The sequence below is a fragment of the Diplotaxodon limnothrissa genome, linkage group LG3, assembly GCF_057381915.1.
Source record: "Diplotaxodon limnothrissa isolate DT_005_m linkage group LG3, D_limnothrissa_male_GT1.1, whole genome shotgun sequence".
In the NCBI taxonomy this organism is placed as follows: Eukaryota; Metazoa; Chordata; class Actinopteri; order Cichliformes; family Cichlidae; genus Diplotaxodon; species Diplotaxodon limnothrissa.
Genome location: NC_140598.1, coordinates 15521589 through 15593677, shown reverse-complemented (window position 1 = coordinate 15593677; position 72089 = coordinate 15521589). Strand labels below are relative to the sequence as shown.

General features: G+C 42.0%; 3 protein-coding genes across 4 annotated transcripts; 2 read left to right on the top strand and 1 right to left on the bottom strand.

The window, feature by feature from the left end:
* The first annotated feature begins 15982 nt into the window (after positions 1–15982).
* Positions 15983–26524, top strand: LOC146634660 (protein NLRC3-like). The gene is made up of 4 exons (XM_085379143.1): positions 15983–16437; positions 16838–17066; positions 17208–18999; positions 26329–26524. The coding sequence occupies exons 1-4, from the start codon at positions 16435–16437 to the stop codon at positions 26522–26524; spliced, it is 2220 nt and encodes a 739-aa protein (XP_085235269.1). The 5' UTR covers positions 15983–16434.
* A 14303-nt stretch (positions 26525–40827) lies between these two features.
* On the bottom strand, positions 40828–42077 carry LOC146634659 (neuroligin-4, X-linked-like). The gene is made up of 2 exons (XM_085350466.1): positions 41962–42077; positions 40828–41656 (listed from the first exon to the last, which is right to left on the bottom strand). The coding sequence occupies exons 1-2, from the start codon at positions 42060–42062 to the stop codon at positions 40828–40830; spliced, it is 930 nt and encodes a 309-aa protein (XP_085206592.1). The 5' UTR covers positions 42063–42077.
* A 9598-nt stretch (positions 42078–51675) lies between these two features.
* LOC146634658 (protein NLRC3-like) lies at positions 51676–59231 on the top strand. 2 transcript variants are annotated; one of them, XM_085379139.1, is made up of 6 exons: positions 51676–51803; positions 51916–52065; positions 52172–52285; positions 55520–55596; positions 55713–57540; positions 59051–59231. In XM_085379139.1, exons 1-6 carry the CDS (start codon positions 51715–51717, stop codon positions 59229–59231), a joined length of 2439 nt encoding a protein of 812 aa, XP_085235265.1. In that variant the 5' UTR covers positions 51676–51714. The 2 variants fall into 2 exon arrangements, with proteins under 2 accessions (XP_085235265.1, XP_085235266.1); XM_085379140.1 differs by lacking the exons at positions 51676–51803; positions 51916–52065; positions 52172–52285; positions 55520–55596; positions 59051–59231 and adding an exon at positions 58243–58306 and having other exon boundaries at positions 55863–57540.
* Positions 59232–72089: the final 12858 nt, after the last annotated feature.

The window sequence follows — 72089 nt, the reverse complement described above, 5'->3', positions numbered from 1 at the left end:
TGCAGCTCGTGTGCTGACGAAGACCAGAGGGTGGGCCCACAGTACACCGGTTTTAGAATCGCTGCATTGGCTCCCCGTGTATTTCAGGATCGATTTTAAAGTTCTTTTATTGGTTTTTAAATGTCTTAATGGTCTGCTTCTCTCAATGACTATCGCCCTGTAGCCCTCACCTCAGTAGTGATGAAGTGCTTTGAACGCCTGGTCAGAGACTTCATCATTTCTTCACTACCAGACACACTGGACCCACTACAGTTCGCTTACCGTCCAAATCGTTCCACAGACGATGCCATCTCTCATCTCCTCCACACATCACTCACTCACTTGGACACTAGAAGGGGGAATTATGTTAAAATGCTCTTCATAGACTACAGCTCTGCATTTAATACCATAATTCCCTCCACACTCACCACCAAGCTGGAGCATCTGGGACTCAGCTCATCTATGTGTCAGTGGATCTCCAACTTCCTAACTGGCAGACCACAGGCAGTAAGGATGGGCGGACATGTCTCAGCCTCCACCACTCTCAGCACTGGAGCCCCCCAGGGGTGTGTTCTGAGCCCCCTGCTGTACTCTCTGTACACATATGACTGTGTGGCCACTACCAGCTCCACCACCATCATCAAGTTTGCTGACGACACCGTCGTGGTGGGCCTGATCTCTGATAACAACGAGACGGCCTACCTGAAGGAGATTAGGAATCTGGAGAACTGGTGCCAGAGGAACAACCTCCTTCTAAACGTCAGTAAGACAAAGGAGCTGATAGTGGACTTCAGCACTAAGCAGGAGAGGAACTACCAGACCCCTGTCATCAACGAGTGCCCAGTGGAGAGAGTGGACAGCTTCAAATACCTCGGAGTTCACATCACGCTGGACCTGTCATGGTCCTGTCACATCAACACCGTGGTGAAAAAGGCCCGTCAGCGTCTCTACCACCTCAGACGCTTGAGAGACTTCCAACTGCCCTCCAAGGTGCTCAGGAACTTTTACTCCTGCACCATAGAGAGCATCCTGACGGGAAACATCTTAACCTGGTTCGGGAACAGCACCATGCAGGACAGACGAGCTCTACAGAGGGTTGTGCGGTCAGCTGAGCGCACCATCCGCTCCGAGCTCCCTGACCTGCACTCAATCTACAGCAGGCGGTGCTGGACCAAGGCCAGGAAGATCGTGAAGGACCTCAGCCATCCCAACAACGGACTGTTCTCTCTGTTGAGGTCAGGAAAGCGATTCCGCTCCCTGAAGACCAACACAGAGAGACTGAGGAGGAGCTTCTTCCCGCAGGCGATACGGTCTCTCAATCACACCACCACACAGTACTGACCCACACATATGGTTCTTACACACACACTGGACATTCTGGACATTGTTTTCACTTCATCACTTAAATCACTTTAAGCATATTTGCACTGCACAAGACATAATGTGGATTGCACAACACTGGTCACTATATTCTTCATTTCCAGTTAATACTTGTACAGCTGCTGTTATTGTGTATATATTTATTTATTTATATTTCTTCATACATTCTTATATAGTTCTATATTGTGTATTTTGTTGTACAGTTATTTTATTTTCAACTTTAATTTATATATTTTATGTTATTCTCCCAGTTAAATTTACCCTTCATTCTAATTTGTGTTGTACAGTTATTTCATTTTTAACCTTAATTTATATTTTATTCCCTCCTAGTTAAATTTACCCTTTTTAATTTTTCCTATTTATTTCCTATTTATTTCCTATTTATTTCCTTTTTTTTTTTCTTTAGGTCACGAGCAGTTGTCCAAGCATTTCACTGCATATCGTACTGTGTATGACTGTGTACGACTGTATACGTGACAAATAAAATTTGAATTTGAATTTGATTTGGGCCGTCTTATCTCTCAGATCTGCTTTTACCATACGAACCCTCGCGGACCTTGAGGTCCTCTGGTACTGGCCTTCTGACTGTTCCCAAAGACAGCACACATACTCACGGAGAGGCAGCTTTTCAGTGGTATGGTCCTCGTCTGTGGAACAGCCTGCCGGAGGAGCTCAGGGCCGCAGAGAACGTACATGTTTTTAAGAACAGGCTCAAGACCACCTTTTTAATTTATCTTTCACCTAACGTTTATTTATTTTATGCTTATTTATTCTATCCTGTTATTCTATTTATTAATTTAGGTTTTACCTAATATTTATTGATTTTATTCTTACTCATTTTTTATCTTCTTACTATTTCTATTGTATCCCGTTCTTATTTACTTTATCTTTTTACCCTGTATATATCCTATTGTGACATATCTCCAGTGTTTCCTCGGAGGGGGCTCTCTGCACCGGGGCTGTGATCGACCGTGGCTGCTGGGGCTCTGGGGGTCCTCTCAGCCTGGCTGGGGGGGGGGGGATATGGGTGCATTCATGATTGTTTATGTTAATGAGAGTGTGGGGGGTTAGTTGGAGGGTGGGGTGGGGTGCTTTTAACCATGTAAAGCACTTTGTGCTACTTTTTTTGTATGAAAAGTGCTTTATAAATAAAGATTGATTGATTGATTAATTTCCCAGCTTTGGTCATTATATACAGTATTTTGGAGACAGAGAGTTACAGACTCTCTCCCAGACCACGGACTCATAATACAAGTCAGAGCTTTATAAAAAAAAAAAAGTTGTGTTTTCTAAATTGGAGTTCAAGTTATTTGTACTTCCAATAGTGTTAACATACTACACAGGTCATGAACAAGATTTCTTTTACATTTTCATTGTAAATGGGCTGAAGCAGTTCATTAAAAGTAGTCTAACATAAATGTAAACGCTGTAATTTGATTATTTTAATAAACCATGAAACTTGGATGGATTCGATGCCGGTGTGACCACAGTGCTCACGTCTGCTGTCGCTCACAGTGGTCCAAGGAACCGCTCAGGGAGTTTGTGTGTTCGCTCAGACACCTGAAAAATTAGAGGGAACATTGGGCCTCTGACATTCAATACCCAGTTATTAAAATGTTAAGTGTAAATCATCCGCAGCCCACAATAGCAGCTGAATTTACTACGATTTCAGATCTTTTTACACGTCAATAAGAAACCACCGATGTGTAAAACAGGCTGACAACAGGCTGACAACAGAATGACGTAAACCACACTGCTGCAACTGTGCAGCTCTCAGGTTTTATCTATTGTTTCTCTGTGTGGCCAGCAGGGGGAGGTGTTTTTTTTTTTTAATATTAATGAAAACATTTTTCATGAAAGTTGCAAATTTGTTATCTGTTTTTATGACATTTTTCACTGTGGATTACAACAACATCAACATTAGAAAATGAAATACATTTATAGTAGGTGATCATTAATCACTATTATTGGCACTATTAAAGGGCCCCAAAAATCAAACTTTGCTTAGGGCACCACGGAGGGCCAACCCTTTTTACACTTCAACGATTGTACACAAAATACAATCATCCATCCTTCTATCTATTTATTTTTGTCCACTTATATAATTCAGCATCACAGGGAAGCTGGATCCCAGTTGTTTTTCACAGAGGGCCAAGCAGTGGAGGGAGCTGCCGACCTCCCAGCAATACATGTAAAAGCTTTATTTTATGCTGACTCTGGTCATCTTTATCTATCATAAAAATTTGCTTCACGATCTGAAACACGTAAGTGTGGCAAATATGCAAATAGCTAAGAAATCAGGATGGGGTAAATCGTTTCTCACTGCACTTCTGTTAGGCGACTGAATAAAAACACAAAGTCAGCAGTCTGGCTATGAATGTCTTTAATGTTTCCAAGATCAGAATCACATCAGGGTGTACAACCTCACCCCTGGCGCCGTTGCCCACCTCTCAATTTTAAATACACGTAGACATTGAGGGCTACCAGGAGGGGCTATGCGCTTACCTGCTGCTGAGTAATTGCATATGAGAGCATGAGGGTGGGAATGGATGTTTGTATCTGTGTGTGCCTGTTTGTCTGTGTCCATATGTCAGGTCGGGTATCAGACGCCACCTCTCTGGGGACATCTCAGGCCCTCCAAGGTATGGAGGCCTATCTCCCCCCACCACTCCCCCTGCCAGTGGCAGACGCCTTCAGACATCGGTGCATTGGTGGTTCTTTGTGTCTGGGGATGGGCGTCCAGGTACTGCTTGTCGGGGCCTGGAGCCTGGGGCTCGCTCGGGCTCCTTCAGGGTGGGGTGCCTTTGGCCTCTCAGCCTGGGGCTCGGTCACTCTGGCACAGCTGGCTGCCGGCGGAGCTCACGGGCACGTCACGTTTAAACCATGCTTTTTATCCGTTTTTGTTTTTTAATGTTCTGTAAAGAACTTGGGATCACCTTGTTGTTGAATTGTGCGATATAAATAAACTTGCCTTGCATTTTGGCTGCTACCTCAAAGCACACTGTGCGCTGTCGATCTTACGTGCTGCACAATAATATTCAATATTTAGTATTTACAGTTATATTCACATAGATCATCGCGGTGATGTTGTTTATTATATTGCTCTCTTTTGTTTGCTTGTTTTCTCTTTTTTCTTTCTCAACAGGTGATCCAGGTGATTGATAGATGGATTTTTTGTCTGTTTGTTTTGTTGGCTTGGACAACTTCCTACCAGACCCGTGGAAGTGGAAGCTTCAGTGAAGAAAGATTCCTGCTCCCAGCCGTTCATTGGCTCGGCATTTTAAACCCCTAAAGGGTCACCTGGCCTGTAAATAAACAGGGCCAATAAAAAAAATCACAAGAATAATACAAAACTTTCAGCCAGTTTATCTTAATACATTAACTTATTCTTGTGTACACAGTAATTCATAAATAAATAATGTATATTATCAATAAAGATTGATCTAAACAGTTTAACTGCTATGTGCAGATAAAGGTTGCATAGCTTTAAAACATTTGCTATCCAGCAAATATCAGTCAAACTCAACACAAAAGGAAACACAACAATGGTTCAAATTGTTTGGACCGGTGATCCAAATCAACTGGTGTTGGTCAAACAGATGTGTGGTAGACTTACTTTGAAGGAGCTGCTACCGACAAACCAGCAAATAAACACCAAATATTTCATCTGTGACATTTGTGAGGTTTCCTCAAACACACAATACATTTGTAACTTTTAATTTTTTCTGTTTTTGTGTCTTGCAAATAAACCTTTAAACTGATTTGAAATGATGTTATGTATTTATTTTTGGCCTTTATCTACGGTGGCCCTGAGAGGCCAAATGGACTGCAACTTAAGAAAACACCAGCAATAAAAAAAAAACGCTGCAAAAGCACAAAAAACACAACTGAAATAGGAAAAAAGAAAACACAAATACAAAAAACGAAAACACAAATAGGAAAAAAGAAAACTGAACTGTTTCTGGGGAGACAATAGTAATTAGTAATAAACAGAGCCAGTGTGACTAAGTGGAGCTTGTGAGAGTGAGTGGATTGAAGAAAGTGAGGGACTCAGATGTGTCAGTTGGTTTGTCTTTGTTTGTGAGTGTGGAGGAGAGTTAGATTGGGTTGGTTTTAAAGCTAAGTTAAGAATATTCTGAATTTCAATTCATTTTTATTTACATAGCACCAAATCACAACAACAGTCGCCTCAAGGCGCTTTATATTGTACAGTTTAATTTCCAAAACTTGCATATGATCTTCAGTTTGCAGCTGGACTATCACATAGCAGCTGGAGCAGTCTCACATGGAGGCCAGTCCACTGCTGCCACCTGTGGCCAAGTGCCATAGCCTACTACTAGATGAACTTGTGACACACATCTGCAGTAGAGGCTGAGTGGCTGCTCTCACACCTGGAGCATCCAAATCGACCCACAAACACGCTGAAAGATGCAATGCCATCAATGTGGATTGTCAAGACTGAGAGACCTCTTCCCTCTGACCCCTCCCCAAACCCTCAAACCCTCCTACCCACCTCGACATACAAACTCTGTGTGGCTTCACGTGTTCTGTTGATGTTTACATGATCGAAATAACTTGAACACAAACACAAACAAACAAAGAGGAAGACCGCACCGGAAGGAAACAACTACAAGTCCCAGCATCCTCTGTGTTTAGGGAGCAGCAGTGAAAGTGAAAGCATTGAGCCTCCGTTCAGAGCAGCAGGAGGAGGAAGGTGGAGCTGAGGCAGGTGAGTGTTAACATGAATATGTTTCTTCTTATGACATAAAATAATTCCACGCTGTTCGTGTCTGTGGGTGAAATGTGAGGCCGGTCGGCTCCTCTGAGCGCTGGTTTCCTGTAAGTAGAGAGGAAGTGAGTTTAGCTGAGCCTCCGTTTAGTGTGAGAGAGCAGGAGGAGAGTGAGAGCTGTGCTGAGGCAGGGTGAGTGTTAACACCGCTCTGACATTACTGTGTCTCTGTGGCGGGAACAACAGGCTCCGTCAGTGGAGGCAAAAATAATCAGACTTTGGTTTTTCAAAGGAAACAACTTTATGAAGTTCCCGCACGCTCATTGGATAACGAGGTGTCAATCTCGACCTATTAGCCAATGAGCGTGCGGATTCACAGAAAGACCCGCCTTTATCACGGGACTTTAAAAACTACAATGGCGACAGAAACTCCGTGAGTGGAGTTCAGGGTGACGTTATGAAACTGTGACGTTTGAGCCACTTCCTGTTCTCAGTCCCAGCGTCCTGATCACCGAGGTTTCTGTTGCTCTGATATCTGATATTGATTATATTGGTAAACAGGCTGTAGCATAAACATCAAACACAGCTGAAGCAGTTTTTGGATGGTTGGCTTCAAATGATCCGTCGGTTTGAAAAGTAAAAACAATTAAAAAAAGGTGAAGCTGATGCAGGGTGAGTGTTAACACCAGGACTTTAGAGGGAAGAAGAGTCACAGCTCAGCATGTTGTTGACGGGTTGTTGTTCAGTCGGGGGAAGACATCTGAATCATTGCAGGGGGAATGGCTTTCACAACTTTAATGAATTTACTCTGAGTACATGATATGCCATAATTATCTATGAGTTTGTTATATGTTAACACATTTCCGTCATTGTCTAAAAGGTGTAAAACCGTCCAAATGCCATGATCCATCCAATCCTTATAAAAGATGGATTTTCTTTTATCGTATACATCTGTTGTTCCAAACCGAATTTGTATGTGGAGAAAAAATATGCTTGTGTATCATTTTCCAGTACTGGAGAACCTGTTTGTGAAAATTGGATAATTTAATTTGGAAATTTCAAAGTCGCACTTTATAAGAAATTCAATGCCACCCAGCTTCTCCAAAATTACTTTGGGGAAATAAAACCAAATAACGTTTGAATTATTTATGAAAGATTGCAACCATTTGAGTTTGATGGAACCATCATTGCTTCAAAATCAATCGCATTCAAACCTCCTTCTTCAAATGACTTCACTATATCATTCTTCCTAACATAATGTTGCTTGTTTCTCCAAATGTAATTGAAATTAATTTGATTTATATTATTGATTAGACTATTGGAAACATATAAACATTGTGATGGATAAATCAATCCAGAGATACCTTCTGTTTTAGTAAGCAAGACACGTCCAAAGATGGAGAGGTGTCTTTGTAGCCTGTAATCTTTTTGATTTCTGGGTAATTTGCTCAAAATGTAGATTTTCTCTATTATTTGTGTTCTTTGACATTATAATACCCAAATATTTAATGTCAGTTTTAACAGCTATGTTAAGAGAGCTACTAGGTCACAATCACGAATAGTTAATAATTTGCATTTTCTAATATTCAGGTACAAACCAGAAGCCTTTGAGAAAAGTGAAATTTCATTCATGTTCTATAAAAACTGACGATTCCTCGTCTAACATTAAAGCGTTTAGATGTTCCAAAAGGTAAAGAAGCAGAACTATTGAGTCAGAGTATAATAAAGAAATTAAATCTATGAAGTTTTGTTTACCAAAACCAAAATAGGGTAGAGCTTTTAAAATAAAAGGATGTTCGACCGTATCAAATGCCTTATAAAAGTCTAAAAAAAGAATCACACCATCATCTTCAATTAAGTGATTAGAATCCAGTAGATCTACAACCAATCTAATATTATTGGTCGTAGATTATCGATTAGTCTTTTATCTTTACCAGGTTTGGGAATACGGGAGATAAGACCCTGTTTCATTGTCGTTGCTAACATTTCATTACTAATGATTTCAGTAATAGTTTTGAAGAAAAATTCTTTTATTTCTTTCCAGAAGAATTTATAAAAGATTGCAGTCAAGCCATCCTGACCAGGAGCTTTGTCATTTTCAGTTTGTTTAAGGCTTGATCTCAGTCATCCAGTGATATATCAGAATCACAAATTTCTCTGAATGCAGAATCGATTTTTGGAGTATAAGGTTCAATCTGATCACAAAAAGTTAATGAATCAGCAATTAAATATTTTGAGGAGAATAAATTTGAGTAAAATTTATGTTTTTCTTCCGCTACAGTCTTATGATTTGTGCATTCCTCCCCATTTATGATTAATGTATTAATAGATTTCTTTTCTTGCCTCCGTTTCTCCAAATTGTAGAAATATGAAGCACTTTTTCAGCTTCTTCTATCCATTTTGCACGAGCTCTAATGTAAGCTCCATGAGCCTTTTTCTTGTATAGATCATCTAATTGAGTAAAGACAACAGGGATTTCTTATCAGCCTCTGACATAAAATGTCTATTACAATAGTTATTTATATCGTAAAGTAATTTACTTTCAAATTCCTTCTGTTGTCTACTTTTCATTTTACTAAACGTAATTGAAAATTCTCTAACTTTAAATGAAAAAATTCCCATCTATGTATGTAATTGCCAATTGTTACGTTGTTGTAAATGTTATGGAGGAGCTCGTTAACTATCTTAACATACCCGTCATCAATTAATAGATCTGCATTTAATTTCCAGTAATCTTTTTTTAAACTGCGTTTTATTTTCAGGGTTAAGTTTAAAAGTAATAATACTGTGATCTGTCAACGGGGCTGCTGAGATGGAAACATGTGAAACATCTATATAGTAAAGTCGACCCAACCACAGTATGGAATACCAGGAGTGCCATAATGAATTAATTAAATGCACCATTAAATAATAAATTAAATGTGACAATAATTAATTAAAATTTGAAATAATTAATTAAAATGGGAAATAAATAATTAAATAAACATTTTTTGACACATTTAATTAATTAATTAATTATTTCACGTTTTAATTCATTATTGCCACATTTAAATAATTATTTAATGGTGTATTTAATTAATTCATTTTGGCACAGTTGACTCCTTCAGGTCTCACCATAAATTAATTTTATGTGTCAACCTCACCCATCAAACCCAGGGGGCGGGGTTAATGCTGATCGAGTCAGAACCATTGCTTTGGCCTGGTGGCCATTGTTTTTAGAAGGCGTTACTGCACACCAACAACTGCCATGTGGAAACTAACAGAACTGAACTTTGAAAAACCCTGTTTGTGTTTGTGTGTGGGATGGACTCAAGCGCAGACAAGGCAGGTAGAATACAGTTCCGTTTTTTACTATACAACACCAGGTGCAAATATATACAAGTGAGATGGCAGGGGGAATCCAGGGCACAGGGAAATCCGGGAAAGGAGCTCTTCACACACGAGGGACTTCATAAAAAACACAGCACACCAAGGGTTCCAGGGAAACGGAATTCCTGTTTACAGACAACAAGTGATTAATCCAAAGGGTCAGCGATACGAAAAGGCAACAAGAGACTAGTACTCCGGAGCTTACTACCGAGGTTACTCAATAGTCCAGCGACGAGATGTTTCCAGCCTCTGCCTTAAGTAGTGGATGAGTTTAGGCGATGAGCCACAGATGTGTGATTAACTTCAGGTGCAAGGGCCAGGGGCGGGAGCCCGCAATGAGCTCCGCCCTGGCGAGACACAGCTAGCGTGAGAGAGGTAGATGTAAACAAGAAACATATGTAGCCAACCTGAGTCAGCCGGGCAGACACGGGGACCATGACAGTTTGTGTCTCACCAAATACCGTTTTAATGTTTTTTAGCCGAGAATGTAGCGGTTTAATCTTCAGATGTGTGGTCGGTTGGTCAAGATACAGCTTTTTTGCAAAAGTGCTTCGATGATTTCGGAGATGTCTGCCCAGCCCAGTCTCACGGCAAAGCGTGGGACAGACCCGCTCGCCTCGCAAGCAAACGAGCTGCTATTACCACCGACAAAGCGCAGGCCGGTACACAGCTGTAATAACCCCCGCTGCACACTGACTTCATTTACAGAGGTTATATTTATCGTGTTTTTATTTCCTGATGTTCGTATGTGTCATACGTGTTCCAGTCACCAATTCTGAATTATAACTAACATTAAAAACATGTTTAAGGAGGAGAGAGAGCAAAAAGATTCGATTAACATCTGATGTTTGGGTTTTTGTTCAATAATCAGCGTGACCTGATAAACACATAAAAGAAATAACGTTGGTGTTTCCGTCATGTAGTAACTGTTAGGTTTAACTGTACAAAGGTGGTTCGACACTATGAAACACACACAGACTTCATGATGTTCGCCTCATTTTTTTATTGTGAATATTAATCATGAGGGTAAACGGCCCTGTACACCACGGAGCGAGGTCAGCATGTCCACCATATCTTCAGCTCTCTGAGTTAACCCATCAAACTAATCTAACGCTCATCTACGAATAATTCACGGCTCATATCAATATGATTTTACAGAAAATCATCCTTATTACTGCCAACTATTCCAGATACCATCAAATGTTAAAGGAAAATATCAGGATGAGTGTCTGTGAGCTGAGAAGGACGTGAAGCGAGCAGTTTATCCCAGAGCTGAAGCTGCTCTGTGTGCAGAGATGAGCTCAGATTCCTGCTGTGATTGATCAACAGTCACAGAAATGTAGACTTGTAGTTATTACTGCAGTATGGTCACAGCAGATACTGATAAACATGTATTATGAGGATGGATGATCAAGTTTCTCACTCTCTCCTTTAAATCTCAGTTTTTTCTTCTTCACAGTTTATCTGTTAATTTATTAATGAATAACACTGAAAGAGTTTCTGTTATATTTCCCCTTGAACATCAGCTTATTAGGGCGGCATTAGGAAATAGCCCCCCTCCAAAGAATGAATAAATGAATGATGATAATAATAAAATGATTCAAAAGCAGAGCTCAGAGTGGTAGAATGGTCAAACATGGATCCACGGGTGGTTCAACTGCATTTGGTGACGTGACTAAAGCAAATCTTTCAAATAATCCCACCATCAACGGGATGTTGTCTCCTTTACTACGGTTACTTTACTTGGTCACCGTGTGAATTTCTTTGAAATGAACCAAATTCTTTTATTTGTTGGTTGTTGCATATTTAACCTCTACAGTCAGGAAAGGAGGAGATGAGGCCTCAACAATGTTGGGTTGTAGCTGTGCTTCAGGTTAGAGTGAGTGTCCATGGAATAAATGTAAGTCAGTGAACTGGAAACATGACTGTGTTCAAACTTTGTTTTCCTTTTTATAATGAGTCTAATCAAAGGTGGACAGAAGTATCTCCACTGTGACTTTTCTGTGTCACCATCAGAGCTTCTGCACAGTGTTTCTGGGGCAGATAACATTGCAGCATTATGGAGACATTATGGAGACAAAAAGAAAAGCGTCTGGACTTCTTTAAGTTAAACTTAAAGAAGTCCAGACGCTTTTCTTGGACTGTTGGTTTCAGTGTTGAGTCTCATTCACACACTCCCTCAGACTCTTCACACACACTGATTTGCTGACATAAACACACTCCTGTGTGCTCTCTTGGCTTCACACACACACTGAGGACCATCTACAGACTGTGAGCTCCGTCTTCTTTGTCTTTGGAGCTGAACTCTGACAAAGTTAGGAACAAAACTTTCTCCAGCGTGTGAACTTTCCTCCTAGACTCAGTCTGAGCAGTCAGACCACATATTTCTAAAGCAGCACATGAAGGTGTGGCTCACACACACACAGGTGAAGGAAACAGCTGCAGTATTAAAAACTGCTTCACTGTCTACAAATATATGAACTGAATGTTTCTTTCAGGCTGTAAAAACCTTATTTATCCTCCATTACAGTCCTGCATTCAGAGCATTACTTCTGTTATATTAGTACATGTATTTTATTCTGATGAACACATGAAACTCTGAGCTGGATTGAATCCATTGAATCAGAGTCCAGGACTCAGACTAAACACACTGAATGTGTCCTGAGCTCGGCCGCTGTTCCACAGTAACTGCTGTCAGAGTCACTGTTACTGAGTTAGCTTAGCTAGCAGAGCAGCTAGCAGTTAGAGTATGAACTCTGTAAGCAGTCAGCTCGGTCCTGGACATGGTTACTGACATAAAGCTGCTCTCTGCAGCCATGTTTGACCTGCTGCTTTGTAGGACTACAGTAATGGAGGATTTGGAGGCTGAACTGGGCTCTGTGACACTTTTTGTAGTGAACTGATGAAAGCTGTGTCTCAGATGGATGTTAGTCCAACACATCAGACACGACCTCTGCAGCTCTCAGTTGATGTGCACATGAATGATTTGTGTTTCCTCTGCAGGTGAAGGTAGAAAGTGTGTGTGAGCTGATGTGAACTGAGCAGCATGGATCAGTGTGAGGACAGAGAGGAGGGAGTCCCTCCCTCTAAAAGCACTCTGTGTGGGGAACATGAGAGCCAGACCAAAGCTCAGAGGTGAGATGACCATCTCTAACTGTCCATGACTCTTCTCCATGTCACAGCTCAGCACTCACATCACTGCTCCATCATTATTCACACTCATACCTCTGTGTGTGTTGTTTTAAAGCCCAGAGCTGTGGGGCGTACCAGGCTCAGCTGGACATAACCCTGAAACTAATCCAGAGCCTGGACCTGAACCCAGCTGTGTTTCCTTAAAGAGCAACGAGTCGAAGGTTTTTTATATAAACTTTAAAGGCTGTTCTTCTGCTGCTGAGAGGTAATGTGTGTCTAGATGTTGTTCCTGACTCTGTATTTCTGAATAAATCCTCATGTTTAATATCAGCTCAGCTCTTTTTCACACATTTCTATGTTGGTATGTGAAGCGGTGTGTGTTGGAGTGTTTCCACAAACACAGCAGTCAGAGTGGAAAGAGTGGATGTTGTAGGAGGTGTTTGTGTAGTGAAGAGGCTGAGTGTCTGTAGGACTCCAGCTGCTCCAGCAGGTGTCTCCTTTGTGCTTTGCTTCAAACACAGTGTGGGGAGGAGCTTCCACTCAGGTGTTTCAGGTGTTGCTGGATGGAGGAGGACAAATAGTTTTTCCCTTCAGTGACACTTCAGCAGCTCAATGTTCTGGGAGATGTTTGTCTTTATGAAGGTTTATGGATTCTTGTTCTTACTTTGGTTAAACTGAGCAATACATTTTCCATCTAACATTTAAAGTAAATTTCCAGGTGAATAAAAGATCTGCAGCTGCAGCCTCTGTGATGTTTCACAGTCTGAAAGTAACAAATTCAACCAGAGTTCAAACAAAGGCTTAATATACGTGTGTGTTTGATATAATGCCAACAAGTACAAACAGGTGTTCTTACAGGTCTTAATCACAGAGGTCTGATAAGTCTGGTGACTTTCACACTCAGCAGTTTTGCTGCCTTTTATTTTATATTGGCCTTTTTAAAGCCCTTCAAAGTCTCCCACATTCATACAGAGCTTTTAACACCAAACTCCTTTACAGTCCTTCTCCTCTCACACACGATCACACGACTGATTTGTCTGCAGCAGTTGTGTTACTGCTAGTATTTTATTATGTGTGTAATCTCCTCATATTGTTCCTGTGGTTTAGTTTGACTTCCTTCTGCAAACTCAGCTGCTCTGTTGCTGATACACGTCTCCATGAATATGATTGATCAGATGCTGCCAACACCATGTGTTTCATGTGAGCGCTCAGCTGAAACCCTGGGTTGACTTATCGAGTTAATAACAAGCTTCACGTGACTGTGAATGCTAAAGTGAATCCAGATAAAGGAAAGAGACCCTGCTAATGTTGGACTCACTTCTTAGTGTAGATCCCAGGAGGAAGTTCAACATAGCCATTCTTTGTGCTAGCTCGACCAAACCTGAGACCACAGTGCAGGATAATGATCATCATCTGTCTCTGTCAAGGACATTTAAAATCCACAAATAACAAACATAATTATATTTGATCATTAAAAATGATGATTAAACAAAGTGTCAAACATACTTAAGTAGAAGGACTGATGTTTGTGTTAAAATACCCTCTTAAAGCTGAAATAATGATTCAGCTTCTTTACTCAAGTAAAGGTAAAAGAGTCCAGGCTCTGAAATGTACTCACAGTATTAAAGTAAAAACTGCATCTTTGAAGGAAATTTCTGCCAGTTTTTGTGCAAAGTTACCTGAATTTCTACCTCCAACATTAATATGAGAAAATTATCTGAACTTTTATTCTAATGAATTTAATCAGCTTGAACATTTTGTAGCACAAAAGTAGAAAAAACTCAAAGGGAATAAAAAATAGCTCCGTTTGCTGTTGCCTGCATTGTAGATGGGCAGCTTTGCCTCAACACCTAAACAGGAAAATGAGTTTAGTCAAGTATTAAAGTGGGATTGAAGAGGTGAGGAAACCAGAGATCAGGTGTTGTGGTGCAGCATTAAGATAAGATGGGGCCTGATTATTTAAGACCTTGTATGTGAGGAGCAGGATTTTGAATTCTGGATTTAACAGGAAGCCAATGAAGGGAAGCCAAAACAGGAGAAATCTGCTCTCTCTTTCTAGTCCCTGTCAGGACTCTTGCTGCAGCATTTTGGATCAGCTGAAGGCTTTTCACTGAGTTTTTAGGACATCCTGATAATAATGAATTACAGTCGTCCAGTCTGGAAGTAATAAATGCATGAACTAGTTTTTCAGCGTCACTCTTTTTAGCATTTTTTAACAACAAGCTTCTATCTATTAGGGCTCTTGTCTCGCCGACTGCTGCCTCAGATCCGAGTCTTTCTCCTGTGTGCTCAGCTGTCTTAGAGCAGTTTGATCCCGTCTCCCTTAATGACTTGACTGCGGTAGTTCGTAACCTAAGATCATCACACTGCCCCTCTGATTGTCGCCCCCCAACTACTCTTTCAAGGATTGTCAGGTTGGAGATCGGCCTATAATTAGCTAAGACAGCTGGGTCTAGGGATGCTTTTTAAGTAAAGGTTTAACTACAGCCAGCTAGGGATGGGTACCGTTTAGATTTGAAAACCTGCTAAATCAGAATCAGTTGCTGATGATGGCTTTTTTCTTTTCCATCAATCACGTATAATCTTAACTCAAAGTGAACATAGACTTGATTGCTCAGATCAGCCAATTCAAAATGCTAATTCAATCAACTCTGAGTTCATGGCTAGACTCAGTTTGTTGGCCCTGCACCTTAAAACTATTCCCTGTTTGTCCCTCGTGTTTTTTGGATATTGTTTTCACATCTTATGTCACGGCTAGCGGGGCGAGCCATGTTGAATTTAATAAAGGACCCAAGATGCAGACACTGCTGTGAAGTGAGTGAGCTTTATTGAAACGGTGAAGTGCAGTGGAGATGGCCTGTGCAGAAGCTAAGATAACCTCTACTGAAAAACTAAAAAACTAACCTGAAACCTTAAACGGAGACACGGGGAGACAACACAGACGAACCAGCAACAAGCAGGAGAAAACAAAGGGCTCATATACACAAAAGAGCCATCAGGGAATGAGAAAAGGGAGACACAGCAGGATTAATTGGACATAACCAGACAAGGGGAAGCAAAAGTAGACACACTAACATAGGACATGGCACTGTCAAAATAAAACAGGAAGTGAACACAGAGACACAATACTAACACAGTACAGAGGGAACACAGAAACCAAAACCTCAGAACTAGAAAATCTTAATCAGAATGAAATTGTAACAAAAGACAATAACAATCAAAACAAAACCACTGAGTCCACAGACTCGGGACATACATCGGCTCAAACTGTGGTCATAAATATTTTGTACTTGTAAATCAGACTGTGTAGTTTTGAACTGAGTTTTGTAACATTGTGAAACAAAATATCTGGAAAGTTCATGTTTTTGCGTTCATTGATTTGTGTGTGTAAAAATGTAAAAATGTAATAAATGTAAGAAACATTAGAACTACTTTTGCTGACACAAAGTTTGGCGAGCACTGCAAGTTGTCCCTTTAAACCAGTCACTGATATAAAGAGAGCACCTTGTTCCAGGGCATCTGAGCATGGAGGGAAAGCTTTATGCAGGAGATGGTAAGAGCTGTTGGGACTAAAGAAACTGAGCAGAAAACTACAGACATCTGGAAACTGAGTTGTTAATTCTCAGTGGGATCAGCAGGACTAGCAAAGCTCCACCATGACAGTCATCTGATTGACTGAACCCATCCAAACATCACTTCATGGACCTTTAGCTTGTGTCTGTGTGTGGACAGACATAACATGAGCTAATTATACATTACTCCTCCACAGAGTGGACCAGCAGAGAGCAGAGGTTTCCACTGGTCAGTCTGCACAGCAACATCAAACACACCTGGACTCTGTGGTTATGGTTTGTAGTACTACGTTTACATTTGTTCTTTTCAGTCACCTCTATGCTGCACTTTGTGGACCAGAGGATTGTCAGTGTGTCCAACATAAATCAGAGTTTGGGCTCCATGATGTCAGTCAGATTGGGGTGACTGTAGCTCAGCAGGGGAGCAGGTCAGCTACTAGTCAGAAGGTTTGTGAATCAAACCCTGGCTGGCAAATGTACTGGGTAACGTACTAAACCCAAGCTGCCCTCTGATGCATCCATCAGAGTGTGAAAGAAAGTATTTAAGCATAGAACAATGTGCTTGGTTGAATGAGGCATGTTGTATAAAATGCTTTGTGTGCACAGAGTATCAAAGAGAGCTATATAAGAACCAGTCCATTTACCACTGGGTAATTCATATAGTCTTCTTTTCCAGCGGCTGGAGGACAACATCACCATGTTTGTGAAGAACGAGCTGAAGAAGATCCAGAAGCTTCTGAGTCCAGATCACCCAGAAACTTTAAAGAGCCAGATGGAGGATGAGGAGATGTTTGAAGGAGAGGATGAAGATGAAAGAAAGAGCTGCAGAGAAGCATTTCTGAAGATCACACTCCACTTCTTGAGGAGACTTAAGCAGCATGAGATGGCTGACCATCTGCAGAGCAGTAAGAGAATTTCTCTAAAGACTGAATATTGATCTTTCCTAATAGCTCAAGAAATGGACCAATAGACATTCATCCTTTCAGGGTACTGAAAGGCTATGATATTTATTATATAATATTTTTTTCTGAATTTCTTACCTTCAGAAATATTTGCTCCACTCTGTAAACGAGAACTTAAAGCCCAACTGAAGAAGAAGTTCCAGTGTGTGTTTGAGGGCATCGCTAAAGCAGGAAGCCCAACCCTCCTGAATCAGATCTACACAGAGCTCTACATCACAGAGGGAGGGACTGCAGAGGTCAATGAGAAACATGAGGTCAGACAGATTGAAACAGCATCCAGGAAACCAGACAGACCAGAAACAACAATCAGACAAGAAGACATCTTTAAAGCCTCACCAGGAAGAGACGAACCAATCAGAACAGTGCTGACAAAGGGAGTGGCTGGCATTGGGAAAACAGTCTTAACACAGAAATACAGCCTGGACTGGGCTGAAGACAAAGCCAACCAGGACATCCAGTTCATATTTCCATTCACTTTCAGAGAGCTGAATGTGCTGAAAGAGGAAAAGTTCAGCTTGGTGGAACTTGTTCATCACTTCTTTAATCAAACTAACGAATCAGGAATCTGCAGGCTTGAAGACTTCCAGGTTGTGTTCATACTTGATGGTCTGGATGAGTGTCGACTTAATTTAGACTTCAACAAAACTAAAATCCTGACTGAAACCAGAAAGTCCACCTCATTGGATGAGCTGCTGACAAACCTCATCAGAGGGAACCTGCTCCCTTCTGCTCGCCTTTGGATAACAACACGACCTGCAGCAGCCAATCAGATCCCTCCTCAGTGTGTCGACATGGTGACAGAGGTCAGAGGGTTCACTGACCCACAGAAGGAGGAGTACTTCAGGAAGAGATTCAGAGATGAGGAGCAGGCCAGCAGGATCATCTCCCACATCAAGAAAGCTCGAAGCCTCCACATCATGTGTCACATCCCAGTCTTCTGCTGGATCACTGCTACAGTTCTGGAGGATGTGCTGGAAACCAGAGAGGGAGGACAGCTGCCCAAGACCCTGACTGAGATGTACATCCACTTCCTGGTGGTTCAGGCCAAAGTCAAGAGGATCAAATATGATGGAGGAGCTGAGACAGATCCACACTGGAGTTCAGAGAGCAGGAAGATGATTGAGTCACTGGGAAAACTGGCTTTTGATCAGCTGCAGAAAGGAAACCTGATCTTCTATGAACCAGACCTGACAGAGTGTGGCATCGATATCAGAGCAGCCTCAGTGTACTCAGGAGTGTTCACACAGATCTTTAAAGAGGAGAAACAACTGTACCAGAACAAGGTGTTCTGCTTTGTTCATCTCAGTGTTCAGGAGTTTCTGGCTGCTCTTCATGTCCACCTGACCTTCATCAACTCTGGACTCAATCTGCTGGAAGAGCAAGAAACAACTTGGAAGGTGTTTCAAACAAGAAAATCTTCAGAGAAATACTTCTACCAGTGTGCTGTGGACAAGGCCTTACAGAGCCCCAATGGACACCTGGACTTGTTCCTTCGTTTTCTCTTGGGTCTGAAGACTAATCAAACTCGTTTGCAAGGCCTGATGACACAAACAGGAAGTAGCTCAAAGAGCAATCAAGAAGCAGTTCAGTACATCAAGAAGAAGCTCAGTGAGAATCTGTCTGCAGAGAAAAGCATCAATCTGTTTCACTGTCTGAATGAACTGAATGATCGTTCTCTACTGGAGGAGATCCAACAGTCCCTGAGTTCAGGACGTCTCTCCACAGATAAACTGTCTCCTGCTCAGTGGTCAGCTCTGGTCTTCATCTTACTGTCATCAGAAAAAGATCTGGACGTGTTTGACCTGAAGAAATACTTTGCTTCAGAGGAGGCTCTTCTGAGGCTGCTGCCAGTGGTCAAAGTCTCTAAAAAAGTTCTGTAAGTTATAAAGTTTTTATTATTTAATTTGGTTGGTATGTTATGGAAAAACACACTGCCATCAACTTCTGTTTTGTTTTTGTCAAAATCACTGTAATATAATCACTGTACCTTTATATACACGTGACTTGTATTAATGCTGCTGCCCTCTTGTGGCTAAAGTGTAATTATGTTCTTGTTATTAGGGAGGATTTGAGAGTAACATGCCAAGTGAGTCAGCACCTTCGCTTTAGCTTAAAAATCCAAATTCTTATGTCATCAGTTATAGTTGCATGTATTCATTATCATAACTTAACCTTTAATATTGATGTCTTAAAATTATTTTGAGTAAACTAATGTTAAGGTTCAAATATTGGGGAAGGAGAGTACAAACAACCATGGTCCAGAACTTGGTCAAACAATTGATTTTAATGAAATACACGCGTGGGAAGACCAGCTCCGTTCGCAGACCGGGCTGATCTCCGACTTAATCAAAGCATAAACAGATATTTTATACCATCAGGGCTTGAATTTAATGACGCCCCCTCATACGTCACAAACAGAATATATGCATACGTCAAATCAAAACCACAATGACTTTTAACACAGTTTAAAAGAACATTATCTCCTATCTTCATGGCAGGTACTTCCTGTCACTGCCGGATGCTCGCTTATCATCGTGACACATCAGCAGCAGTTCTGCGACAAACTGCTCTTTTGCAACCCCGAGCAAAACATGATTAAACTTCCACCTATAAATGATTCTCTTTAACTAAGTGTGTGCCTCGTCCTTAAAGGCTCCTCAAAATAACCTGCACTTAGACTCTGCTTTCGGTTTCAGTTCTGCAAAAGGCACACTCTTCAAACCTGCAACTTCCTGTCAGCCTGCAACTTAGTCTTTCTGAAAGACACACACTGTTTAAACATCTGAATGCAATATCAATTCTGTAGATTATATTATTAATGCAATGGTAATGATGATGATTATTAACAATAGCAGCAAAATATCTCTCCAATCTCAATACTCCCTCTCTCGACCTCTGGAACACCAGAGGTCGCAATACATTGTGTTGGGTCACTCCTCGGCCCACTCAGCTGCTTCCATGTCCATCCATGGCATCATGGACATCGGGGTCACCACTCCCGCTCTGACCCTCTCTAGCTGTCCTCTGGCTCAGCAAATCAGACAACCTCATGTCATCTAAGTGGTCCAGTAATAAACACCAGCTCCCCCTCGAGAACACTCCATGCATAAGATTAGGTTTTTTCTGCGTCCCTCTCTTGTGGTCCATCATGCCTCGGGCCTCCAGGATCCTCACCCCCCTGTGGTCGCCGAGATCTTCTGTAAAGCAAACCAAACACCTTTTCCTGCACCTCCCTAACTTATCATCTTTGGGACTCTTTAATCAAAAGCCTGATCCTAATTATCTTCTTGACTTATTGACTTGTATTTATATATATTCTTCAACATTACTCATCATTTTAAAACTCTTAAAACGCTGCTTTCACGTCCCTGCATGCGTTTCCTGTCGCTTGCCTTATCTAATCATCAACATCCTGTACACAGAACTCTCGCTGCTGCAAGGCCTCCACTCTGACCTAGAATCTCCTTTCACAAGAAAATCATTATAAGCGCCTATTCTACTAAAAGATCCAAAAAACAACCACTTTAATCAATTAAGTTTAAACATATAAGCAATTACTCCTGCATACATTTTATCACAGCTAAACGCTGCCTTGAAACAACTCCTGTGTGTTAACACTAACTTCATTTTAAAACTCACATTTCCTATGTTATAACCTGTTTTTGGTACAGCCTTTTTATTTCATCTTGCTCCTTTGATGTAACAATACCTTCTCATTCTAGTTTATCAGACTTAACCAAAATATATGCTTTCCTTCCTTTGGTCCTTCTCTAAAGCAAGAAACTCCTATTCAGTTCCTCTTTTCTGTCACTTGTTACAGGGCCAGCTCAAGTTCAGTTAAACGCTAAATTAATTTGAGGCCTTTTGCCTGGAATCAATACTGTCATGTGTGTTTATGGACTCTGTGTCTGTAAGCGTGTGCAATCCTTCAATAACTCATATCATCCTCACAGTAGATTGGCTAATCATAGCGCTAGCCAAAGGCTCGTGACCCACAAGAGACGAATTGAGCCACAACTCCCTTAAAGGCACAAAATGCAATATGTATAAAAAGTCATTTCTACGTATAAGCTCTCCCCTTTATCCTAAAAATAAATCTATGTAATATCTGTATGTGTGTCTTCTATTCATTAATGTAATTGTCAGTTATTTTCTCTCTTTATTTTACCTTCTTTTTGTTTACCTCTTTGTTTGTGACGTGGACATCCCTAAACCATCCTGAGTTCCGGCTTCAATTTCAACCCAATTGTACCCTCTATTCTCGCAGTCGAACTCGTCTGGGCTTCACCTTCCCACTGGCCTCTGTGCCCTTCTCTTAGTGTCCTTTGTTGTCTTGTGATCCCCAGCAAACACAGTCTGTTTCTTCTCTGTTTCTTCTCTGTTTCCGTTGCTCTTTTCAGTATTTTCCTTTTAGATTAAATCCCAGCCTGGCAAAATATCCCATTCAGTGTCTTTAAACAGTTATGTCACACTGTTCTTACCAGCCTGCAGTTCACCGTGCATTTTCCATCACGTGCTTTTCTTCCATGCTGCTGCTGGTATCGTCAGTGTAGTTTCAGTTGCACTGTCTTTTGCCTGCTGTTAATTCTTGAAGTCCACGATGTTCTGTCGGTCTTCATCAGGAGATTAACTGTCCTATGAGCTTCTTCTCAGGATCGGGACAAGTGGGAGGTCAAGCTGTAAAATTTTAAGCCAAAATCTGGCCTGTTTTCCTCCCAATTCTGTTAATCAATGATTTTGTACTCAAGATTCTAGGTTGAAAGAAGTCCACCTGTATTGACACACTAAAGCATACAATTAATATCCTTTTCATTTCTTTTCTTAAAACCTCCATTTGCTTCATCTGCCTGGAGTTTAACTCGTATGTTTCTCTCTCTGTGTGCTCACTTGTCACAGTCAGTTCCTTTTATGGGCATGCAAAGTTCCTGTCACACACACCATTTCCTGTCAACCTTGCAGCTGCTCAGAACCATATTTTCTGTTTCTATCTCTCCTGTTTTGTTTTTTTTACAGGCTAATAAAACTCTTGTTTTACTAAGTCTTGATCTAAAACAATTCACCCTTATTTCACGCACACACTTCTAAATATACTAAATTCTTTGCGTTTGTCAGATCGTCTCACACACACACCGCCTTTTCTCTCACACTTCCACTTCTGCACTCACTCTACTATCAACTTTCATAGTGTTATTATTATTTATTATTTTGTACAAATCACACCCAATCACTCAAAACCTGCTACTCACAGCATTCACACACTTAAACTGTGACAAGAGTTGAGGAATATACTCACAACACGCTTTCCTAAGAGTATTTCAGACATGCCTTTCATAATCAGAAAGAGCAAGTCAAAGAAAACAATTGAAACCTCTATTAATTCTCACAGCACACACATAGAATAGAAAAAATAAAACACACCAGCATTTATTGCTGATGAGAGGTTACTCCTAAAAGTAATATGTTAGTCTTAAATATATACAGTGCACTCACTATATTTATATATCAAAACTCAGTCAATTACTATACATTCACTACGGCAACTCAAAACTTTATTTATAGCCCTCTAATGAACATAAATGGCGTCTTAAACACACACTCAACAATGTTTGCAGCAGTATTTGTAAAACCAACTGTGGTTTAAACAGTTCACTGCTGACTAATTTGCATTTTCACACTCACACACACACAGTCTAAAAATAGCTCCAGCACTGCCTCAGACTCCTTTCACACAGAGATCTCTTATTTTATATTACAAAGACGTCTTATATTTACAACCACTGTCACATCTGTCAGCTTTAGCGCCTAAACAATTTCGACAAATTTAAGTTAACGGTCCAACCGATAAAGTCCAACTTTTTTGTGATCAATTAACCAGTATCTGTCCAACAGTTTCTGGCCTCATCTCTAAAATCCCTAACTCAATTTAAAAGCGTCAACCAACCCAAACTTTGCCTGAAGCTCTATTTTTGGCATTTCACAGCCAAGGCTTACCCCGAAGTTTTAAGTTAAAGTTACACGCCCGAAGTCCAACTTCTGCTGGCCAAAAAAGCGCAGACTACCGTTCCAAACGGTAAGGAGACTCTAACTCCTAGTTATTCTGGAGTGCCCCAAGCTCCACAGTGACCAACTGACTATCCCTCTTCGAGGACAATGCCTAAGCGTCCTTGGCATTGGCAAGCGTTACCTCTGAGCACTGCGCTTCCTATCAGTCCAACTGACGTTCTTGAATAATTTATAATACTTTGGAACAACAGTAAAACAGCCAAAAAAGTGTAAGACTGAAGCAGGTCCAACCTTATAACCAATACGGGCTCCACCCCAAACAATAACCAAATTCCCTAATATACTAAAATCACTCAGCAGTCCAACTGCTTTCCACGGTCCAACCGTATTAAATCCTTTAGCGGTCCAACCGCATTCAATCATTTTTAGCAGTCCAACTGCATTAAATCCTCAGTACTGTCATGAGATTCTCATCAAAATCAAAGCAGACATTCCCCAGTAATTTCAGTGAGTAGACTTTAATTTGTAATGTCCAATTTGGCACACTTTGGAAATAATTCAACAGGTAGTGCCTTACCTTTGGATAAGCGGCTTAGAACAACAATGAGAAAAAGAGAGCTGATTATTAGCTCATCAAAACACAAAACAAAATCACAATGAATTATCGGTTAATTTCATTTAAAATAATTCATTAAGTATTTATGTACAATTCAAATTAGTTAATTACATATTTTGTTGGTTTGTTTTCTATTTTAATTATTTTACTGACACATTTAATGAATTATTTAATGATGTATTTATTTAATTCACGTTGCTACTCCTGGCCCTGCATCGCTGTTCATAAATACATTTTATTTGTCAGCTTCACCCATCAAAGTCAGGGGGCGGGGTTAATGCTGATCAAGTCAACACCATTGCTTTGGTCTGGTGGGCGTTCTTTTAGTGGGCTTTTCTCAATACTAAGTAGGCCTACACACCAGGGTTTGGACATGTGTGGACCCAAACTATACTTTTACCCTTTTTTGTGTGTCACCAAATACACTTTAATATTTTCTAGACAAGAATGTAGTGACACAATCTTTAAGCTCTTTTGGCTCCAAACAGAAGTGACAGACTTGAGCAGGGTTCATTTAAAGGCTGACAGAAGTGGAGTGGTGACGGGGAGATGTTTGACAGGACAGTGTTTCAGCCTCCACAGGTTCATGTTGTGCTCCATCAGTCAGTGAAGATGAAGTCAGTGCTGATGAGGCTGTAGAGTGTGTGAGGGATGTGAATGAGGATGATGAAGATCTGATGATAGCAGATAAAAACAGGCTGCAGAGACTTTGAGCCATACAGGGCACACAGTGTGTGTACAGAACAGCTGAAATCATTATGGAGGCCTCACTGGAATATGGAAGCATCACAGTACAGCTTCAGTGAAGCATTAAAGTCTCTGATATGAGATGAGAAATGAAGCAGCCAGAGCTTTTTCATGAGTGGAAACCCACTGTGACTGTGAGCTGCTGCTACAGCCTCCAGATTAGCCAGCAGCTCATCCTGCTCAACATGGACCTGTGGTCAGAGTGTGTGCTGGATAATCCGGCCCAGGATGAGGCCAAACTGACATGGGATGAAATGTCTGTCACATAATTGAGCTTAGTGTAGTTTCATTTCTGCACAATTTAAAAACAACCAAAACTTTGTTCTGTCTTTTCTGTGTTATACTGTAGACTTTCTTTGATACTGTGTCCAAAAGGAGCAGCTTTTACTTTGAAGGGGAGGCGTCTCTGTTTCCTCTTCAGGTTGGATGATGGAAGCAAATTAGTAGCTGTGTCCCAAAACGTCGGCTGCATCCTCCAGAGGCTGCATTTGAAGGCCGATTACGTCACAGCCAGGCGATGAAGGCTGTCCGTATTTGTCGACTCCTTCAAATGTGCCCGACAAATGCGTCCTTCATTTCCCCGAATTTGAAGGATTCGTCGGGTGTGTCCTTCGTGGCCCACCATATCCCAGAATTCATATCCCAGCCAAATTTCAGCTGCCAACAATGGCGGCTGCTACTAAGTTTTCAAATTACTCTTATTAATCTTTCTGGGTCACAAAGTAAACTTTTAACATATTTTCAGGCGAGAAAGTAGCTGTGTAAACTTCAAATATCTGCTTGGTTTATCAAGACATCGCATATTTGCAAAAGTGTGCCGACGTTTTCGGAGACGTCTGTTCCCCACCCGCTCGCTAGCAAGCCGGGGGGTTCAATGGTCACTCCAGCCGGCGAGAGCAGCGGACGCCCGGCTTCATCGTTTTCAGACCCCGCTCTTTCGCTACTCAGGTTAAACATGATATATAAGTCACTCGGATAACTTAAAAATGTAATTGTTTGCCTTTTTTCTGTGTTTTATTTGTTCCGGAGTAAATTGGTTTGGCTGAGATCAAAGTTCCTCCGGGATTTTCACACAGCTGAATAAACGTTAAACAGGAAACTGATTAAACAGAAGTGTGAGACGGTCGAGAATTTACGCCAGTGTCCTGTTATATTTTAGATAGCAAGGAGCAGACGGCCGAGTTTATTAAACTCCACAAAGACAGCGGTGACGCAAATCTGAAGGCTAGACCGTCCCATTTCACAGCCTCGCACTTCCAGCCTTTTCGGTCTTTGAAGGACCCGGCCCACGTAGACCGCGAATACCGGGTCCTCCGAAGGATGCAGCCGACGTTTTGGGACACAGCTAGTGTGTGATGTTCTTTCAGTGTTGCACTTTGTAGACGCTCCCTGAGCACTGGTCTCACAGCCAGCTGCACATAGAGACCAGTGTTGTTAGTCCAGGTCAGAAGATGACTTGTTGGAATGAAAATGAGCTTGTAGTTTGTCTGCTTTAATAATGTGACTGGAAAAAGGTGTTGGACTTCAAATATGTCCATTTCTTTCACACTTCACCTTTAAAAGTGAAGCCTTGTGGTTCCTGGAAGGAAAAACACGACTTTTTCAAGTCTTTGTCCTGTTTTTATGATAAATGTACGACTTTAATGTGAAACATTCAGAGTTTTTTCTCTTGTTGTGTTTGTTTGAAGCTGCTTCCTGTTTGCTTCAGCTGTTTGGAGTTTCCATTTTCTAAACTTCTACATTCTGAACCTTCTTCAGCTCTGAACAGATGATGAAACACTGAATGATTTCAAGCTCACACTTTGTCTAATAAACTTACATCTTTCATTCTTTATACAGATTGATGGACTGTGGTTTGTCAGAGATCAGCTGTGATTATCTGGCAGCAGCACTGAAGTCCAACCCCTCCCATCTGAGACAGCTGGACCTGAGTAACAACTACAAGCTGCAGGATTCAGGAGTGAAGCATCTGTGTGGTTTCCTGGAGAGTCCAGGATGTGGACTTGAAACTCTGAGGTCAGTCAGCATGTTTTAGTTGTGCTGAGATGAATATGATGTGAAAGTTGTGCTGACACTAAACTGCAGACATCAGGCTGATATTATACTGATCCACACTGAGGATCTTCATGGTAAAGTCTGTTTTCTTCTTCTCTGGTTTAGTCCATTGACTGCAGCAGAACAATGTTCACATTTCAAACAGTGAGACTCAACGTATGGCCCGCAGCCCACACGCGGCCTGCCCAGCTTTCCTGATTCAGAGAGAGGGGACCCTGATTAACTGTGTAGTGTTCTTCCTCACAGTTCTAAGTATCAGACACAACAATGAATAATCCACAGCTGACTGTCTTTAGCAGGTCAAAGGTCACGGCACACAGCAGACAGTGGGAAATATTATAACTCTGATCATTTATCAGCACATATCCATATGTATAAAAACAAAGCTGACACTGTGAGACTTGATCAGAGGTGTGATCATCACAGCAGAGGCCTTTGTGTCAAAGTCACTGAGGATCAAACAGAAACACATGAAGCAGATTTTCCTGTTCTGGCTTTTTATAGCAGATAACCTTCAAAATATTCTGCAGTCCATCAAAAACTGAAGCAAACCATGAATCAACATGTGAACATGAGCTGATGCTGCTGAAGTGAAGCAAAGTTACAGAGGTTTGATTACAGACACAGCTGAGAGTTTGTAATCTGTCATCATTTTAAAAGGTTTACATTTCTTCAGTATATCCACATTTGCAGCTGGTACCTCAACCTCCACTTGTCCAACACAACTGCTGTCCACTGCCTCCATGACATTGTGATTTTGCTGTTGGTCTTCTGTCAGATCTTCATCAATCACTTCTGCACGGGGCACACCTTCAGACTCTGCAGCTGCATAACGAAAGCCTGTAAGATAAAATTAGACATAAGGTAAATGTACACCAATATTCCAATGACAGGTGTGTGATTCATCTGGAAGTTATGTGCGGATTAGTGTACAGTGATAGCAATTTAGTATGTTTTTAGAGGGGGGGGGGTTGTTTACCTCCGATGGGTGCTCTTTTTCGCTTCCGTTGCGTACGCCTTGAGTGCCGGTCCGAGTCTGATACAGGTATGTCGTCATGCCCCATGTGCAGTGTTGGTTCCCAGTCTGGATTTGTTACATCCATTTCATATGCTGGTTTGCCTGCAATAATGCCAAATCATAAGCTACTCAGTCGACATGATGTGGTTCTGCAGCATCACACATTAGCATGTTTTATCTCATTATCTATGATCGCAGCACGTTGAAAATAACACTAAAAGCCTTTCAAGAGTGATATGAATTAATTTAGAACTCACCGGAAAGAAAATGCCGTGAGCAAACCAACAAAAAGCTGGGGATTGCAGAGAACTCGATATCCGCTCGTCTCACCGCTGCAATCCAAGCCTGACGTCTTTGTTTAGTAATATCGGATACATGGGATCCCTCACGTTGCCTCCAGGACGGAAAACGATGAAAAGAGAGCCCGTTATCCAGCTTCTTGCCTTCACGATCGTGTGATCTAACGTTGCAACTGACAACACAACACGTACGATCCATAGCTGAAATGGTATCCTTTGGCTGGCCTACTGTCATGGCGGAAGGGGGCATGGCCCATCTCCCGTGACATCACGCTCCAAAGCCCTATAGGTGGGAAAATGTACCATGTCGACCAATCAAAAATGATATGGAAACATGACATTTGGTTGTTTAGCAAAAGGGGGAAGTTTTAGGAGTGACCGGCAAGAGAGAGCGAGTGAGCGAAAGAGAGAGAGAGTTTTGATACGTGAGAGATTTGTGACGTTTACCGTGTTTGGTCTCAAGTTAGTTTGTTGTCTTGTGTATTTAGTGTGTAGCTGTTGTTTTGTTTTGTGTGTCAGTTCTACTAGTGATCGTCACAGTTGCTGCCTTAAAGCCAACAAAGGCAGATTGCAGTGTAAACGCTGAGTGACACACCTGCTGTCAGACCTGCAGGTTTATCCCTGTGCTGTTCTCATATGTGTTAGAGTGACACAAACTATTGTTTGACACCTGATTGTTCTGTAAATAGTTTGAAATGATTATATGAAAAACGTCTGAGCCTTGGCTGCATTTTTTGGTAAATAGTACCATATAACTTTGTTGTTTGCAAAACGTGTGCGTATTTTTAAAAATGTACAATCTCTATTTGCATTTCAAGTTATGAAGATGATTCGTTAAACATGTGTGTGGTTTTTACAGTCAAAATATCACTTTCTACTTGTATTTTAAATTTTGTCTGAATTTAGATAAATTGTGCTGATACAGTTGGTCAAAATGAGAAAATAACAGATTGGCAAGATAAACTGTTTTTAAAGGTAAAATATAGAGGCCACATCAAAAGTAGTCAAGAAGGGTTAAAGGCTAAAAGCAAAGTTGTCACCAAGTACTGTTTATATTTGTGTGTATTGCTGCAGCTTTTTTGAGTATTAATTTGGTGCCTTTGTGTGAAATAATGGTATTGTGAGTGATCCATATAGTCACAAAGAATAGCCACTTGTTTCTGTGCTACCAAAGTTCCCCGGCTTTCATTCAAAATGTGTTTATCGTCAGCACCTGCACATTAAACTACTTAAACATTATAAATGTCTTCAAGCTCACACTGAGGCCTGTGGGGTACTATCAGCCACTGAGACAGTACACACATTTATATGTGTTTGTATATGAATATTTCATACTTTAAGACTGCCTGTTTATTTAAGGGAGATGAAGAAATACATTGGAATTGTACAAAATAATATCATGGATGATAAATTAAATAGATTTTAAGTAGATGCTTGTGCATTCTTAAAGTCTTATATGTTGAACTGAACTATGTGATCTGTTCAAAGCCTTAATCTTAATTTGAAGTGAAATGTGCATTTTGAGTTTATACACTATGTATATAAGGCGACCATTTCCTTTTGCAGTATTTTTGTGTGGTGTACTTTTCTATGTCTTAACAAAAGGGGAACAAAGGTGTTTAAGTTCACCTAGGATGATGTGTTTTAATTTTCACATGGTCTTGCTTGAATTTGACCCTGACAAAGGCGTATGAACTCTGTCAGCTGTTTGGAGTTTCCATTTTCTAAACTTCTACATTCTGAACCTTCTTCAGCTCTGAACAGATGATGAAACACTGAATGATTTCAAGCTCACACTTTGTCTAATAAACTTACATCTTTCATTCTTTATACAGATTGAGGGGCTGTGGTTTGTCAGAGATCAGCTGTGATTATCTGGCAGCAGCACTGAAGTCCAACCCCTCCCATCTGAGACAGCTGGAGCTGAGCTGGAACAACAAGCTGCAGGATTCAGGAGTGAAGCATCTGTGTGGTTTCCTGGAGAGTCCAGGATGTGGACTTGAAACTCTGAGGTCAGTCAGCATGTTTTAGTTGTGCTGAGATGAATATGATGTGAAAGTTGTGCTGACACTAAACTGCAGACATCAGGCTGATATTATACTGATCCACACTGAGGATCTTCATGGTAAAGTCTGTTTTCTTCTTCTCTGGTTTAGTCCATTGACTGCAGCAGAACAATGTTCACATTTCAAACCTTCAAAGAAGAAGAAAAATCCTCCACTGGATAATTCACTGTGAAACTCTCCAACTCTTCATTCCACCTTAAAGTCTGTCTGACACTGAAATCCAAAGCAAAATGTGTGTTTGCTTTACAGACAGCAGTCCAACACAAACATACACACATCATCCAAAACACAGTCCAACATCCAAATCTCCTCCACTGCCAGCATGAATGATGGGAAAGAGAAGGAGGAACACTCTGACATTCAGGGTTAGAATGAGTTTCATGAAGCAGACTGTGAAGATCAAAGCTGCATTAGAAAGCTTACATGAATGAATGAGTGGACAGAAGTGGACAGAGATCATCTGAAGCACTTCAAAGGCTTTAAATCAGCACATTTCTCTTTATTCTTTATCAACTCTGTTAGTTTCTCTCAGTTTTCTGTGGAATGAAGCTAACAGCAGGCTAATAAGATGCTGACCAATAGGTTTCTATTAAAGGTTGTAATTTGTATATGAAAAAGTGCTTTGGCTCAGCAGGGATCAGCTTACAGGTAGAATACAGCTGCTGGATGGGATTAGCATGTCATAGCTATCTACCAAACTGCTAACTGGGGGATTTCAGGCCATCTATGGATCATTTTTGCTAACTGTTTATTCAGCTTAGGCTCACAGGGCTGCAGCCTGTGCCCTAGCTGTCATAGGGCAAGAGGCGTGGTCCACCTGCACAGGTGAGCAGTCCATCACAGGGCCAACAGAGAGAGACAGAGAAGCACTCTCTCACATCCACACCTACAGCCAATTTAGAAGCACCAATGAACCTAAGCAGCATTTCATTGGACTGTGGGAGAACATCCAACCTCCACAGAAAGGCCAACAAGCTTCAACCTACAACCTTCTTGCTTTAAGGCACTAGTGCCAACCACTTTTCCCCATTTCAGCCCAAATCCTGCATCTTCCTGTTTCTGACTCCAGGCCAGCTCCACTAACACTTTCTCATCAGACACTGCCACCTAGTGGAGGAAGTCTTAGTTCCACTTGAAGCTTCAGATTACAGTTAGTTCCTTTACAAAGAGGTGGAGGTGGTGGGGCCACAGCACCATCATCACTGAGTGCCATAGGACACTTAACCTTTGTTTCCATGTGCTGGGAACTTCCTGTTGTTCCAAGGAGGACTGGAAAATGTGTGAAAATCTCCCAGTCAGTTCCTCACAGCACACTTCAATCATTTCCCTCCCACAGCATCAGGACCAGGGCTTTTTCTCTCTTTGGTCCCACTAAGAGATTTCCACACAAACACCTCATCAGTGGGACTCTCAGAGCTACCAGCCCTTTGCTACAATCACAAAGCTCTTCATTGAAATCAATGATATCAAAGCTGGAATCCAATGAGTCCAAGTCTTCTGCTGATTCAGCATCACATTCATCTTTGCTCCTTGTTCTGCATCCCCACCATGGACTTCATTCCTTTCCAAGCCAGCCTTGAGTGTCCTTTATTCAGCTCATCCTCTGCTTTACTTTTACACCTGATTTTAGCTGCTTTATCTCTCTTTCAACAAGTTTCTGTGCCTCAATCTTTTTCTTCTCTCCCTCATAACAAGACAGCTTCTTCTGCCTGAGAACATGTTGGAGTGATTTACTAATCCAGGGCTGCTTATTGGGGAAAATACTTCCTGTTTCCAAAGTAATCCCCATTTTTCCCAGAAAGAGATGTAAGTAGAAATCGATGATCTAAGTGAGAACATGAGCCTTTAAAAAGTCCCAGTGGGTGCAGTCAAAGCAGTCCCTCAGTCCCAGTATAGAGTCTTTGGTCCAGACTGGAACAACTGTGTGCCCAGTTTGAGCTCTCTTCAGTCCTGTGACCTGACAGACCCAGAGGGGCCATCACATCACATTTAGAAGCTCCCCTAATGGAGCCACAACACATGTCCAACACTTAGTCTGTCTTGTTGGACCAACTGGAAGAAATGATTCAAGGACTTAGTCACAGAACAAAGATTCAAATCTCCAAAATCCAACTGGCTGCATCAGGACATATAGTCTGAAACTCTGCACAGTTTCCTGTTTGAAGCTGCTTCCTGTTGGCTTCAGCTGTTTGGAGTTTCCATTTTCTAAACTTCTACATTCTGAACCTTCTTCAGCTCTGAACAGATGATGAAACACTGAATGATTTCAAGCACTTTGTCTAATAAACTTACATCTTTCATTCTTTATACAGATTGATGAGCTGTGGTTTGTCAAAGATCAGCTGTGATTATCTGGCAGCAGCACTGAAGTCCAACCCCTCCCATCTGAGACAGCTGGACCTGAGAGGAAACAACCTGAAGGATCCAGATGTGAAGCAGCTGTCTGATCTTCAGCAGAGTCCAGACTACAGACTGAAGACTCTGCTGTAAGTAGAGTGATGGAGTGAGTGGGTGGTGCTGTCAGCAGTATTGTACTAAACACAGTCAGTATGAAACAAAGATCCAGTGTTTCCTGTAAAGCTGCAGCTTCTCAGTGAAGCTGTGAGAGGAGAACGGTGACAGGCTTCAGGATTGGACACAAACACTTCCTGTTTCTGACCTTTATGGTCACCATAGTAACGGCTGACACGCTCTGATCAAACGCTGTCAACAGCCAATCAGCTCTCTGAACAAAGCAGCACGCAGACCAATGACTGCATTCATTTCCAAGTTTAAAGCAGTGAAGAACACAGTCTGTAGGTGAGGAAGAATTTAGTGAGAGCAGATGTTTGGATGGAATTCCTCCAGTTAACAGCTGGAACCGTCCATCTGGATTGTTGGGCTTGTTGTTGGGGTTCCTACAGAGCTCAGAGTGGACACACCAAGGTTCTTCTAATGAATGAAAGTCCAAACTCAAACTAGGAGGGAAAAACATTTTCATCAACTTCAATAAAAATCCAAAGATTAGAAAAAGTGAAGCAACAATGAGTCCTAGTACAGTCCCAGCACTGAAGTCCCTGCTGCTCTTTATACTGGATGTGCTGCATCACTGACTGACAGCTGATGAAGAGTCTCTGGAAACACTCGTTTATCTCCTCTGCTCTTCCTTCTTCTCTCTGCAGGTGGAGGCCATGATGGTAAACAGGACGGTGTGTGTGCTGAGAGAGGAGGAGCTGTGTCCTGATGATCCAGAGAGGTTGAAGCAGCAGCAGCTTGTGTGTAGAGACGCTCTGACTGGGCCATGTTACTGGGAGGTGGAGAGGAGAGCTTCATCCAGCAGTGACTGACAGAGGAATGAGAAGAAGTGCAGATGACTGTCAGTGCTGCAGAGTGAACTGCTCTGAGAACAGCTCCACTGTCAGACACAATGTAGAGTCCAGCATCATCCCTGTGTGTCCCTCTGGATCTGACAGAGGATCATCAGTGTATCTGGACTGCTCTGCTGCTGCTCTGTCCTTCTACAGTCTCTGCACAGTCTCTGTCTGACTCTGGCTTCAGACCCTCCTGGATCAAACTCACCTGGAAAGACTTTCAAACATCACTCAATAGATTTGAATACAGAATATATTTGATATATACTGTAGATGTACTGTAGAGTTGCAGTTTGTCACTTGTAAATACAGTCTGTGAGCAGCTATGAGCTGAAAGATCTTTCTAGAAACACGAAATGTTTTCACTCTTCTGTTGCTTTTTCATATATTTCCACAACATTAATATTGATCCCACCTGTCTCACCTGTTTCATGCTTTTATACATAATAACAGGACACGTGTGATCTGAGCGCTGCTGTGGTTGCTGTGCTGCACGTCTTCATTTAGATAACAGAGACATCTAGTGGTTCAGAGGGAGAACTGCAGGAGGTGGAGCTGTGTTTTAGCATGGAAAACTTTTTATCTTTTAGGCGCAGATACAAATATGACAAGTATCAGTGTGAGATACAAAAGGTCACATCAGTCAGCAGAGGGAACAGTGATCACACAGCAATGTAAGAATAGAAACATAACAGTGAATCTGGACATGTATACAGATGGAAGCAAACAAACAGGATGTAACACTACATTAAAGCCACAAATGAGAAGAAAACAAACACAAAGGAAAATATATTTGATCTCAGGAATCCAAATCAGATGCTTTAGAGCAGGGGTCGGCAACCCTGGGCACGCGTGTCACAGCTGGCAAGCGAAGGGTTAACTGATGGCACGACCACAGCTGGACTGGCCATCGGGCATACCGATGATGATTTTTCGTTTTTCTGGGCCAATGATGTTTTTTTATGATTTTTTTTTTGTAACGGTATAAACGATGGAAGGTGGTGGATTGGCCGGATGCTGGTCGATGTGTAGAAATAACTCAGTTGTTTGGTGGTGGCTATGGCGGAGCTTCCACAGAGGCAGCAGGTGGATGAGGGAAAGGGGAGGCAGGAGGAGCAGAGACCCGAGGCGGCCGCCGGTCCGAGTGTTGGCCCCCTTGAACTTTCCCACATTTTGTCACATTACAGCACAAACATGAATCAGTTTTATTGGAATTCCACGTGAAAGACCAACACAAAGTGGAACGGAAATCATACATGATTCCAAACATTTTTTACAAATAAATAACTGCAAAGTGGGGTGTGCGTAATTATTCTGTCATGGAAAAACACACTGCCATCAACTGTTTTGTTTTTGTCAAAATCACTGTAATATAATCACTGTACCTTTATATACATGTGACTTATATTAATGCTGCTGCCCTCTTGTGGCTAAAGTGTAATTATGTTCTTGTTATTAGGGAAAACATTTGAGAGTAACATGACAAATGAGTCAGCACTTTGGCTTCAGCTTAAGAAATCCTCATTTTTATGTCATCAGTTATAGTTGCATGTATTCATTATCATAAGTTAACCTTTAATATTGATGTCTTAAATTGATTTTACTTAAACTAGCAATAATTTTATGGTTGCATTAAATAAATGCATCACTAATGAATGAACTATTTCAGTAATTAATTTAAAAAATCTACATAATCAATTAAAGATATATATTAATAATGAATTATCCATTAATTTCATTTAAAATTTTTCAATATTTGTTTATATACAATTCAAATTAGTTAATTACATATTTAATCAATTATTGGTTTGTTTTCTATTTTGATTATTTTACTGACACATTTAATGAATTATTTAATGATGTATTTATTTAATTCACGTTGCTACTCCTGGCCCTGCATCGCTGTTCATAAATACATTTTATTTGTCAGCTTCACCCATCAAAGTCAGGGGGCGGGGTTAATGCTGATCAAGTCAAAACCATTGCTTTGGTCTGGTGGGCGTTCTTTTAGTGGGCTTTTCTGTCACGGCCTGCGTGGCAGACTATGATGAGGGGAAGGAGGACCCAAATGCCAACACGTTCTCACTCCTGTATGGAGGACCACAAGAGCCACGCGCATCGAAATAAAGAATTCTGTGCTTAAGTAATGAATTATAGAATAAATTCTGCATTTGTAAATTCATTTTTGAATTCCCATTTAATAAACTGATTTTTGAAATGCTTTTAAAAACTGCATTTCAAAATCCTTTTTCCAATTGCACTTTAATAAACTGCATAAATTGCATGAATGAAGGGATCCTGCAGCGAAACGGAGAGCCCAACCTCTGACTTAGTGCCTGTTTACTCAGTCTGACCACCTGTGAAGTTAACGCGCTAACGTGGCTAACGCTAGCATCACCACACGTAGCCCCGTTATTTTAAGGTCATCTTAGCTCATGAAAGTTTAACGTCGCAGCTGTACGAGCTAGCTACGTGTTTTGTAAGCTGCTGTGCTCTTCACAAATAAAGCTGGAAGCAGCTCAGACTATTAGAACCAGCACTGAGGCCTGTTACATTTATGTTAGAGCAACAGCTGCAGCCTTTAAACTAGCGATTAAAATGCTGACAGTAATCAGAATCAAAAACGGTTTTATTGCCAAATGTTGAGCAGGTTTACAACATTAGGAAATTGCTGCGGTGCTTCAGTGCAAACATACTGTCATATAACACTTAAATAAAAATAAAAATAAGGATTAAAAGTGCTAAGTAGATAGATATATACATGAGTGCAGGTGGTGATCAGGGCCAAACATGGAATGATGCAGTGAACACAGCGTAGGGTCACGTGGTAGTGGTGGGAACAGTCATACGGTTATTGTTCATGTGTCCAACAGCAGAGGGGAAGAAACTGTTCTTATGGCGAGAGGTTCTGGTGCGAATGGACCGGAGCCTCCTGCCTGAGGGGAGCAGGTCAAACAGACTGTGTCCAGGGTGAGAAGGGTCAGCTGTGACTGAGCTGCACGCCCCAGTGTCCTGGAGGCGTACAGGTCCTGCAGAGATGGGAGTCTGCAGCCAATCACCTTCTCAGCAGAGCGCACAACATGCTGCAGTCTCTGTTTGTCCCTGATAGTGGCTCCAGCGTACCACACGGTGATGGAGGAGGTGAGGATGGACTCGATGATTGCAGTGTAGAATTGCATCATCGATCATATAATCCATTGTTTCAAATTAGACCTAAAACTCCCCCTTTTGACACATCTTCATGTGTCAAACAAAACCACAACTAGAAAATTAAAAGAAAAAGGTTCATCAGATCATTTCTCAGGAAACCTCAGCGATTCTCCTCTCGAGTATATTTGCTCCGGGCCTGCAAACCTGTGTTTAAATAATAAAATCAGTTTAATTATCATGTTCGATCTTTTCAGCTCCTGGCTCCACCCAGAGCCTGCATCCCCAGAACGACCTAGAAACAAAACCTGTATATTAGCATCAACTTCACATTTAAACTCAGTTCCCCCCCTGTCCTTCCCTCACTGTGATCCACTCTGTGCTATAAGAAACTAAACTTAAAACACAACAGTTATCAGTCATGTGCTTCATACAAAATGTGCGTATGTTTTAGTTTCACGTTGATCCTCTGAGTGTCATGGTACTTCTTTTAATTTGACTTTATCAAATCGAACCAAAATAGGTTTGCTGTCTTTACTTTGCTCGTTTTCCTCCAGCACCACCTCGTATCACCTGCCCTTTCCCTTGGACCAGTGTTTGTTGTTCCATAACTGGATTTGGAATGTGACAAGTCCACCAATCCCCTATATAACTCCTACATTTGGCTTTGGTTCTGTTTTCCTTCTATAAAATGTCATTGACTTCTACAGTGGCCTGCTTTGGTTAATGGTAACATCAGTAATATCAAACATTTTCTCCCCTTCAGCATTTGGCATTTTCCCAACAATATAATGTGACACCATCATCTAAACCCAGTCAATAAAACAACATTTTCTTAAAGCAAACATCAGCAACCCAAAATTAGCCGCCCAAGGGTGGAGTCTGCAGCTCCACTCTCATGTGAACCTTTCGGTCTCCCTCTCTCTCTTGTGCTCCTGCCAAAAGCAAAGCAAAGCATCCACCCTTTTCTTACCGGCGTCGTGAATTGTTTGTCAACATCTACTCATCCTAACGCTGGTCCAGTCTTTGTCACGGCTGCACAGCAGACAAGTGGAGCCTCACGCGCAAAGCATCAGAGTCTCCACCCTCATCAATATGAGCTCATTTATTTGTTCTTTCTTTTGTTTTTAGAAAAAGAGTTCTTTATGATCTTGGACTGGATTGACTCGCTGCAATCCTTTAGACAGGAACTCGCAGGTTCCCACAGGTGACCTTTTCCTCAGCCCATTGTAATCTGGAAAAGCTCACCTTATATTTGCTCTCACAACAATGTTTTACAGCGCTGTTAATTCAATCTTGCAGGCCTGCTTAGAACAAAGAAGGAGAAAAAGAGAGCTGATTATTAGCTCATCAGAGCACAAAACATCATCACCAAAGGGGGCGACACCTGACAGTTTTCTCTAAGTGCACTGTTACAGAAATAATGAGCCGCTCCTCGACATGTCCATGTTTAGTAAAACTCCCTCTATTGAAATAAGAAAACAAGCCAAAGCTAACTGACAGAATGAACCCATCACTAAAACAACAACCCCAAAAATCTTCATCACAGAAAAGTTTTGCTTACTAATCCAACAATATGTTGTGGGAATTAGAACTTTCCGGGTCATAAAGCTTTTGCCCGACTCTTGGCTTAACTAATACTGACATAGTCTGAAATCAGACTTAAAGTCACTCCCTCTGTTCATTTAGGATAAATGTATCTATATCTGATTTAGGCTAAGTGCCTTTTGTTTAGATGAACTGCTGGACTTCCAGACCAGCAGGTTTAGGGAAGTCTTTATGGGGTCACACTCTGACCCCCCCCCACCACACACACACACACACACACGCACGCACGCACGCACACACACACACACACACACACAGGCAACGTACTCTTTGTTTGTATGTAGACGTCATATGTTAATGAACGTCATATGTATATTCATGTAACCTCAATAAAAGAGCAGTGTTACGGGGGAGCGGACGAGAGCAACTGGGGTGAAGCGAAGGAACGGCGTTTGTCCGGTTCTCTCCCGTGCACGGGAAACATGAAGAACTTTGCCTACTCGTGTCTTGCTTTGCTATGTAATTAAATTGTCCTTAACGTTCCAACGAATAGGTTTATGCTACAAACCTATCACTGAGGTTAACTACACAACCCCTCGCCACCTCCTTATACACAGGAGTGAGTACAAAAGGGTTCGTACGGACGCATCAGCCGGCCGTCCTTCTGCTCGACACTGTTAGCTGAAAGATGATCGGATCATCCTCTGTCCTGTATTTAAGGCTGAGAGTCTTTGTCCAGTCTCTTTTCCACAGCTACTGTCCACAGCACTGATCCACCTGCAGCACAGCCCCACTCAGTTGTTTTATGATTTACATTGTGCACGTTTCCCTTCCACTGAGCTTACAAAACCTCTGACAGGAGAAGTCAGGCATGTGTTTCCCCCACCTCCCCTTTTAGGCAGTAATAAAATAGAAAACAAACAATCAAACAGGCTAAAGCTAGAGCACAAGCAAAGACAGCACCGGTGACTAAGTTCTCCCATACTGGACGTACGCTACCACGTGGGCTCAAACAGCAGCACATCAGCTCAGTTTACATACTGTTGACATCTTCATCAGAGGATCAGCAGGGAGCGCTGCTGAGCTGCAGTCGTCTCCACCAGAGTGACGGAGCAGGAATCACAAACAGCACAAACCCACCGTGTTGTTTCTACCCTGTTCAGGAGATCTGAGCCCCCATCCCTTTTTTTCATGTTGCAGCTCTGCACTGCAGGCCCTGAACGCCTCCCGGTTACCCTCAGTGTGCTTAGAGTTTAATTTACAACCGACGAGCTCACAGATCATCTGCAGGCAGGTGAACGAACCCTTAATGTGAGGATAATAGCAGAGCTGAGCTGAGGTCAGAAATAGTCAGGAACGGTGTCGACACAGTGAAGTCAGCTGTTTGGGAATTTGTCTGATTATCAGTTTGGGGGGGGTCGGTGTTAAATAACAAAGGCGGTGTAGGATGGAGAGAGGAGGAGGGAGGGAGCAGTGATGATATGAAGTCAGAATACACATGTGGCAGACATAAGGGGGTCAGACAGGAGCAGCATCAGTCTCTGCTCTGTTTTGTTAATAACGTAGAAAAATAGTTTTGTACAATCAAGCTACATCGACGGACGCTTTACCTCACGTACCCTAAAATGAAAAAGTAGTGACAGTAAGATGGAGGCTGCACATGACACCATGACTGAGTTCACAGCTGTTGCTTTGATTCTAACGTTTAAGACTTTTGGCATCGACTCCGTTTTAATAAATGAGTGCTGGGAGGCGTCGTTTGACTTCAGGAGCTCCTGCAATGCTCCTGCGATGCTCCTGCGATGCTCCTGCGATGCTCCTGCGATGCTCTTACTCTGCGGGAGAAAACCAAAAACCAAAAGTAGCAAACATGGAGCGATATGACTCGTTTAGATTTTGGGAAATGTGCATCGACAGGTACAGTGTCCTTTTCCCCGCGTCTTTAAAAATAATTCATGCATAGATCCCCCACTGAGAAAACCCTTTTATATACTTTCTCCTTTGTACACATTTTATATAGAACTATATATAATATCATTTCTCTATATCTATATTTTCAGAAAAATTCTTTCCACACAATAAAAAACAACAATTTAACAAATGCTTCAAACAAAACAACAAAAAGAGAAGATGGAAGAAAGAAAATCACGACTGAGGCCAGTTTGGCACTTTGTCATGAGAACATGACAGAACTCTGTTAGTTGACGGTAAATAGCGAAACTCTATTTTTCTTTGGTTTTTCTTCTCCCTCGATGAGAAATGAAACACAGCAGTACTTACTTGGCACCTAAAAATGCTGGTCGAATGAAAGATATCAGTGTTTTCATAGTTATATGTTTAGTGTACGCCTCCCGCCTCCAGACTGCTCAGCAGATCGGGAATTTTTAGAGAAGAGCAGGAGGGAGGCGTGTCAAATGAGAGGAAGAGAGCAGTAATAAAACACGGATGTAGAAAAGAGAAGCATAATGTGCACATAACACACAGGAGATGGAAAAAGAGATGTAAAAAAGAGAAAACAGCGAGGAGCGAGAGAGCATTCGTCCCTTTGACAAATGTTGGAGGTCTTGAGCCTGGAAACAGCAGACCGTCTTTGAAAACAGTATCTTTGAAAGATCTGAGTCACCCACCCCAAACTGCTCATCTGCTGCTGGACACTTCAGTTGCACCTCCACATGCCACCAGTGGAGGGAGCTGCCAAGTTTCACAGCACATGACGCAGCAGGTGTAGTTGCTTTTGGAGAAAGAAGAGAATAAGAGGACAGAACGAAGGCCCACGTCTAGAGGCCTCCCTTCCAGAGCGGAAGCAGAGCCAGTGTTCCTGGTCCCTAGGTGGCGCTGTGTCGGGCCTGTCCCTACTATACCCTGGTGGTGGAGTGGGGGTGGGGCAGGGTGTTGTTGTGGCCGGTGGAGGGGAATGTGTTGAAGGCGTGAAGAGGCTGCATGCTGGTGATGGTGCTGGGGATCACGGTGATGGTGTTTGGCGTCATCAGCGGCACGTTGTCGGGGGCGCGGCGCAGCGCCAGGGTGTAGTCGGGAGGGCAGGCGGGCCGCAGGATGTCGTGGGGTCGCAGGGGCTCCATGTCGTGGTGAGCGTCGTGCTCCCAGTCCTTCATCTGCAGGGACATGATCTCCTCCTCCTGGCTGTGAGCCAGGTCGTTGGCGGGGCCGCCCCGCTGAGGGGACAGCCGGTGCCGGCGCATCTCGTGCTGCTTGTCACGCTTGTAGTAAAGGGCGGCGAAGGCCAGGATGTTGAGGAAGAAGAGCGACGCTCCAACTGCAACTGTCACGCTCAGTTCGGTGGAGTAGTCGCGGGTGTCTCTGGGAAAGAGGTCCTGGGGCGGGCGCTCTGAGCCCTCGGGCTCAGGATCTGATGGGAAGGTAGGGTAAGGATGACGAGTGGTTCGAGGAACGTTGTTTCTGGGCCTCATGGTGCCGGGGTCACGGCCTGCGGGGGAGCGCGTAGTGGTGGGAAAGAGCACGTCGTGCAGGCTGTGAAGATGAGGGACTAATTCCAGCCAAAAGGCCACTTTGTTAGCTCTGTAGTTGTCTCTGACACGAGGTTTCAAACCGATGTGAAGGTACTGCTTGTCCTTCCAGTTGAACTTGGTCCAGATGACCTCCTCGAAGCGGTTGGGCTTGGTATGAATGAACTTGGTGTCCTGAGGGACGGGCAGGTTGGGGTCCCTGGTGGAGCATAAAGGTTAAACGTTTCAGTTCAAAGTTATATTCAGTCTCCATTATAAGTAACATGTGGCATCAATACACTGAATACAGACAGGAGGCCCATTCTCTGTGCAACCTTTAAACTATCTAAGACCAACCGGCTGCTCTGGGATCTGGATGCTTTTGGTGAACCAGTATGTTCAATTCTTCAAAGCCACACAGAAATTAAACTAGCAACCCAGATTCAAGTATTCAAGATGACTAGAAGGCTATCAGTGAACATACAGTAACGTGTACAGTTTACACTACTGTGACATGAGGCCTACCCAGTCTTTGCGAAGTTAGTCCAGTAAGTCATGACCACAGCGCTCAGCATCACATCGTTCTTGGAGAAGTTGCACGGGAACAGGTCCGTGGCACCGATCATCGGTACGCCGAACACGTAAGGTATCTCGTCTCCGTGCGCGGCGTCGGCCCACTCGGGCCGCGTCTCGGTGTGGCAGTGGTGGTAGAACGTGTAAAAGTAAACTGGGGACTGAAACTCAGCATGGAGTTTGGCAGTGGCCACAGCTGGTGCCACCCACTGGTGGTCCGTAAACAGGAAGCAAGTGAGAAATCTAGAGAGGAAAAAAAAGTCTTTCAGATAACAGAAGGAGTGACAGGCAGCAGAGAGGAAGCATGACTGCATTATCCAAACATGTCTGTACTGTGACTGTGGTCCGGCTGTGAGGGGTTCGCAGGCCGATCTGTCAGAAACACCGACACTGAGATTGGGAGCCCACTACCTGGGGGATGATAGCATTACTGCCCACAGAGCCTCAAAGGTTAAGGCGCAGACACGCCGTGATGTGGATGAGTGGCTCTCTTTAGCACGCTTGTCTTGTTTGATGCACTTCACTGGGCTCACATGTTACTGATTCCATTCTTTACTCGCATGTTTTAAACGCTTAAAGCACTTTCACAGGTTTTGATATTCTTTTGAAAATTCATGTGAACTCAAGCTGTCAGAATTGTAATGTAAGCTTTGATAATTGTCCACATTTGTCATTTTGACGATTATCCGTTTATTTTAATGAATACAGCAAACAGAAAAAAACTAACAGATCAACAAACGCGGCTCCTAATGAGACAAAACCTGATGATGCTGCAAAATGCAGTTAAGTGAGAGGAGGCTGTAAAATGGAATAACTGAAAAAGTGGCAGTGTACAGAGGTGGCGTCCTCACCCTCTGGGTAGCCGTAGAGGTTGTCAACAAAGTTGGAGATGGTGTAGTCGAACGCCGCAGCTGAGATGCCGTCGTTGTCCTCACTGTCGTCCACAAACTTCAGCCCCTCTCCCTGGTTCACTCCTATCAAGATGTCATAGTTTAGGAGCTCCCCCTGGTGGAGCAAATAAGGAAGAACATGCTGAGTGCTGGAACAGAGCCTGTGTGCATCACAAGTCTACAACAGGAAGTGCAGCTGAAGCACAGCTTTGTGAATTGGCAGCATTTCATTTCCCAGTAAACAAAATAAAGATTAGCTGTTGCCATGAAATTCCTACTATAAACTGTAAATACTGCAATATATGCAGGGTTCATACACATTTTTAGGGTCAAATTCAAGCACTTTTTAAGCACATTCAAGGTCAATTTTCAAGCTTTTCCAGCACATTACCAAAAAAGAAGCATGTTTCACTTTGCATCACCTCAGTAAGACCTTGTAAAAATTTAAACAAATCATCTGAGGTCGATTTAAATGTCTTTTGTTCCCCTTTTGTTAAAAGAGCAGCACACAAAAATACAGAAAAAGGAAACGGTTGCCTTACATGCATATAGTGTACAAACTCAAAAAAACACATTCCTCTTAAAAATTAAGATGTGCAAATGTGAACAAATCAACTTGTTAGAGATCTTCATCTCCACTGTAAATAAACAACAAGCCAGAAAACAAGAAAACTGCACCAAACACCACAAACACCAACAAATTAATGTCTTCTCATTGAAGCTTCTTTCCTGTGTGACATAAAAAATAAGAGACAGATGTTTGTTTGTTTTTTTAACTAGTTAAGCACCCACCCTCAGTCATCCACCCATTCACGCACACATTCACACACTGGTGATGTAGCTACAGCCACCCTGGGGCGCCACCAGGCCCTCTGACCACCACCAGCAGGCAACGGGTGAAGTGTCTTGCCGGGTGAAGTGTCTTGCCCAAGGACACAACGACCGAGACTGTCCAAGCCGGGGCTCGATTACAAGGCGAACTCCTAACTCTTGAGCCACGATCGCCCAGTGGGGACATGGGGACATTTCAATTTCCAGCAGGAAGCTCCCCCTTTTTGTTAAACCCTTTAGATCAGGGGTCGGCAACCTGCGGCTCTTTAGTCCTTATAGTGCGGCTCCGCGTGGTTTGTGAAAATAAATTAGCTGAAGTGTATTTTATTTATGTTAGTTCTTTTTTTAACTTGTAGTTCTAAATTGGAAGATTATTGTGATTTTGCAATATACAAATAAAATTATATTTTCTTATTTTTTCATCGCTCAAAATAAGCGTCACACTCGCGGAAGCCGGTGTACCCGGCGAAACGCCGTGCATTTATCGAGCCTTTCAACCCCAGATAGGCCAATTATGGCTCTTTGGCTCTTTGGGTCTTAAAGGTTGCTGACCCCTGCTTTAGATGAACAGAGTTTTTTAATTAAATACATAATCTTTAATAAATGTTCTCTTTTATAAAAAGTAGGATAATTAAAAAAAACTTTTATTATACCGCTATTGAGTAGAAAAAAAACTCGTGTTTTCTGTCGTCTGTTATATAATATTAGTGATGTTTGTGACAATTAATTTCTTAATCGGCTGGACTAACCAATAGTCCACAACCAGGAAACACTGAAATTTTAAGTTAAGTTTGAAAACAGTTTAAAAAAAAATACCCCATTCCAAAATGTCTTGTGACAATCTCATTGGCTTAGGGAGTGATGATGTCATAGATCTTAAGAATCTTAAGTCCTTTGATGTTTTTCCTTAAGTAGGGGTGAGAAACAGCAAGTTTTAGTTCGTTTCAGCAGCATCTGTGTTTGCAGCCTACAAAACGTTCACCACAAGCTCTTCAAAGTCATCGTATAGAAACTCCAACATGTTTCCAAGGAAAAAACAACCAATTCAAAAAGATTACGCCGCCTCTCCTTCCTGGCGTGGCCGGCCAATTTCCCCAAATGGCTCCTCATCCTTCCAAAGGGCGTTAGAGGAGAGTAGGAAGGAAAACTACCTTCTCCAGAAAAAAATGCAACAAATTGAAGAAGAGAAACTTCAACTGGAGGACAAATGTAGACGAATGGAAGCCCAAAATAAAGAGCTGGAAGACAGACAACAGCGCCAGCCGGACATAAAAATTATTAATGAGGGCTGGGGAATCAAGTTTGCTCAGACCCGAGAGCAGATTGTGCACCTCATTAAAGAAAACAGGCAAAAGAGTGCAGAACTAAAAGAAATGACCAACCAGCTCCAAGACAAGAAAACGATGACTGATAAGATACAACGGGATCTCCAATACATGGACCGAAAAAATCGGCTCCTCCAAAGACAGCTCCATGAAGCTGTGGAAGAAAAGAAAGAATTCCTCCAACAGAAGGAAGAGCAGGACAAAAAGCAACGAGACATGCAGCACGAACTGAAGAGCATGCAGGAAAAATACCGCATGCTGAGAGAAAGCCTGGATGAAACACTGCGCCAAAATAAAGACCTTCTTCAACAGAAAGAGCAACAGCAGGAAAGACTGAAAGAAGGAAAACGTATCGTCCAGGACTTTGAGTCTAAAAATCTAAAACTGCAAGAGTTTTGTAATCAGCTGGAGGACAAAGCAACTAAAGTGGAAGAAGAAAAGGACAAACTGGAGAAACGCTGCTCACAGATGCAGAGAAGGATCGATCAGATAGCGAGAAACAACTCCGAGCTCGTTAAGGGGATTTTGGTGGAATTCAATAACTTGAAGCGTGAAAACACTCAAATGCAGGCGCAAAAACAACAAGAAGACAAAATACATGAAGACCTGCAGCTCACGCTCCAAGAAATCCAGAAAAGAAACGAGCAGTTAGAAGACAAGCACAAAGAGGTCCAACAGAGAAATGCAGACATGCACAAGGACAAGCTGATACAGGAGGCAACATCCAAACAACTCAAAGACAAGCTTGAAGAACAACAAGCAACATTGGAAGAGGTGGAACAAAGATGTGAGAAACTTGAAGAACAAAACGCAGAAGACATCGATGAGCTGAGAAATCTCATCCTGGAGAAAAAAGCGCTCGTGGAAAAGTGCATGAAAAAAAAGAAAAAATGGTTCCACTTGTTCCGGAGGAGAGACGCTACTGCTTCCTCACCTGATGTAGCCTCGTCTTGCTCCACCTCTGTTCACCCCCCCAACCAGTCCCGGCCGTTGACTGTCCCCTCCTGAGCCTGGTTCTGCCGGAGGTTCCTGCCCGTTTAAAGGCAGTTTTTCCTCCCCACTGTCGCCAACTGCTTGCTCAGAGGGGATTGTTGGGCTTTTCTCTCCTCTGCCTTGTTTCTTCATTTACTTGTTTAACTTTTTTCATTATTACTTCATTTTACCTTGTTTCTTCATTTACTTGCTTGTTTAACTTTTTTCAACTTATCTAAATAATAAACCAATTAAATTTATCCTTTGAGTATTTTTCATCTCATCTTTACAGAATCTTTCCAAAACATTTTCAAACATTCAGATCTGTCTTTTATTTTCTTCTTGAAGCCTCATAAATGGTGAACTAAAAACCCGGAACATGGTTTGAAACATAGTTTCAGCTGAAACTGGCATAACATGCTGTGTGTGTGTGTGTGTGTGTGTGTGTGTGTGTGTGTGTGTGTGTGTGTGTGTGTGTGTGTGTGTGTGTGTGTGTGTGTGTGTGTGTCAGGGTATCACTAGTTAGGTCATCATGTTTAGACTCATTCACTCCAAAATTATTTAGGCCAAATCTTTAAAACAGTGTCATTTCATACACATTTTCAATTCACTTCAATCGCACATATGGAGAAATAATTATTTGCAGTATCTTATTTATTATGAGAATGTCATGCCTGATCATTTGTACCTACACCACCAAAAATGGGGGCAAAAGGGAGGAGATCATGTTTAATCGGTTATAAGAAAAGGTCAGAAATATAAGTGCCGACATGAGCAGTGTCCACAGAAACCTCTGACTCTCAGCTCAAAGCTCATATAAACCATTTCTACAACCAGCAAACAAACAAAGACACCGAACAGTTAAAAGAGCAGTGACGTCACCACGAATCTGTGGTCAGGTAATATCCATGTTTTGATTGATGATTTTCTGGAGTTAAATGTGAACCGAAGCATATTTTGGGTGTTATATGCTATTAAATACTTTTTAATTTATTTAAAAGTATTTAATAGCATATAACACCCAAAACATGCTGGGTGTGGAAATAAAAAAATCAGAATTTCCTCTGTTTGAGTCACAGTAACTTTGACATAGTAACATTTGCAGTAAGTCCTAAATGTTCACCTTTAAAATCCCTCCCTCTGTTCATTTTGCCCACATCATGTTTCAGTGGTTGGCCTCAGGTTCTTCAGCTTCCTGACAGTCTGAAGTCAGCTGACAGAGTTTCACCTGCTAAATACACAGAAAATCTTGTTAAAGCCGCACAGTTTGCCCAACAGTAATATTCCCATTAAGCCCTTTCTAAACACTTTATAACAATGTGTCATCACTAAATTATAAACTTCTTCTCCAAATCTGCACGACTGCACTTAGTCACAGACTTTATTTAATTGTCCTGCGGCTGCTATCATATATTTTACCAAACAGTTCTTCTCACACAGTCACAGATATATTTCTCTCAATGCAAACTTCACTCATGTCTCAGACAGGAAACTTGAGTTTTTCTTTTTTTTCTGTCCCCACTCATTCAACTAATTTGCATATTGAGTCACATCTCGAGAAGTTGCCCTGACAACAGAAATGCATATTCAAAACATTGCTGCATAATTCAATTATTATTCTTTTATTTTTATTTCTACAGTCGTCACTTCTTTTGCTCAATCAGCTGGAAACCACTTCTAATTCACTATTTTAAACCTGCTTTAAGCTTCTAATCCCTGGTTGGTCCTCCCAGTCACTTTTTCCTTGTCACAAAAGTCGCTCTATTGTCCTGCAACTTCCTGAGTTATTCCTCAGCTTCAGCCTTTAAGTGTGTTAAATCTACACCATTCAGCATTTATGTCATGTATTCACATTCATGAGTGTAAGCATGTCTTCATTGCGTGTATGTTGTGTGTTCATATTAATATTGAGTGTAAGCTGGTCTTCGTTGCCTCGATGTATTTTTATAATCAGATTTAATTCCTGCATCTTTGCGCTGAACTGTGGATTCAAACTGTCTCACTTCTGATTCTCTCCAAAAACAATTTCACATGTGACAATTTCTACATGTGTGTTTTATATTTTTCTATTCATTTATGTATTATTAGTTTATTTATTTCTTTATCTCTCTTACTTTTTTTATTTACCTTTCTGTTGTGATGCTCTGGATGTTTCTAAACCCACAAATTCAGCCTCAACGTTCAACCCAACTTTCCTCTGCTGTCACTTTAACACGTCCAACCTTCACCTCTCACCGGTCCTCGTCCCCTCTTCTCTCAACTTCCTGTGTGGCCTCCCAAATCAAACACAGGCCCACATCAGCTGTTTCTTCTTCTCTCTTCATTCTCTCTTCCTCTTTTCAGTCTTTTCTTGGCGCTTAACTCCCAGCATGGCAAATATGAGACTCAGACAGTCCCATCCAGTGGTTTCACACAGTCATGTCACTGGTACACTTTCCAGCTTGTAATTCAGAGCGCATGTTTCCATCAACATACATGCTGCTGGACCCTTCAGTGTTGTAGGTCAGGTGCACTGTCTTTTTGCCTGCTGTTAATTCTTCAAGTCCACGGTGTTGTTCTGTCTTCTGTCTTCATCAGGAGATTAACTGTCCTTTAAGCTTCTTCTCAGGATAAGGACAGGATGAGAGGTGAAGCTGTGACATTTTAAACCAAAGCCTGTTTTCGTCCCAATTCTGTTAATCTATCATTTTTCTGCTGTATTCTTCCAGGAGGTTGAGCAAGTCCATGGGCACCTGTATTAACACACTAAGACATTTATTTAATATCATTTTCATTACTATTACTTTGCACTTTCATTCTCTAATTCCTCTGTTTTCATTTTGAAACATCTCTCACAAGCTCACAAGCTATATTCAGACTTCCTGCTTCACTTCCTGCCAGACACACACTGCGATTGGTTTATAAAGGCCTCTCTTATTAAAATACATAAAACAATCTAATCAGAAAATAAGCACTAAGAATATATATTTATCTTGTAACATTGTTTAAGTTAATGAACAATTGTTTTGAAAACTGAGATTACAATATCAATCAAGATCATTATAATGATGGTTTTTGCTGTAATTAATTGTTGTAATTAATGTTGATGTTTACATGATCGAAATAACTTGAACACAAACACAAACAAACAAAGAGGAAGACTGCACCGGAAGGAAACAACTACAAGTCCCAGCATCCTCTGTGTTTAGGGAGCAGCAGTGAAAGTGAAAGCATTGAGCCTCCGTTCAGAGCAGCAGGAGGAGGAAGGTGGAGCTGAGGCAGGTGAGTGTTTACATGAATATGTTTCTTCTTATGACATAAAATAATTCCACGCTGTTCGTGTCTGTGGGTGAAATGTGAGGCCGGTCGGCTCCTCTGAGCGCTGGTTTCCTGTAAGTAGAGAGGAAGTGAGTTTAGCTGAGCCTCCGTTTAGTGTGAGAGAGCAGGAGGAGAGTGAGAGCTGTGCTGAGGCAGGGTGAGTGTTAACACCGCTCTGACATTACTGTGTCTCTGTGGCGGGAACAACAGGCTCCGTCAGTGGAGGCAAAAATAATCAGACTTTGGTTTTTCAAAGGAAACAACTTTATGTCGGAAGTTCCCGCACGCTCATTGGATAACGATGTGTCAATCTCGACCTATTAGCCAATGAGCGTGCGGATTCACAGAAAGACCCGCCTTTATCACGGGACTTTAAAAACTACAATGGCGACAGAAACTCCGTGAGTGGAGTTCAGGGTGACGTTATGAAACTGTGACGTTTGAGCCACTTCCCGTTCAACGTGAAACTGATGGTTTCTGGTGTTTGGGTCTGTTTTTCTGTATTTATGCAGATAAAGTGTAAACTCAGATGAATTATACCATCAAATGTTAAAGGAAAATATCAGGATGAGTGTCTGTGAGCTGAGAAGGACGTGAAGCGAGCAGTTTATCCCAGAGCTGAAGCTGCTCTGTGTGCAGAGATGAGCTCAGATTCCTGCTGTGATTGATCAACAGTCACAGAAATGTAGACTTGTAGTTATTACTGCAGTATGGTCACAGCAGATACTGATAAACATGTATTATGAGGATGGATGATCAAGTTTCTCACTCTCTCCTTTAAATCTCAGTTTTTTCTTCTTCACAGTTTATCTGTTAATTTATTAATGAATAACACTGAAAGAGTTTCTGTTATATTTCCCCTTGAACATCAGCTTATTAGGGCGGCATTAGGAAATAGCCCCCCTCCAAAGAATGAATCAATGAATGATGATAATAATAAAATGATTCAAAAGCAGAGCTCAGAGTGGTAGAATGGTCAAACATGGATCCACGGGTGGTTCAACTGCATTTGGTGACGTGACTAAAGCAAATCTTTCAAATAATCCCACCATCAACGGGATGTTGTCTCCTTTACTACGGTTACTTTACTTGGTCACCGTGTGAATTTCTTTGAAATGAACCAAATTCTTTTATTTGTCGGTTGTTGCATATTTAACCTCTACAGTCAGGAAAGGAGGAGATGAGGCCTCAACAATGTTGGGTTGTAGCTGTGCTTCAGGTTAGAGTGAGTGTCCATGGAATAAATGTAAGTCAGTGAACTGGAAACATGACTGTGTTCAAACTTTGTTTTCCTTTTTATAATGAGTCTAATCAAAGGTGGACAGAAGTATCTCCACTGTGACTTTTCTGTGTCACCATCAGAGCTTCTGCACAGTGTTTCTGGGGCAGATAACATTGCAGCATTATGGAGACATTATGGAGACAAAAAGAAAAGCGTCTGGACTTCTTTAAGTTTAACTTAAAGAAGTCCAGACGCTTTTCTTGGACTGTTGGTTTCAGTGTTTAGTCTCATTCACACACTCCCTCAGACTCTTCACACACTGATTTGCTGACATAAACACACTCCTGTGTGCTCTCTTGGCTTCACACACACACTGAGGACCATCTACAGACTGTGAGCTCAGTCTTCTTTGTCTTTGGAGCTGAACTCTGACAAAGTTAGGAACAAAACTTTCTCCAGCGTGTGAACTTTCCTCCTAGACTCAGTCTGAGCAGTCAGACCACATATTTCTACAGCAGCACATGAAGGTGTGGCTCACACACACACAGGTGAAGGAAACAGCTGCAGTATTAAAAACTGCTTCACTGTCTACAAATATATGAACTGAATGTTTCTTTCAGGCTGTAAAAACCTTATTTATCCTCCATTACAGTCCTGCATTCAGAGCATTACTTCTGTTATATTAGTACATGTATTTTATTCTGATGAACACATGAAACTCTGAGCTGGATTGAATCCATTGAATCAGAGTCCAGGACTCAGACTAAACACACTGAATGTGTCCTGAGCTCGGCCGCTGTTCCACAGTAACTGCTGTCAGAGTCACTGTTACTGAGTTAGCTTAGCTAGCAGAGCAGCTAGCAGTTAGAGTATGAACTCTGTAAGCAGTCAGCTCGGTCCTGGACATGGTTACTGACATAAAGCTGCTCTCTGCAGCCATGTTTGACCTGCTGCTTTGTAGGACTACAGTAATGGAGGATTTGGAGGCTGAACTGGGCTCTGTGACACTTTTTGTAGTGAACTGATGAAAGCTGCGTCTCAGATGGATGTTAGTCCAACACATCAGACACGACCTCTGCAGCTCTCAGTTGATGTGCACATGAATGATTTGTGTTTCCTCTGCAGGTGAAGGTAGAAAGTGTGTGTGAGCTGATGTGAACTGAGCAGCATGGATCAGTGTGAGGACAGAGAGGAGGGAGTCCCTCCCTCTAAAAGCACTCTGTGTGGGGAACATGAGAGCCAGACCAAAGCTCAGAGGTGAGATGACCATCTCTAACTGTCCATGACTCTTCTCCATGTCACAGCTCAGCACTCACATCACTGCTCCATCATTATTCACACTCATACCTCTGTGTGTGTTGTTTTAAAGCCCAGAGCTGTGGGGCGTACCAGGCTCAGCTGGACATAACCCTGAAACTAATCCAGAACCTGGACCTGAACCCAGCTGTGTTTCCTTAAAGAGCAACAGGTCGAAGGATGTTGGTGTAAAATTTAACAAAACTCTGTTATGTGACAAAGAGTAAGTACATTATTTTTATGAGATTGTTCATCATGTCTTTAATTTAATATTTCCAGTTTTTCCTTCCTGTCTCATGAAGCTGTGACATTTATTGTTTTTCTTTTAGGATCAATAAGAGGCCAGAATCTCCTGGACCTGAACCCAGCTGTGTTTCCTTAAAGAGCAACAGGTCGAAGGATGTTGTTATAGACTTTAAAGGCTGTTCTTCTGCTGCTGAGAGGTAATGTGTGTCTAGATGTTGTTCCTGACTCTGTATTTCTGAATAAATCCTCATGTTTAATATCAGCTCAGCTCTTTTTCACACATTTCTATGTTGGTATGTGAAGCGGTGTGTGTTGGAGTGTTTCCACAAACACAGCAGTCAGAGTGGAAAGAGTGGATGTTGTAGGAGGTGTTTGTGTAGTGAAGAGGCTGAGTGTCTGTAGGACTCCAGCTGCTCCAGCAGGTGTCTCCTTTGTGCTTTGCTTCAAACACAGTGTAGGGAGGAGCTTCCACTCAGGTGTTTCAGGTGTTGCTGGATGGAGGAGGACAAATAGTTTTTCCCTTCAGTGACACTTCAGCAGCTCAATGTTCTGGGAGATGTTTGTCTTTATGAAGGTTTATGGATTCTTGTTCTTACTTTGGTTAAACTGAGCAATACATTTTCCATCTAACATTTAAAGTAAATTTCCAGGTGAATAAAAGATCTGCAGCTGCAGCCTCTGTGATGTTTCACAGTCTGAAAGTAACAAATTCAACCAGAGTTCAAACAAAGGCTTAATATACGTGTGTGTTTGATATAATGCCAACAAGTACAAACAGGTGTTCTTACAGGTCTTAATCACAGAGGTCTGATAAGTCTGGTGACTTTCACACTCAGCAATTTTGCTGCCTTTTATTTTATATTGGCCTTTTTAAAGCCCTTCAAAGTCTCCCACATTCATACAGAGCTTTTAACACCAAACTCCTTTACAGTCCTTCTCCTCTCACACACGATCACACGACTGATTTGTCTGCAGCAGCTGTGTTACTGCTAGTATTTTATTATGTGTGTAATCTCCTCATATTGTTCCTGTGGTTTAGTTTGACTTCCTTCTGCAAACTCAGCTGCTCTGTTGCTGATACACGTCTCCATGAATATGATTGATCAGATGCTGCCAACACCATGTGTTTCATGTGAGCGCTCAGCTGAAACCCTGGGTTGACTTATCGAGTTAATAACAAGCTTCATGTGACTGTGAATGCTAAAGTGAATCCAGATAAAGGAAAGAGACCCTGCTAATGTTGGACTCACTTCTTAGTGTAGATCCCAGGAGGAAGTTCAACATAGCCATTCTTTGTGCTAGCTCGACCAAACCTGAGAGCACAGTGCAGGATAATGATCATCATCTGTCTCTGTCAAGGACATTTAAAATCCACAAATAACAAACATAATTATATTTGATCATTAAAAATGATGATTAAACAAAGTGTCAAACATACTTAAGTAGAAGGACTGATGTTTGTGTTAAAATACCCTCTTAAAGCTGAAATACTGATTCAACTTTCTCCAAAAGTTGATTCTGTTCATCTGGACGTAGCATTTTGTGGGAGAAACGTTTCGTCATCATCCAGGTGACTCCTTCAGTCTCAGCTGACTGCAGGTTTCCAATCTTATAAACAGGACATTTGAATAATAACTGAAACCAGCCCACTGAAGGAACAAAGGGCTGGGAGGTCAGTTCCTTAATCTTAATTATGCAAATTTGTGTGTGAATCTGTGAATGGGACTCATGACCATTGATCAACAACCACTGATCAATGGCCATGAGTCCCATTCACAGAGAGTTGGGGAATGGCTGCAATCACAGCATGTAAGATGGTGACAGATGTACCCTTAGGCCCCCTCCTCCATTCAGAGATGGTCTTTCCCTTTTCACGTAAATGGCCTCCTTGACTCCGCCCTCAAACCAGCGTTCCTCCCTGTCCAGGATGTTACATCCTCATCATTGAAAGAGTGTCCACTGGCCTGTAGGTGTAAATAGACTGCAGAGTCCTGGCCTGACGAGGTGGCTCTTCTGTGTTGTAGCCAAAGGTTGTTTGGTTTCCCCGATATGTAAATCCTGGCAATCCTCCTGCACTTAGCAGCGTACACTATGTTACTCTGTTACTCTGATCCTTGGGATGGACCAGTTTTTGGCGCAGTGTGTTTTGGGGTTTAAAAGCCACAGAGACCCGGTGTTTAGAAAAAATCTGTCTCAACTGCTCCGATACTCCTGACACGTACGGGATCACTACAGGTTTTTGCTTAAGCAGCGGCTGGTAAATGTGGTTATCCCAGCTTTGACAAAAGTCCAGCTGGAATAACCACATTTACTCTACGTCCAGATGAACAGAATCAACTTTTGGAGATTTACTTTCCTGGATGATTAAGAATGCATCAAGACGTTCCTCCTAAAGTGTTATTCAGTGTTGTGACAGTCAGCTGCTTCAGCTGCTGCTAGGATGGGCTGTGGCAAAGAGAACAGAGAAAATCCAAATCAGAGTTTTTCTCTGAATTAAAAGCAAGGAAACAACAATATATTCTACATGGTGAAACTGATGGTTTCTGGTGTTTGGGTCTGTTTTTCTGTATTCATGCAGATAAAGTGTAAACTCAGATGAATTATACCATCAAATGTTAAAGGAAAATATCAGGATGAGTGTCTGTGAGCTGAGAAGGACGTGAAGCGAGCAGTTTATCCCAGAGCTGAAGCTGCTCTGTGTGCAGAGATGAGCTCAGATTCCTGCTGTGATTGATCAACAGTCACAGAAATGTAGACTTGTAGTTATTACTGCAGTATGGTCACAGCAGATACTGATAAACATGTATTATGAGGATGGATGATCAAGTTTCTCACTCTCTCCTTTAAATCTCAGTTTTTTCTTCTTCACAGTTTATCTGTTAATTTATTAATGAATAACACTGAAAGAGTTTCTGTTATATTTCCCCTTGAACATCAGCTTATTAGGGCGGCATTAGGAAATAGCCCCCCTCCAAAGAATGAATAAATGAATGATGATGATAATAATAAAATGATTAAAAAGCAGAGCTCAGAGTGGTAGAATGGTCAAACATGGATCCACGGGTGGTTCAACTGCATTTGGTGACGTGACCAAAGCAAATCTTTCAAATAATCCCACCATCAACGGGATGTTGTCTCCTTTACTACGGTTACTTTACTTGGTCACCGTGTGAATTTCTTTGAAATGAACCAAATTCTTTTATTTGTTGGTTGTTGCATATTTAACCTCTACAGTCAGGAAAGGAGGAGATGAGGCCTCAACAATGTTGGGTTGTAGCTGTGCTTCAGGTTAGAGTGAGTGTCCATGGAATAAATGTAAGTCAGTGAACTGGAAACATGACTGTGTTCAAACTTTGTTTTCCTTTTTATAATGAGTCTAATCAAAGGTGGACAGAAGTATCTCCACTGTGACTTTTCTGTGTCACCATCAGAGCTTCTGCACAGTGTGGAGAAAGATCCAGAAGCAGAGCTGGACTGCAGACAGCCAGTCAGAGCAGCTGTGTACAAAGTAAGACTGAACATCTGTCTGCTGATGGACTCATTTCTGAAAACTGGACTTCTTGTGTTGTTCAGACATTGAAGAGTTTTCTTTCTCTTTAGTCTCATTGTTTTTCTTTCTTTCAGCAGATGTTGGTCTGCAGGAGGTTTTAGATGAACATAAGATCAGTCTGAGGAGGAGATGTGAACGTGTGACTGAAGGAAGTGATGAAACAGGAAGTAGAACCCTCCTCAACAGGATCTACACTGAGCTCTACATCACAGAGGGACAGAGTGAAGAGGTTCATACCCAACATGAGGTGAGGCAGCTGGAGACAGCTTCCAAGATGGACGCCCTCCATGACGCTCCAATCAGGTGCCAGGACATCTTTAAAGCCTTACCTGACCAACAGAGACCCATCAGAGTGGTTCTGACCAACGGCGTGGCTGGTGTTGGAAAAACCTTCTCAGTGCAGAAGTTCACTCTGGACTGGGCAGAGGGCTTGGAGAACCAACATGTCAGTGTGGTGGTTCTGCTTTCATTCAGGGAGCTGAACCTGATCAGAGATGAGCAGTACAGTCTTCTGGAGCTGCTCCATGTTTTCCATCCAACATTACAGAAGGTCACAGCAGAGAAGCTGGCTGTCTCTCAGCTTTTGTTCATCTTTGACGGCCTGGATGAAAGCAGACTTTCATTGGATTTCACCAACAGGAAGCTGCTGTCTGATGTCACACAGAAGTCATCAGTCAGCCAGCTGCTGACAAACCTCATCCAGGGGAATCTGCTTCCCTCGGCTCTCGTCTGGATAACTTCCCGACCCGCAGCAGCCAATCAGATCCCTCCTACACGTGTTGACAGGCTAACAGAAGTACGAGGCTTCACTGACGCCCAGAAGGAGGAGTACTTCAGGAGGAGATTCAGTGATGAAGAGCTGTCCAGCAGAATCATCTCCCACATGAAGACATCCAGGAGCCTCCACATCATGTGTAGTATCCCAGTCTTCTGCTGGATCACTGCTACAGTTCTGGAGCACATGTTGACTACAGAGCAGAGAGGAGAGCTGCCCAAGACCCTGACTGACATGTACTCACACTTCCTGCTGGTTCAGACAAAGAGGAAGAAGAACAAGTACCATGAGGGACATGAGACGAGTTCACAGGAGCTGACGAAGGCTGACAGGGAAGTTCTTCTGAAGCTGGGGAGGCTGGCGTTTGAACATCTGGAGAAAGGAAACATCATGTTCTACCAAGAAGACCTGGAGCAGTGTGGTCTGGAAGTGACAGAGGCCTCGGTGTACTCAGGAGTTTGTACAGAGATCTTCAAAAGAGAGTGTGAGATCTTCCAGAAACCAGTCTACTGCTTTGTTCATCTGAGCATTCAGGAGTTTCTGGCTGCTGTCTACATGTTCCACTGTCACACCAACAGGAAGACAAAGGTGCTGAAGATGTTTCTAAAATCAGAATCTTTCACCAAGATGATTTTCAGTCTTTTTGATAACAAAGATCTCCAATCACTTGATGTATTTCTGAGGAGAGTCATGGAGAAATCCCTCCAGAGTAAAAACGGCCACCTGGACCTGTTTGTTCGCTTCCTTCATGGCCTCTGTCTGGAGTCCAACCAGAGACTCTTAGTAGGTCTGCTGGGTCAGACAGAGATCAGTCCAGGAACCATCCAGAGAGTCATCAACAACCTGAAGAAGATGAACAGTGATGAAATCTCTCCTGACAGAAGCATCAACATCTTCCACTGTCTGATGGAGATGAACGACCTCTCAGTACATCAGGAGATCCAAGAGTTCCTGAAGTCAGAGAACAGATCAGAGAAGAAACTCTCTGAGATCCAGTGCTCAGCTCTGGCCTTCATGCTGCAGATGTCAGAGGAGGTTCTGGATGAGTTGGACCTGCAGAAGTACAACACATCAGAGCGGGGACGACAGAGACTGATTCCAGCTGTGAGGAACTGCAGAAAGGCTGGGTGAGTCCAGATGTGATCATTAACATCATTGATCAGTGTAGGTTAGTAGTTTAATGTTGAAAATAAAATCAGATTGTAAGCACAAAGTGTTTGTGTCCGTACGCTGCAACCTTCCACACCATTCCTTTATTGTACAGACTCAGCAGCAGCTCCATGGATCCCAAATCCAAGAGTGGAGAACAGATTTGAAGTGTGTCACATCCATGCAGTCACAGCTGTTTCCACCATGTTTCCACTGATATTAATCCTGTTCAATGACACGTTTCATATCAGTGAATATGTTCTTTAGGACGTCCACTGACATGTTTAAGTGTCCTGCTGGAAATCACTCAAATCATCCATGAAATCCATGAAAAATCCTTTTAGTGTTTCTAACTTCACCCTCTGTCCTCTCTCTCTCTCCATCCTCCTCACTGCTTCTTTCACTGATAATCACACAAACATCGTATTCAGCTACAAAATAACACAATAATATCATCTGATGATCATTATTATAAGAGCAGGATCCATATTTGATATCAGAGTAACACACTGCTTGGTTATGTGCAGTCATCATCAGTGACTGTGGGTCAAACAGAAGCTCTCTGATTGGTTGCTGACCTTGGTCACCTGTCCACTCTCACCTGTTTGTGTTTGCTCTCTCTTTGCTGTCTCCATCCTCTCTCTCCTTTCTCTCCCTCTCTGTCTTTGTACGTCACTCAGGTCCAATGGAAACAGTGACATTTACAAACCAATCAAAGACAAACTGATCCATGTCAGGTTATAACAATATTCAAAGTGAATACAGGCTGCTGCTGGACACAGACAGGTAACATCATTTTGACTTGCTGTCACCTGGATCTGGACTCATAAACACTGAAGCCCTGAACAGGAATACAAATCATTTTCTGCCAACTAGCGACACAGCAGCAGATAATGGCTCAGAAAGCTCAAATGAGCCAATCATTTCTGTGTTTAGTTCCTCTGAAATCAGATCTGATATCAGCAGCTCTGAGTTCATTCATCATTATTGTCCAGTGATGAGATTTCTGCTCCGTTTGGTAACAGTCAGCAGGTTTTTCCTGCGTGTGGACGTGAACAGTCGTACCTGACAGCAGGTAGCAAACAGAGATCATCTTTCCAGCTGGAACTCTTCACTGAGCTGAACTCATTCAAAATGTTCTGGAGTCAAAACAGGAAACAGTCCAAATGTGTGTCTTCACTCTGACTCTGGATCAGATCTCAGTGACAGACTGTGGACATTATGGAAGCCTAAATGTGACACCATCTTCCTCCTTCATCTGCAGATTAAAGCCAAACAAAGATTCTCATTAAAAGTCTGCAGGTCTGAGAGAGACTCAATCGTTGTGTCATGTCAAACACAGTAAGAGGAGCTGAAGCACAGATGTGAAGAGCAGATTCATCAGATTATGACCTCACTCTGTTTTGTCTTCATATACATTCAGTCTGTGTTTATAATGCAGATTTTCTGCTTTTATAATAACACATTTTATATTTTCTATCATCACAGACTGACTCAGTGTCGACTCTCAGAGTCTCACTGTGAAGTTGTGGCCTCAGCTCTGAAGTCCAACCCCTCCCATCTGACAGAGCTGGACATGAGTAACAACTACAAGCTGCAGGATTCAGGGATGAAGCTTCTGTGTGCTGGACTGGAGAGTCCAAACTGTCGACTGGAGACTCTGAGGTGAGTTCACTGACTGCGGCTGTTGTTGTTTTTCTATATTTCATGTCTTTGATGTTTGAAACTTTCTTCAGTTCCTAAATGTTCAGGATGTGTCTGAAGACAAATGTGAAGAAGTTTGAGTGCTTTCAGAAATGTTGTCTTTCCAAACGACTGAACAACAGTTTTTCCTTTTGGCTCCAAACAGAAGTGACAGACTTGAGCAGGGTTCATTTAAAGGCTGACAGAAGTGGAGTGGTGACGGGGAGATGTTTGACAGGACAGTGTTTCAGCCTCCACAGGTTCATGTTGTGCTCCATCAGTCAGTGAAGATGAAGTCAGTGCTGATGAGGCTGTAGAGTGTGTGAGGGATGTGAATGAGGATGATGAAGATCTGATGATAGCAGATAAAAACAGGCTGCAGAGACTTTGAGCCATACAGGGCACACAGTGTGTGTACAGAACAGCTGAAATCATTATGGAGGCCTCACTGGGATATGGAAGCATCACAGTACAGCTTCAGTGAAGCTTTAAAGTCTCTGATATGAGATGAGAAATGAAGCAGCCAGAGCTTTTTCATGAGTGGAAACCCACTGTGACTGTGAGCTGCTGCTACAGCCTCCAGATTAGCCAGCAGCTCATCCTGCTCAACATTTCCTCACCAACTTTAATGGAAGTGTGATGTTTTCAGCTGGAGTGATGGTCAGGGTGGCCTCCCTCTCCTCTTCTTCTCCTCTTCCTCTTTCCTTTGTAAAGCCACTTCTGCTGCTTTCATTCATTTGGAAGTCCTGTAGCTGAGTTTGGGAGAGACTAACAGCCTCGGCAGCAGAGGGGAGAAAGGCTGTAACTGTTGGGTCTGTGTTTCCACAAACCCCGCTAATTCTAGAGACTTATTCATCATGAAGAAAACAAGACAGTCGATCGATCCATTACTTGCGCAAGGGAGGCCTCGTCTGTGTCCAGCACGACAATGACCCCAATGGTGGCCTCCTCTCGCTGCCTTTTATTGACAATCTTCAAACAATAGTTTACAAAGCACCTCCCCTTGCAACCCCCCTTTGGTTACATAGACAAGGCACTGTATGTAAGTGTGTGTGTGTGTGTGTGTGTGTGTGTGTGTGTTACCTCCTGCTGACCAAAGGGTCATAAACCCAGGAAGTTTACATCAAAAGAAACAGATCTTTCAGATAGGATGTATCTACAATAAAACCTCCCCCAGGACAGAGTGGTTGGAGAGGTGGCCAGGATCAAAGGAATGGCTTTGATCCTACTGCTTAAACTAAGACTGTACAAATTTAAGAAACACAATGGCAACATTCAACAATTAGACTTAACATTTCCCTCCTTTTTGTCATTGTTCTTAAATTTCAACTTATGCACCCTTTGTTTGGACAGTGTCAGTATAGATTTCATTCATACACAGTAAACTACATCCTATACATAAGCAAATCAGTATCAACAGTCCAAAAACAGGAATTAATTTTTTCAAAAGAAGATGCCACCAAGGACCAGACGGTAACCAAGCTATCCAGCCTTGTGGCGGATCTACTCCTGTCGTGCAATTCATTATGTATTTCTTCAAGTAAACAACTGAATGTCAAAGGTCAAACAAGAAGAATCATCATTCTCAAAAATCATATGTCACTACAATCCAACTGTATACAGACATAGGTATTTAAACGCATCAGTTGACTTTATTGTTTGTCCATATGGCTCTCAGCTAACTTCAAAGCTGCAGCCTGGTCAACACCCTTCTTTATGACTCCTATCAACCCCCCAAATCTTCTCACTGTAGGCATCCTGTGGGGGTTAGAGTCAACTGGTGAATTATCTGCATTTACAACTCTTCTCCTGTCCTGTTGTCACCACAGAAAAAGCTTTGTAAAGGAAATTGGATCAAGCTGTTTTGAACTTCTTGGCTCGAAACCTCAAGTGTTCATGATGTAATGTAGACAAAAGGCTTCTCTGTTTACATCCTTCTTGCAGAAAACAAAAAGAATAGGTGATGTTGCCATGTTCCATGGTTGATCTCCAACTTGGGCTAATCCATTGTCCTTCATACACATAGGCAATTGGCCTGTTTCCAGTTCGTTTAGCTGTTCAATGTCCTGCAACAAGTCATATTCTTTGAGTCAGACGAGCAGGTCTGTCTCACCAGAGCAGTTCACCTTCCCAGCTACTGGTGAATCAACCTTCCATTCAGGTTCAGAGCAGTTGAAAAGTTGGCAGTGTTCCCGGATGTGTTGCTAAAGCAACCAGACAAACTGCCTCGCTCTCAGTGATGCTATAGGGCCACAGTCCAGAAGAATGTGTAGCCAGTGGCATCACAAGCATAACCATTGGTCTCATTCTTTATGTGAGCGGTTGTGTTCTTAAACTGCCACCAGTAGTTGTTGAAAACCCATGCTGGTACTGGGTGTGGTTTGCTCTGTTCCAGTGCGCTCCCTGTCATCCCACTCAGGGTCCACAGGCACAAGAAGATGCACAGCACATTCCCAGCCATTCTGATGAGTACCTGTGGCTCAGTTGGTTTCTTCACCGGATTGAGACGAGGGGCCCTGGAGGCTTTCCCCCCCCTTTGTTCCCGGTCTTCCTGCCACTTACTCCGAGCTGGCCTGGATGTGTGTCACCTTCTTGCAGTGCGCTTGATATATCCAAGTGTTCCTTCCAGCAATCTTCACTGCTGTGGTCGTCGTCAGCAGCATCCGATATGGACCTTCCCACCATGGACTGGACCAGCACTTCCTCTCCATGGCCTTATCAACATCCAATCTCCAGACTTCAGACTCTGCTCCTGCGGAGAAACAGAATCATCTGGCAGATCATTTGTTCTCATGACTACTTTACTTTTAAACATTTTCAAGCATCTAATCTGCTAATACGCTCTCTCTTCTGCTTTTCTATCATCACTACAGAAGACTGGAACTCTAAATGCTCTAACATGTGTAATCTCAAAGAGTCAGACCATTCTCTGTTGGAGTAATCCTCATGTACTTATTCTATACAGTCTAACCATGTCCTGCCTGTCTTCCTAAATCTTAACTTTACTATTCCATTAGTTCTCTCTGCCTGCAAAAGTTTTTTTTTTTAAAAAGTATTTAATAATCCTAGAATGAGTATAACGACTGCTCATTTCCCTCCTGTTTGAGACATGGCAAAGCCAATGGCTCAAAATAGCAGCAGTCTTATACAAATTATCAGGCAGTACTGGTTTATCACACAGATAAAAAATCATCCTGCAAGCTTGCTCCCTCTGTAAGTCACAACTGTTTTCCTGCTGTAGGTGAGTGGGCCTGCATGTCTGCTGATGCTGTACTGATAAAAGGTTAACACCATGTTTAACTACAGCTGCTTCTTTTGTGATCTTATCTGCAAAACTTTCCCTAATGCAACTGGATCTTTCCCTCACATGTGTGCTGCACATTTACAAACGGCAATTCTACTGGTTAATAACACTGCCTCCAGCAGATTTTGCAAGAGTTTGGTGTGTTCTGCAGGTTTCCCTGTAGAGGTTGTCACACCTCGTCTCACTCACTGCACTACAAAGAAATGTACAGTAGCAAATGTATACTGCCTATCAGTGTATATTGTCTCTCTACAGCTTTACACACTTCCGTTAAAGCTAGCATCTCTGCTGCTCAAGCAAATATGAAACATGCTAGTTGTCCTACATAGATAACTCTCTCTCACTGTCTGCTACAGTAAAACGTGTTCTAGTCTGTCCCTCTGCTGTTGTAAAACTCAAACCATCAGCAAACCAAACCTTTCCCTCAACGAGTGGCACATCTATTAAGTCATCCCTCAGCTTACACTTCTCCTCGCGCTCTCTACACTCATGAGAAGTGCCCTCCTCCGTTGGCAAAAAGGGTTGGACAGATTCAGAATTGTGCACCACTTTATGGTAATATGTGTGGTTGTGAGAGTAACATTAAAGACAAGTGTCTTGTAGGTGTCAGAAATGTAAGTTTAGTCTGCAGTAGTAGACATCTACCTCGTGTGGAACTAACAATGTCAAAAGGTGAAATAAACTATTGAAACATTGTACAGCTTAAACTGCTGCACATACTGATCTCATGCATGGAGGTAAAGCACGAGCAACTAGAGCTAATCTTTTAGGATAGTAAGTTACTGGCTTCACTTGTGGAAAAAGTGCTGTTAGTTATTTTACAGTCACCTGGCATTTGTGCTGTTCACAGAACCACAAGTCCATCGCTGGACCTCCTCTGCGCTGTCACTTTCTGGAGCTTGGCACGCTCCCTCAGGTTCCATTTTCCAACGCTGCTGAAGATTTAACCCTAGAACACTATCGCTATAAATAGTAACACGATCACTAATGCCGGGTGATTTTTACCCGATATAATATAACCAATGAAAAGTAATCAAATATATCAAAATATGACAACACATGACAAATTAGAGTGGTCTTCTTTTACTTTCAACTGTGCCATGTCTAACAAAATGAAAAATAAAACTCCTAAAACAAAATAATGACTCTGGAAAGCTGGTCTTTGGTCCACCCATTCCTGGGACATTTGAGACTTCCCTGGTGATGGCACAGGCTCCTCGACATGCAAACAGCTTAGTTGTCTTCCTTAACGTCAACGTCGAAACTCTTTCATCTTATTTAAGATTTGCTGTGCAAAGTCTCCTCGTGACGATCCTTTGGAAGACCAGTAACACAGCTCTCTGTGCTGAAGGTGATCTCCGATCCTCCTGAAAACTCTCTCCTGGCCTCAGCTTCCATCTTGTGGACGATCCTCTCAGTCACTCCTTCTCGTCATGGCACCTCACGATATCTACAAATTAAAAAATGACACTCCTCTCGCCACACGGCTTTCGCCATGTGTCAACTCCCCAATGAGACATGTACAAGAGTGTTGCACAGTCTCCCTAAAACAATCTCCAAGGTTTGTCCCTTGGAGCAGCTTCACTCCAAGCTGTAACCCTGTGTAAAAACATTAGTCAGCATTGAAATGTTCAGCTTGTTTAGCTCCCAGCTCCTGTATCCTAGAAGACAAAGTCTTAAAATTAAAACAACTTCACATTTGCAACCAACTATAGATCATAAGAGTAATAAAGTATTCAGCATCACAGAGACAAGTATCATTGCAGGTTTATTCTAAACTCATTAAACTCCTACTTTTCCCCATAATTTGTTCCAAATTATTTAACATCTCACCGTCATTCCACATTGTAATCAGTGACGTCCCTTAAGTTTGTTACTCACCATGAGCCCAACAGTGTGGTCAGATAATGGGCCCCGATGTAACTATTCTGTAACCACTGCACATCTGTTCAATTGTCACTCGTCTGTCTGTGCTGAATCCTTTACAAGCACTCTTAAAGAAAAACAACATTAGCCAAACACAAGGTTCATCCCGGTTGTCAGGTGTCGGCCATCCAGATTCCAGAGGAGCTGTGAAAAGTCATAAAGTTAACACTCGCTGTGGAAAAAGTAACAATGGTCTCATCACAGTATGTCTCACACTGCATTCATTTCTTCCCTGTAACATTCTCTCAAAAACACAGTGTAATTTCATCATCAACATATAGCCTGTAACTACAGTTCTCTTCATACAAAATCTCAGTAATCCTGTGGTAGAGAAACATCATTAAGTTGTGTCCTGCTGTAAACCACATGATCAAATCACATGATTAACCATCTGCTGTAAAGAGAAATGTAAATGTTAGCGCTGCGCAGGTGTGTACACACTTTCTCACAGTAATCTCTGTGAGCAACACAAGGTAGTGAATGACACACACATGGTAAATTCACAGACATAGAATTTAAACTAAAAAGGTTAAATTTTCAGAGTTCACATAGTCATGTGACCCAAGTTTCCTCCTGTGGTCTCCTTCTGCTCCTGCAACAGAGACACACACAGAGACACATCCACACCTTTGTCAGGTGGGGGTTGACTTCACACAATGGTGTTAAGTCAGTCAGTCTTGTCAGCTTTTGTCAGTCAGTCAGTTTCCCATTTATTTTAAAACTCTTACTCATTCACTCAGTGATTCCTTCTTTTGCTAATTGTGGAAATTATCGTCGCATCCGTTTCCACGCTCAGCAAAACAACGTCATTTCAAAAAGAAAAATAATTTAGACTGGATTTTCTCGCTGAATCCTTTTGGACAGGAACTTGTCTCAAATAAGTGGATTTCTCCTGAGCCCATTTTAATTTTGGAGAAGCTCACTTTGCAACAGTTTTCTCGACGACGCTTCGATTCTGATCGTGCTCAAACAGAGATCATCAAACAAAACTTTCAGTGCACCATGAAAGTAACAAAATAAAAGAAAGAAAATAAAGGAAATCAAAGGAAAGAAAGGCCTTGTTTAAGTCATGACACGTGTTCTTCATGCCAGGGGGATAAATCGTCACAACCCAATTGGCAGGCTCAACTTAAATAACAAAAGACAAATCAAACAGCCAGTTTAATCTCAAACATTCATCCAATCAGCCATACACACAACATACAGCATAACCCTGTTGTCTTAGCACATAATAAGTTTTAGTTCTCATGTAACTAAATGTGTGCCATGGTAAAACTTCTTCACACACCAGAAACTCACAATCAGCTCACTCAGCTCACTCAGTTAAGACCTCTCATCTATGATGCAACCATCTGTCCTCCTATAATATTCAGTCCACTAGTCTATGTATCACTTTCATCTTACTAGTGACTTGGACAAGATGACAAACAGAATCTCATGCTTAAGATGCTGTCTGGTCTTCATGAGTATCATTTATGTGTAAATGCATGTAGGGTTAGTATAGTTAATGCATTTTCAGTATGTTTTTGTGTTCTTCTCTCATCACACTTTCATTATTCTCATCACTGCTTAAAACAACACACATCTCTCTCTGTTTTTTTTTTCTTTAACTGTACTTTTCTCCAAAACAGAAAATAGCATTACAGCTGTTTCAGACTTAGAAACACCAAACACTCTTCGTGCTATCATTCATCCACACAACTATTTTATTTCTTTTTGTCCACTGGGCAGGTGACCTGCAGAATCACGTCTGCCCCAGCTGGATACCTTTCACACACACCATGACGTCAGACACACTCACGGACTGGATCAGGAGAAAAACTTTCTTCATCTTCACACTCTGGGACAGAAACACCATATGTTTTTTTTTGTTTGTTTGTTTGTTTTGTGTCAGGGATGGATATGTAGTTGTAACGTTTGTGTTCACTAACTTTACTTTCTGTTTCCTACCCTGCCCAGTCTGTCTTGGACTCAATGCTTCTCCCAATGTCTCTCCATACTCAGCCTCTGCTCTCTCACGCTCTTCTCTGGCTCTACTTTCTGCTAACATTCTTGCTTCTCTCCTCTTCTGAACCTGCTCCAGCCACAACTTAGCAATTGCTAACTGCAATTCCTTCCTCTGCTTCGCTTTACCTGTTTTACCTGCTACACTTACAGCTATTCTTTCTACCAGCATTTTACACTGAACTTCCACTAATGTCCCTTCAAATCCACATTTCTTACGCCAACAACCTACATACTGCGTACTGCCTGGTAAAAATTTCTCCATAAATTTTAAATCTCCTTCTAAGGCAGACTTACACATTTTATTCTCCATTAACAATCAGCCACACTCACGCAGACCACGTCTGGCCCGCACACACACACAACATAGGCCTATCGCTTGCGTCTGCACGCACAGCTAGCGCTCTCTGTTGAAAACTCTCAAACGCCCCATATGGCGGAGAATTCAACCTTCAGACACTCTCTAACGCCCCAAATGGCGGAGATTCCGGACTCCTTCACGGCGGAGACGCCGAACCTAGGTTATCTCCACGCCCCAAATGGCGGAGAACTCTCTACGCCCCAAATGGCGGAGAAGCCTGCGTCTCTCTCACGCGGCTAGCGCGCTCCCGGACTCACGTTTAACGCACAGCCCGTAGCCGCTCTCTAAGGCCTTCTGTACTCACTGTTTGTTTACGTTCATGGGAAGAGCCTCTGGATCCCGTCAATCGTCATCCATCCCGAGGGGAGGTCAGGAGCAAACTTCCCGGCCTGGTGGCAAGCCAAAAACACCAGGGCTTTACGTCAATCATCCCAGACGTTGCGGTGGCGTCCTCTCCCTCTCCTCGGTGGATGCAATGTGTTAGGCTCCGGCTCCGAAGGACCAAATAAATGTTGGGTCTGTGTTTCCACAATAGTGATGGGTCGTTCGCGAACGACGCGAGCCGGCTCCTTATCGCGAGCCGTCACGTGGGTTTTTTTTTTTTTTCTTTCTCTCAGCCTCTCTCTCGCACTTTTTTCCCGCTTCACTCTGCACGCGGGCCTTGTGCTTTACGCTGGGCAGAGGGGGGAGGGGCGGTAGTTACACTCAGTAGCACAGGAACAGAGCCAGAGGGAGAGAAAGAGAGGCAGGGACAGCAACATTAGAAAGGTATAGTAATCATCCACAACTATTTTCGGTTGCAGATGATAAAGGATTGAGAAAGTTTATTCATGCAGGTCCATATGACAGAGAATATGCATGTTCTTTTAGTTTTCATATTATAATTTATATTTAATTGTGTTGTGGTTTGCAGTGTTTTGTGTTCTTTTCACTTTAAATTTGTGAAAGGAAAAAGCTGAAAATTTAAATAGTTAAAACTTGAAATGTGAATAGTTGATTTTTGTATTATATGATTTATTTATTACATTTTATGTGGAGTGAATAAATAAAAGTATATTTACGGTGGCCCCTAGAGACAAAGCACGAACTCTGAAGCATGTACAAACTCCAAAACACGTAAAAACACGTACAAACTCCAAAACACGTAAAAACTCCAAAACATGTAAAAACACGTACAAACTCCGAAGCACGTAAAAACTCAGAAGCACATAAAAACTCAAAACACGTACAAAAGACAACAGAAGTGCTCCAGGATGCTGGGCGCAGTGTTGAGCCTTTGTTATCTTGTGGCTACACAAGCCAGCAAGTACCAACGACCGGATTTGGTGTGTGGTAATAACAGGTAAATGAACTTTTTTTTTAAATTATTTGAATATATATATGAGTGCCTGTGTATAAATACACAAACAATACACACATGCTTTCAATTGTGTAATTTAAGTGATCTAGTAGCTCTGCTTTGGAAGTTCAGTTCATGCTAGAACTGTGTTTTGGAGTTTGTACGTGTTTTGTCTCTAGGGGCCACCGCATATATTTATATATAAACATATATAAATAAAACCACTTGTTTTTACGTTAGTAATTCCTTTTGTGCATAATTTTATATTATTGTTAATAATAAATTAATTAAAGCAACAAAACAACCTGAAGAGCCGGTTCGGAGCCGAAAGAGCCGGCTCTTTTTAGTGAGCCGAACCGAAAGAGCCGGATCTCTAAAAAGAGCCGGAAATCCCATCACTATTCCACAAACCCCGCTAATTCTAGAGACTTATTCATCATGAAGAAAACAAGACAGTCGATCGATCCATTACTTGCGCAAGGGAGGCCTCGTCTGTGTCCAGCACGACAATGACCCCAATGGTGGCCTCCTCTCGCTGCCTTTTATTGACAATCTTCAAACAATAGTTTACAAAGCACCTCCCCTTGCAACCCCCCTTTGGTTACATAGACAAGGCACTGTATGTAAGTGTGTGTGTGTTATGTGTGTGTGTGTGTGTGTGTGTGTGTTACCTCCTGCTGACCAAAGGGTCATAAACCCAGGAAGCTTACATCAAAAGAAACAGATCTTTCAGATAGGATGTATCTACAATAAAACCTCCCCCAGCACAGAGTGGTTGGAGAGGTGGTCAGGATCAAAGGAATGGCTTTGATCCTACTGCTTGAACTAAGACTGTACAAATTTAAGAAACACAATGGCAACATTCAACAATTAGACTTAACAGTAACACCACCACTTTACTCTGTTCTACCTGTCACATCATTTTATCAGGAAACAAATATGCTCATGTTTTTACTATGTTTGTCTTGAAGATGTAAGAAGATCACATGGTGCTTTTTATTATTGTGTTGGTTTGTTTGCTGTCTCTTGGATGGAGCCCAGCTGTGCGTGGCCCCTGGGCCTGTGGTCAGAGTGTGTGCTGGATAATCCGGCCCAGGATGAGGCCAAACTGACATGGGATGAAATGTCTGTCACATAATTGAGCTTTGTGAGAAATGTACGACTTTAATGTGAAACATTCAGAGTTTTTTCTCTTGTTGTGTTTGAAGCAAAGTTACAGAGGTTTGATTACAGACACAGCTGAGAGTTTGTAATCTGTCATCATTTTAAAAGGTTTACATTTCTTCAGTATATCCACATTTGCAGCTGGTACCTCAACCTCCACTTGTCCAACACAACTGCTGTCCACTGCCTCCATGACATTGTGATTTTGCTGTTGGTCTTCTGTCAGATCTTCATCAATCACTTCTGCACGGGGCACACCTTCAGACTCTGCAGCTGCATAACAAAAGCCTGTAAGATAAAATTAGACATAAGGTAAATGTACACCAATATTCCAATGACAGGTGTGTGATTCATCTGGAAGTTATGTGCGGATTAGTGTACAGTGATAGCAATTTAGTATGTTTTTAGAGGGGGGGGGGGTTGTTTACCTCCGATGGGTGCTCTTTTTCGCTTCCGTTGCGTACGCCTTGAGTGCCGGTCCGAGTCTGATACAGGTATGTCGTCATGCCCCATGTGCAGTGTTGGTGCCCAGTCTGGATTTGTTACATCCATTTCATATGCTGGTTTGCCTGCAATAATGCCAAATCATAAGCTACTCAGTCGACATGACGTGGTTCTGCAGCATCACACATTAGCATGTTTTATCTCATTATCTATGACCTCAGCACATTGAAAATAACACTAAAAGCCTTTCAAGAGTGATATGAATTAATTTAGAACTCACCGGAAAGAAAATGCCGTGAGCAAACCAACAAAAAGCTGGGGATTGCAGAGAACTCGATATCCGCTCGTCTCACCGCTGCAATCCAAGCCTGACGTCTTTGTTTAGTAATATCGGATACATGGGATCCCTCACGTTGCCTCCAGGATGGAAAACGATGAAAAGAGAGCCCGTTATCCAGCTTCTTGCCTTCACGATCGTGTGATCTAACGTTGCAACCGACAACACAACACGTACGATCCATAGCTGAAATGGTATCCTTTGGCTGGCCTACTGTCATGGCGGAAGGGGGCGTGGCCCATCTCCCGTGACATCACGCTCCAAAGCCCTATAGGTGGGAAAATGTACCATGTCGACCAATCAAAAATGATATGGAAACATGACATTTGGTTGTTTAGCAAAAGGGGGAAGTTTTAGGAGTGACCGGCAAGAGAGAGCGAGTGAGCGAAAGAGAGAGAGAGTTTTGATACGTGAGAGATTTGTGACGTTTACCGTGTTTGGTCTCAAGTTAGTTTGTTGTCTTGTGTATTTAGTGTGTAGCTGTTGTTTTGTTTTGTGTGTCAGTTCTACTAGTGATCGTCACAGTTGCTGCCTTAAAGCCAACAAAGGCAGATTGCAGTGTAAACGCTGAGTGACACACCTGCTGTCAGACCTGCAGGTTTATCCCTGTGCTGTTCTCATATGTGTTAGAGTGACACAAACTATTGTTTGACACCTGATTGTTCTGTAAATAGTTTGAAATGATTATATGAAAAACGTCTGAGCCTTGGCTGCATTTTTTGGTAAATAGTACCATATAACTTTGTTGTTTGCAAAACGTGTGCGTATTTTTAAAAATGTACAATCTCTATTTGCATTTCAAGTTATGAAGATGATTCGTTAAACATGTGTGTGGTTTTTACAGTCAAAATATCACTTTCTACTTGTATTTTAAATTTTGTCTGAATTTAGATAAATTGTGCTGATACAGTTGGTCAAAATGAGAAAATAACAGATTGGCAAGATGAACTGTTTTTAAAGGTAAAATATAGAGGCCACATCAAAAGTAGTCAAGAAGGGTTAAAGGCTAAAAGCAAAGTTGTCACCAAGTACTGTTTATATTTGTGTGTATTGCTGCAGCTTTTTTGAGTATTAATTTGGTGCCTTTGTGTGAAATAATGGTATTGTGAGTGATCCATATAGTCACAAAGAATAGCCACTTGTTTCTGTGCTACCAAAGTTCCCCGGCTTTCATTCAAAATGTGTTTATCGTCAGCACCTGCACATTAAACTACTTAAACATTATAAATGTCTTCAAGCTCACACTGAGGCCTGTGGGGTACTATCAGCCACTGAGACAGTACACACATTTATATGTGTTTGTATATGAATATTTCATACTTTAAGACTGCCTGTTTATTTAAGGGAGATGAACAAAATACATTGGAATTGTACAAAATAATATCATGGATGATAAATTAAATAGATTTTAAGTAGATGCTTGTGCATTCTTAAAGTCTTATATGTTGAACTGAACTATGTGATCTGTTCAAAGCCTTAATCTTAATTTGAAGTGAAATGTGCATTTTGAGTTTATACACTATGTATATAAGGCGACCGTTTCCTTTTGCAGTATTTTTGTGTGGTGTACTTTTCTATGTCTTAACAAAAGGGGAACAAAGGTGTTTAAGTTCACCTAGGATGATGTGTTTTAATTTTCACATGGTCTTGCTTGAATTTGACCCTGACAAAGGCGTATGAACTCTGTCAGCTGTTTGGAGTTTCCATTTTCTAAACTTCTACATTCTGAACCTTCTTCAGCTCTGAACAGATGATGAAACACTGAATGATTTCAAGCTCACACTTTGTCTAATAAACTTACATCTTTCATTCTTTATACAGATTGTGGAACTGTGGTTTGTCAGAGATCAGCTGTGATTATCTGGCAGCAGCACTGAAGTCCAACCCCTCCCATCTGAGACAGCTGGACCTGAGATACAACGACAAGCTGCAGGATTCAGGAGTGAAGCATCTGTGTGGTTTCCT

Bases quoted from the DNA above. Each gene is read 5' to 3' on its own strand.
- LOC146634659 (XM_085350466.1), bottom strand. From the start codon at position 42,062: ATGATCGGTGCCACGGACCTGTTCCCGTGCAACTTCTCCAAGAACGAT. The intron at 41,657-41,961 runs GTAGGCCTCATG...ATGCTCCACCAG, and splicing joins ACTAACTTCGCAAAGACTGG to GGACCCCAACCTGCCCGTCC.
- LOC146634660 (XM_085379143.1), top strand. The intron at 17,067-17,207 runs GTAAGAGAATTT...TCTTACCTTCAG, and splicing joins GGCTGACCATCTGCAGAGCA to AAATATTTGCTCCACTCTGT. The intron at 19,000-26,328 runs GTAAGTTATAAA...TTCTTTATACAG, and splicing joins AAAGTCTCTAAAAAAGTTCT to ATTGATGGACTGTGGTTTGT.
- LOC146634658 (XM_085379139.1), top strand. From the start codon at position 51,715: ATGGATCAGTGTGAGGACAGAGAGGAGGGAGTCCCTCCCTCTAAAAGC. The intron at 52,286-55,519 runs GTAATGTGTGTC...TGTCACCATCAG, and splicing joins TGTTCTTCTGCTGCTGAGAG to AGCTTCTGCACAGTGTGGAG. The intron at 57,541-59,050 runs GTGAGTCCAGAT...CTATCATCACAG, and splicing joins AGGAACTGCAGAAAGGCTGG to ACTGACTCAGTGTCGACTCT.